This window comes from Bos mutus, chromosome 8 (genome assembly GCF_027580195.1).
Source record: "Bos mutus isolate GX-2022 chromosome 8, NWIPB_WYAK_1.1, whole genome shotgun sequence".
Classification (NCBI taxonomy): Eukaryota; Metazoa; Chordata; class Mammalia; order Artiodactyla; family Bovidae; genus Bos; species Bos mutus.
This window is the reverse complement of record NC_091624.1, coordinates 90,898,632-90,970,720: the sequence shown is the minus strand read 5'-3', so window position 1 is coordinate 90,970,720 and position 72,089 is coordinate 90,898,632.

Genomic DNA, 72,089 nt, shown 5'->3' with positions numbered 1-72,089 from the left:
ATTGTTACCTTCTAAATATCATTCTTTGGGAAGTAGATGAGAAGTAGACAAGACTAGTGGTTCAGTTAATAAGCTCTTACAATAACCCATATAAATAGAAGAAGATAGTCTAGACCAAGGCAGGAGCAATGAGGTGAGAGAGAAGGATCTGGATTCTCAAGATAATAATCTGCAGAATCAAGAAATTCAGTAATTGACTAAAAGTGGAGAGACCAAAGTTATGCCCAGAGTCAGTAAGAACAGCTCTGAAAATGGTGTTGCTTTGTATAAAAAGGGAGTTGTTAGTAGAGAAGTTAGAGGAATGTCAAAATGACAGCAAGAGGCGTTCATCATCCTCAGTGATTTGTTACAGAACTAAATAGTCCTGTGTCGAGTTTTTCCTTTTATAGACATGTATTCATTAAACAAATTCAATAAAGGATTACTGAATGAATGACTAAATTCCAGAATGGATGTGAGGGAATAAACAAATGAAGAAATACATGAAGAAATGAAGGAGTAAATAGATGAGAGAAAATTCACAGAAGGAGGAAGACAATGGGCACAGGAAAATATTTTTATTTTCATTAGCAAGGGTGGTAAATCTTACACTCAAAATGGAGTCAGTCTCCCAATTTCAGGTAGTCTAATACCTGTGATACTCAATGCAGAGCAAAAATAAAATCCACAAGAGAAACAGTACTGAGGCCTGATGAAACTTCATTTAAGAATGCAAACAGAGGTTTGCATACTTTATAGGCATTGATTTTACCCAAGGAGATGAACAGTTATAAATAATGGTATCCTTGTTAATGCTTCAAAGAAGCCCAATTTAGACTTCAGACTCTGGCATAATGAGTGTTGACGTCTATCTCACCACCTCCTCAGATGTGTACATGCTTATTTAATGATAATTTTTAGTATGATTTATAAAAGACAAATAGGATAGCAACATGGTTTCATTTCACCCTCTGGAAACAGAACTCTCTGGGAGTTTTAAGGTCAAAATGGTGAAAACAAACATTAAGATCTAATAGAAACTAATTCTTGACTTGCTGCATTTTAGCACCTCTCTGGCCACACGTATTTGCACACACATATAAGTGAGTGTGGAGAAGGGGCGTCAGCTAGCGTGTGTGAAATTATCACATCATCACCTGAATGAACTCTTCTACCCCTTGATGTCAGTGCAACTCAGACAAACTCATTTCTCACTCAATTGTCAGCACACTTAAGAATTCAGAATGCAGACAGGCCTACTACTAAAGGATAGGCTGCTTTCACTGATAGCAACGCCAATATGTAAGGTAAGAACTTATAAATCTGTCAGTGCATAATCTTAGGAGCTCATGACAGAACATGTGGCTAGGATCAAAGCAGAACAAACATGACTGTTCTTATGCTTAAATTATCCTGTTAATTTCTATATAAAAACTTCTATTAATATGGCTAAAGTTCCATTTTGTTCAAAATTTCTCCCAGAAATAAAACTGTTTGTTCTTAAATTATTAGCTATTAGAGAAAACATTCAAAACAGAAGGCTCTAGAAAGGATTTACCCTTATTTCACCATGATATGTTATTTGACCTTTACAAACCTTTTCCTGTTCCTTTTAAAGTGGCAATTCTTATTTGGGAGGAGTATTGGAATTGATAAATGCTTTAGCACATGTAAACATTTAACAAATATGATATTTACCCATATGAAATGTGCAGTAAAGGCTTACATAACTGATTTTTTTTTTTTTTTAAATCAAGCTAAACATTATGGAAAACAAGCCAGGAACACTTTTCCCCTCAACTAGTGCCTTCAAAACATGCTGGACTAGATTTCTTTTCTGGTCCTAGACAACACCTGGAGTGATTCTTTTGGCTTTCTGGTCACTTTTATTTACACAGAAAAAAACAAAATCACACTTTGGCAACAGAGAATTTCGGATATTACACAGCCTAGTCAAGTCTAAACCAAAACTGCAGTTTCATACCCAATTCAGTCTCTCCTCACATCAGTTTATATATTACGCAGGCTAAGAAACCTCTACGGGAAAACAGGCTTTTACTCTTTCTTGTTTTGGAATTTTTCTTCCTTCCTTTTATTTGCTCCTCCTTTCCTCTCAGATGCTACTGGGTCCTTTTCCTCCTGCGTTAAATCAGGACTTGGGAGGAGGCTGAGTTTGGGAAACAAGCATAAAGAGCTACTGTAACCTGACCATTCGTTCTTTTAGTGTGGCAGACGCCAAACACCAGTTTTCTCATCAAACATATTCTTGGCTCTTTCATAGACCCCACAGCGATCTTCTTATGACACAATTTCCTCAAACAAACAAAGCAATAACCACCTGAACTCTTGCAAGATAGCCTAGAGCTTCATACTGCCAGGGACTCCTTGCTCAAGCAGGCTATGCTCATGAGCATAGTTCCATCAAACTATGGAACCCAGTTACCTTTTAAGGTAGAAAACTCATGTCTTCTTGTCACACCAAAACTTGAAGATTCCATCCACTTCTCACTGCCCTCCTCCCTTGGCAGGCTGTCTCAGACCTCTCCACTCACTCCCAGTTTAAGAATTCTCCAGGCAGGAGCAAAACTGCCTGTATGTATTCACATACACTCTCAAGCTCTCAGAATGCATGTCAAGCACTTCTAAGAACTGCCTCCCTCACTGTACTCCTGTCTTAGAAGTGAGTAAGTAGACTCATCTCTAGCTCAGCAGACATCCAGCTTTGGTGTGAGATGCCATTTCCGCAGCTTGCCACCACTTCCAAAAACTGCAAGAGATTTTCTTGGAGCCTCCATCACTAGACTGGGGGTAAAGGAGAAGAGAAAAACAAAAATACTTCTCGCCTAAGCCTATTATTCCTAACTTCTACAACTTTTTTATTCATTCTCTCTCTTTTCATCATATCGGTTGAACAGTAAGTGAGAAAAGAACTTAAAGGATTTTCTTAAATCCTAGAGGTAATTTCTAATCTATGGCATTATTAATGGAGAAGGCAATGGCACCCCACTCCAGTACTCTTGCTTGGAAAATCCCATGGATGGAGGAGGCTGGTAGGCTACAGTCCATGGGGTCGCTGAGAGTCAGACGCGACTGAGCGACTTCACTTTCACTTTTCACTTTCATGCATTGGAGAAGGAAATGGCAACCCACTCCAGTGTTCTTGCCTGGAGAATCCCAGGGATGGGGGAGCCTGGTGGGCTGCCATCTATGGGGTCGCACAGAGTCGGACACGACTGAAGCGACTTAGTAGCAGCAGCAGCAGCATTATTTTTTTTTTTAATTTTATTTTATTTTTAAACTTTACAATATTGTATTAGTTTTACCAAATATCGAAATGAATCCGCCACTGGTATACATGTATTCCCCATCCTGAACCCTCCTCCCTCCTCCCTCCCCATACCATCCCTCTGGGTCGTCCCAGTGCACCAGCCCCAAGCATCCAGTATCGTGCATTGAACCTGGACTGGCGACTTGTTTCATACATGATATTATACATGTTTCAATGCCATTCTCCCACATCTTCCCACCCTCTCCCTCTCCCACAGAGTCCATAAGACTGATCTAACACTCTGGATAAGATCTTTGTTTGTTTGAGGAGGCAGAGCTATACATTTTAGGATATTTAACCAGATTCCTGCTTCCTACTCTCTAGGTGCCAGAAGCTTTCTTTCCCTTTGAGATATGACAACCAAATATGTCTCCAAACACTGCCAGATAGTCTTTGGGGGCAAAATTCCCCCTTGTTGAGATTCACTGGCCTAGAGGCACCCAGTTGCATCTGGGTGTTCTCTCAGAGATTTTTTGCTTGCTTTGGGGTTTGACCTAAAATTTTGAGACAACAGAAAAAATCCATATAGTTATACTACTTTCCCAACTCCTACATTCATTAATTTAGTGGAAATTCTTTTTTTATTCACTAAATAAATCTTCATGGTCTGCTAGGTACCAGGCACTATCACAGGCATTAAATGAGATAAGACTCTGGCTTCTGGGAGCTTATAGGTTAGAGATACTGGAGGGAAAACTGAAGCATTCAGCAGATGGATAATATGATCAAAGTGGTTTCTGAAGGAGCCTACCTGGGCATCATTAAGTATGATGAGAACAGAAGGAAGTTTGAAACCTGGAAAACTAATTAGGAGGCAGTTGTCACAATAAAACAAACAAAAGAATTTTAAAGGGAATAATGATCTGGATATGACTCCAGGTCATGAAGAGCAAAGAATAACACAGAGTGAAGTTGAAAAAAAAAAAAAAATGATGGAATTTTATAAAGTGGTTGGATAGATGGAAAGAAGAAATAGGTACATATCTTCATTGGTTTCCTTCTTAGGAAATTATCACAGTTTTCCTTACAGATATGGGATTTTGGGGATTAAAAAAAAGCAAAACCTGCTAGGCAGATGACTGTGGGAAAAAACAAGAGTTTTCATTGTTTTTTTTGGTATTTGTATGTGGTAATTTTGATTTGAGGGCAGATTATTCAAGGTTATTCTGCAGACAGAAATTCAAAGTGAGGACTTCCCTAGAAGAGATGTATTGGTCTTCACCTCATTTTTCTCTGAAACCCCTAAGATAAATATAAATGAACTGGTTGATCTTTCAGCTATGTTTTGAGAAAAATAGCTTATTACTAACTCAGATTCACAAACTAGCATTCAGGCCATCCAACAATAAAATCCAATCTTTAGACCATCTCTGATGACTTTACCTAAGCATAAGCAGCCTATTCTGCATATATAGGAGACATAAGTCTTCATAGGCCCTTAACATAGGCCCATATTTTAGAAATGAGGACTAGTAAGAAATGTAAGACACTTTCCTTTTAAATGGAAATGGCAAGCACTTGTTAAAATAAAGTGGAAGCGAAATTTTTGCTCAGTCGTGTCTGACTCTTTGCCACCATGGAATTCTCCAGGCCAGAATACTGGAGTGGGCAGCCTTTCCCTTCTTTAGGAGATCTTCCCAACCCAGGAATTGAACCCAGGTTTCCCGCATTGCAGGCAGATTCTTTACCAACTGAGCCATAAGGGAAGCCCTGTTAAAATAAGCAGGTTCCAAATATAGTATAAAAATGTAACTCCAGTAGCTATAGGATTGCTTAGCTAAAAAATATTTTAAATTTTAATAGAACTAGAATTTGACCTATTTCTTATTCCTGTCACTTCTCCCTTTGTTCAACTGGATTTTCTCAAATTTTAGATCAAGAAGGTTAAATTGAAGAAATTTTTGCTCTTTGGAAATGAACCTATTATCTTATTATCCCCTCATCTTTCTGCCAACCATTCTACAGCTTTCATGCTGGTTCCTTCATTCTTTATTTCTCTCTTGATTCTGTTGAGAAGTCTAAGCACATTTTTAGGAGTTTTGTAGTCCTGGGTTCAAATTCAAGTACACCTTTACAAAGTTATTCTATAAATTCAGGCAAATCTTTCTTTAAGATGTCTTTAAAATTAAGAGAACATTTGCTTATAAGGCTTTATGTTAATAAATAAATTAAAGATGCACACATATAGAGTTCATTTTAGTTGTTTTTTCCCCCTTTCCTTCTCCCTCTTCTAAGTGATTGGTAACAGGAGATACAAAGGCATGACATGCCTATTTTGTATTTGCTTATACATAAAGGCTTCCCTGGTGGCTCAGACGGTAAAAAAAAATTTGCCTGCAATGCAGGAGACCTGGATTCAATTCCCGGGTGGGGAAGATCCTCTGGAGGGGGAAATGGCATCCCACTCCAGTATTCTTGCCTGGGAAATCCCAGGGACAGAGGAGCCTGGGGGGCTACAGTCCATAGGGTTGCAAAGAGTTGTACATGACTGATCAACTTAACACTTTGACATGCTGAAACAATAGTAAAAATATAGGTATTTTATGTACAATCTGAACAATGTCGAGCCTACAAAGCAATAAAAATATGTATAGAAAAGAAATGCAAGAATGCAAACAGTTATTAACAGTGATAATTCTGGATGATGAAAAAACAGATGTTTATCTTTTTCACCATTCTGTTTCCCTATCTTTATATAATAAATATTTAATTTCCTAATGAAAACCATAAATGAACTTCATGGCAAAAGAAAGGAAGTTTCTAGAGTAAAAGAAATTCCAATATTCTCATTAATGAAAACAGAGGTTACTGGATTAACTAGTAACTCAGAGAAATAACCCTCACACTAAATAAGGTAATGTTCTTTCCTTTTTCTCTACACTGCAAGTGGAACAGATGGGTGCATTAGTACCCATGGAATATATCCTCAATCTCTGTTTATGGTACTGACTTTGGGCTTTAAAAAAAAATTAAAATAAGTATTTTCCAATCATGATAATAGCATTAATCTAATCAGATTCTAGCACATCAATTTTCATAATCAGATAAATGCTAAGTAGTATGATCATTGTTGTTGTTGCTCAGTTGCCCAGTCATGGCAACTTTGTGACCCCATAGACTGCAGTATGCCAGGCCTCCTTGTCCCCCCAGAATGATCATTACTGTGGCTTAGACAGGTCTTCTTTTATAACACAAGTACAGAAGAAATCTCCATAGTTAGGAATATACATCCACCACTCTCCAGCTCAATTTTGTCTTCATTTTGCTGACTTCCTAAGAGGTACTCAAAATGTCTAAGTACTGCAGCAATGGAAGTCTAATCTGCAGCTGCTGACCTCAAGTCACCCACAGTTGTATCCAACAAGAACTGGATGACCATTTCCTTCTCCAGCATGAAAGTGAAAAGTGAAAGTGGCCCACCAGGCTCCCACCAGGCTCCCCCTGGGATTCTCCAGGCAAGAACACTGGAGTGGGTTGCCATTTCCTTCTCCAATGCATGAAAGTGAAAAGTGAAAGTGAAGTCGCTCAGTCGTGTCTGACTCTTTGCGACCCCATGGACTGCAGCCTACCAGGCTCCTCCGTCCATGGGATTTTCCAGGCAAGAGTACTGGAGTGGGGTGCCATTGCCTTCTCCGAATCTGCATACTACTTTAAAATTTTAATTCAGAATCACATGGACCGTACTTAAACTATTGCCTCTCTCCCCTGCTACCCCAGCAATGACCTTCAAAGGGAAAAACAAGGACTCCAAGAACTTTCTTACCATGTTGCAATTACTCATTTACTCATCTATTTTCTTATCACAATCCATTCTCCTTTAAGACAAGGGAGATGTTTCAATCTTTTTTTTTTTTCACCCCATCAGTTGACAAGGCTGTATATTGGTACCCTGCTTATTTAACTTATATGCATTGTACATCAAACAAAATGCCAAGCTGAATGAAGCACAAGCTGGAATCAAGATTTCTTGAAGAAATATTAACAACCTTAGATAAGCAGATGACCCCATTTTAAGGGTAGAAAGTGAAGAGGAACTAAAGAGCCTCTTGATGAAGGTGAAAGAAAAGATTGATAAAACGGCTTTGAAACTCAGCATTAAAAAATCTAAGATCATGGCACTGGATCCCATCACTTCATGCAAATAGATGGGGGAAAAGTGGAAACAGTGGCAGATTTTCTTTTCTTGGCTCCAAAACCACTTCAGACAGTGACTGCAGCTATGAAATTAAAAGACCCTTGCTCCTTGAAAGAAAACTATGACAAACTTGGACAGCATATTAAAAAACAGAGACATTGCTTTGTAACAAAGGCTGGTATAGTCAAAGCTATGGTTTTTTCCAGTAGTCATGTGCAGATGTGAGAGTTGGACCATAAAGAAGTCTGGAAGCCAAAGAATCGATTCTTTCGAATTGTGGTACTGGAAAAGACCCTTGAGAATTTCTTGGACTGCAAGATCAATTCAGTGAATCCTAAATATTCATCGGAAGGACTAATGCTGAAGCTCCCATACTTGGCCACCTGATGCAAAGAACTGTCTCATTGGAAAAGCCCCTGATGCTGGGAAAGATTGAAGGCAAAAGGAGAAGAGGGCAGCAGAGGATGAGATAGATAGTATCACCGACTCATTGGACGTGAGTTTGAGTAAACCCCAGGAGATAGTGGAAGACAGAGGAGCCTGGTGTGCTGCAGTCCATGGGGTCACAAAGAATCAGACATAGTGAGTGAACACCACCACTACCAACACATCAGTTGCTGGAACAAAAGACATGTTCACTTATAAGTACTTGAGTGAATGCATCAAAGAATGAATATTTTAAGTGGAGAAAATCTTAAAGATCATACAGCCCCAGGTTCCACAGACTTTTAAAACACTTTCCATAGCACAGCCAACAAATGATCTGTCAGATTTTCTTTGGCTCTCATTATCCAGGGACAGGACTACAAGACTGTAATCCTCTTCACTCAACTTCAGAATCCAGGTCCATCTTATGCCTGCTTTTAGCTGAAATATATGATTGATTGATTATCTTTCATTGGTACTTCATTTGCCTCCCCTTTGTTTTTCTTAGACTGAAAACATCAGAGTAGTGTAGCACTCTCTAGAGATTCTTCTACACCACAATTCTAAAGAGCACCACTTTGAACATATCTTGTCCCTATTTGGGCTTCCCTGGTAACTAAGTGGTAAAGAACCTGCCTGTCAAGCAGGAGATGTGGGTTTGATCCCTGGGTTGGGAAGATTCCCTGGAGAAGGAAATGGCATCCTATTCCAGTATTCTTGCCTGGGAAATCCCATGGACAGAGGATCCTGGTGGGTTATAGTCCAAGGGGGTTGCAAAAGAGTCAGACACAACTTAGTGACTAAACAACAGCATCTGTATTTAAACTTATTTTAATTTCTCAGAAGGCAATGTCTAGACTACTCAGTCTGCAAGTCAAGAAACAACTGTCAGTTTCCACCCCCTTGACTTGCCATTTATTGTTTTATTTTTATAATCATGAAGAGCTTGTTGCACATGTATTACATTCCTGCAACTGGATCCTGGGGAGTAATTTTGACCTGCCTAGAGCAGAGACCCCCGAGACACCATGTAACAGAGCTTTAGCATAATGCTGTTTCTGGTTTCACTTCCAACTGAGAAACAAAATGGATAAGAGGTTACCAACATAAGAGTATGACAGTTACTCCACCATGCGCAGAATTTATAGAGACTGAAGATCAAACTTTTAAAATAAGTCAGTTTTCCACTTCTGACCATGATAAATAAGTGGACAAGACTTTCCCCCTACCATAAACAATCAGAAAAATGGAAAGACCATATGAAATGGCTGTTTTCAGTTGGTGGGAAATAGGTAGCACAGGACTATTACCCCTGAGAGAAGAGAAAGACAAAATGAACCCTAAGATTGCATCAGCTTTAGAAAGCCTAAAGGCACTTTTTAGACTGCAGTCTGGAGAGCAAGATTCCAAGCAAAGCACTACGGCTTTGCTGAGTTAAGGAGACAAAGACTAGAGTTTAGAAAAGCTAAGGTGGCTTCAATTTGCAGGGCAAATTACCAGAAAGAAGAGAATTATGCACAGAAAGAGCTTCTAGATATCTTCATAGGGATCTTAAATCTTGGCTGAATATTATGCTGTACTTATATAAAGTAAAGACCTATGAGACAGGAAATGAACAGAGAGACTTGAGCTGAACACCCGTCAGAGCTTACATGGGGCTAAGAGGCATTAGCAGTCTGACTAGACAAAGTAAAGAAAACTGTTGAAAACTAAGATTCAATAGAAACTCCAGAAAGGTCACATCTTAGTAGTGAACTAAGTCAGTCCTAGAATACAGGCTACTCTAGAGATACCAGAAGAAACCCTGAAGAAAAGCAAGACTCAAGATGACCACACTAAACCATAAGTTCCTTAGCTGTCAGGAAAACAAATTTTAGCACTCTTTAAAAGATGATAACAAATAATAAAATCAACAATGTGAAATTCACAATGTACAGCGCTCATAAACAAATGACATGAAGATTCTGCTTCTACTTGTGAAGGAATAACTGCTACAGGAATGTTTCCACAATAAACAACTACCAACGGTGAAAAATATATGAGACAACTGTTTTTCAATATTTCTGATAGAACACAGGATGCTGAGTTAAATTCGAATTTCAGACAATTTTAGTGTAAGTTTGTACCATGCAACTTTTGAGACACATACTGAAATTCAGATAAATTGTTTATCTGAAACTCAAATCCAACTAGATGCCATGTATTTTTATTTGCTATGTTTAGTGATCCTATGTATACTGGAAAACAGTCACAGTACAGTCACAGTACTGTAGAATGTTGAAAGGAGGGAAAATAATGAAGTTGGCATTTCTAGCTTTCAGGTTAGAGACAATTCTGGACTATGGTTCTGGATAAGGAAACCCAAACAGAGCCAGGAAAATGTGAACCAAAGTGAACCTGTAGACAAAAATTGAATTTCAGGGAGACCAATGTGTCTGAACATAGGCCAACATACAATCCTGGAGAGAGCTATGTGGAAACATCTCTACAAATCCAATATCCATTGAGTCCTTGACTGTGATTGCTTAGGATAAAATTTCATGAGGCAAGGAATATAACAACGGCTGAAGAAAGAAAAATAATCAAGGGACTGTAAGCTAAATAATTCCCAGAGCTCACATAGGACCAGAGTTTCTATCAGTCAGGTTAGAAAGATTCCACTAAGTACACAGAACTTTTAGTAAAGACTGGAAGGATAGACTCTTAGTGGGGATGAACTAACACTAGACTAAATGCTACTCTAGATAGATCACAAAAAGATAAATGACAAGCTTCAAAAGAATGAAGCTCATATATAAGTATCTTAATTGCTGGCCAGACTGAAGTCCAATACCAAATACCCCAAAGTTTACTACTCAATGTATAATGGGCTTCCCCAGTGGTGCAGTGGTAAAGAATCTGCCTGCCAATGCAGGAGGCACAAGAGACCCAGATCCCTGAGTCAGGAATATCCCTTGGAGTAGGAAATGGCAATCCACTCCAGTATTCTTGCCTGGAAAATTCCGTGGACAGAGGACTTAGGGGGCAACTGTCCATAGGGTCACAAAGAGTCAGACACAACTAAGCACTACCACCCCACCCAATGTACAATTAATAATCTTGGGCATCTGATCCAATATTCTTAGACATGAAAGAAGCAGGAAAATATCCACTATCAGGAGAAAAAAAGCCAATAGAAACAGACAAAAATGACAGAGATAATATAATTAGTAGGCAAAGACCTTTACAAAGCTATTGTAAATATGTTCAGTGTACACAAGGCTGTAACAATGATGATGAGAGAAATGAAAGCTAAGTTTAAAAGGAACCACATGAAGCTTCCAGACTTGAAGAAAAATATAATGTATGAAAAAAATTCCTAGATGTGATTAACAACAAATTAAATCCAACAGCAGAATTAAAGAGATTAGTCAACCTGAAGATTTAGCAATAGAAAATATCTAAACAATTATAGGGGAAAAAAAGAGAATGGGAAGAAAGGACTCAGTGACATGTGCAACAGTTTCAAGCAATTTAACATGTAAGTAGAGATTCCCAGGAGGAGAGAAGTAATAGGATTACAGGGGGAAAAAAGATTTGAAGAAATTAGAATTAAATTTGTCCAAACTTGATGAAAAATGTAAACCTGTGGAACTTACAAAGAGGAGGACCACTGAGAAAACCATATTTAGGTACATCATAATCAAATTGCTGAAAATTAGTGATAAATAACAGGTATTAAAATCAGCAAGAGGCAAAAGGTAACACAGCACATGGGGGGAAATAGGTAAGAATTTTCCCTGATTTTTTTTATCAAAATGAAAAATATAAGAACAACAACTTTAACATAATGAAAAACAAAACTTCCAACTTCTATTTAAAAAAGAAGAAATCCTTCATGAATATAGATAACCAAAGTCTTTTTCAGAAATACAAAAGGTGAGACAATTCATTATTCAGCAAACTTGTAGCATGAAATCTATTAAAGTTCTTCAGGTGAAAGAATCATGCCTCAGATATAAACTCAGACCTACATCAAGGCATTAAGAGCACTAAAATGGTAAATATGTGGGTAAATACAGACAATGTATTCTCATATTTTGATTTCTTTAAAAGATTATTTGGGAAAGAGAAACTTCCAAAATGGCAGAATATCAAATCCTCTCCCCAGTAAGCAATAATAAAACTGGATAAAGTTGTCAAAAAATCCCCAATAATTTCAGGGCTCTGGAAATCAACTACAGGCTTACAACAAATTTAGAAGTGTTTGTTCAGGAAAAGCAACTGAACCTTGGATAAGAACCATAGGAGTTTATGGTGTTTTAATGTGAGAGACAATCATATAGCTGCCCTCCTAGCTTCATCAGAATGGTAATCCTACCACAGCAGAATAAGCTCTGAAAAACAGAAGCTTTGCTGCCAGAGGGGGCTGAATTGATGTTTAAGTAGACTGTAGGAAAACGACATGTTCCTGACTATAGTTGGCAGCCAAATGGGAAGGTCATCCATATCTAATGTGCAATTGCAATCTTGATTTTGGCAAGCAGCAGACCAGCTGAATAGCTGGAAATATAATAGAGAGATCCATGGAATGAATAGGAAAGTCATAGTAGGCTCTGACAAGTTCCCATATACTTTGGTGGTCTGGAAAACTGTGAATTTACAAGGTTGTTCACAGGATCAGTGGAGAATGTGGGGGTGGGGTGGGGAGGGGACTAGTCAGCTACACATCCCCTGAATGAACATAAACCTTTATGTGTGCACCGAAGAGACAAGAGAGCAGAAAGTAAAAGTTGGGCCAAATTTGTAAGTTGCCTGAACTTTGAATGTTCTACCCAAATAGAAACCAGATCCATAGGCAAAGGGCAGAAACCTTACGGACTCAATTTGTGTTGTATTTGAGTACAACCTTGGACCAATTAATGGCTGATCACTACGTTATGCTGACATAGGGATTACCCTCCCACCAGAAAACTGGAACTTAAAATTAAAACATGCTTTGTTTTTTTAATCTGAGCAAACATCAATGGCTACACACCATCACACACCATGTGGGGAAGAGCAGGTCCACAGTATTAGCACAGGCAAGTCACTAAACAAAACCCAAACAAAGAGCAATAACAAAAATCCTGGGAGGATTCAGATATAGAGTTGCTAGAAAATATTATCTAAAATATCTAACTTTCAGACAAAAAAAAAAAAAAAAGACATGAAGAGAAATGGGGAATATGACCATACTCAGAGGAAAAAAGTCAATAGAAACTGTCTCTGAGAGGGCACAGATGTTGAACTAAGAAATCAAAGACTTCAGAGGAACTATTATAGATATGGTTCAGGAACTAAAGGAAGCCACATGTAAAGAATTAAAGGGAAAGTATGACAACCCTGATATAATACAGAATATCAATAGAGATATAAATAATTTAAAAGACTCAAGTTACACAGTATGTTTTACCTTTATTTAGATCTTCCTCAATTTCTTTTATTTTTCCATACAGATCCTGTACATATTTTGTTAGACTTATACCTAAGTACTTTATTTTTGGACACTATTATAAAGGCCATTTTTTAAAATCTCAAATTCCACGTGTAGTTGATGGTATGCGTAGGGTCACGGCTGACTTTTGAATATTGACCTGGTAACCTGTGACCTTGCTGAACTCATCAATTTCAAAAGTTTTCGGTAGATTCTTTGGAATTTCCTGTATCCAAATAATAGAAGCATTTTCACTGTCATCTTTATAGTTTTGTGATAAAACATCTTGGTTTACTTTTTCTTTGTCTCAGCACCTACTACATTTTGACCATCATTTTTGGTGAGAAGTTGGCTGTTAATAATATTGCTCCTCCTTTATGAGTTGTTCTGTTGCTTTCAAGATGTTCTTGTTATGGTTGACTTTGAACACTCTGACTATAATATTTCTAAGTGTGTCTGTCCTACCTCATGTTTGTTGACCTTGGAAATCTAAATTTATGTTTTCTTCATATTTGGGGAGTTTTAAGCTATTGTTTTCTTTAAGTATTTTTCTCCCATTTTCTCTTTATCCTCTTCTAGGAGTCCTCTATGCATATATTCATAGTTTCTTACAGGTCTCTGAAGATATTTTTTAATTTTATTCCCTCTGTTGAATTGTTTTTCTTCGAGTTTGCTTTTTTCTTTTACTATCTCAGACCTGCTGCTTATCCCTCCAGTAAATTTGTTTGTTTTATTTTTTATCTCCAAAATTTCCATTTGGTTCTTTTGAGTAGTTTATATCTCTGTGGTAATTTTATTTTTTTTTATATTCAAATTTTACCCATACTATTTTTTGTTTGTTTGTTTCAGCTTCTGTATTCAAAGAAAATCCTTCCTGAGGGTTTTCTTTTCTTTCTTTTTTTTTTTTTTTAACTTTACAATATTGTATTGGTTTGGCCATACATCAACATGAATCCACCATGGGTATACATGCGTTCCCCATCCTGAACCCCCCTCCCATCTCCCTCCCCGTACTATCCCTCTGGGTCATCCCAGTGCACCAGCCCCAAGCATCCTGTATCCTGCATCGAACCTGGACAGGCGATTCCTTTCTTATATATTATACATGTTTCAATGCCATTCTCCCAAATCATCCCCCCCTTCCCTCTCCCAGAGTCCAAAGGACTGTTCTATACACCTGTGTCTCTTTTGCTGTCTCGCATACAGGGTTATCGTTACCATCTTTCTAAATTCCATATGTAAGCATTAGTATATGTATTGGTGTTTTTATTTCTGGCTTACTTCACTCTGTATAACAGGCTCCAGTTTCATCCACCTCATTAGAACTGATTCAAATGTATTCTTTTTAATGGCCGAGTAATACTCCATTGTGTATAAGTACCACAGCTTTCTTATCCATTCATCTGCTGATGGACATCTAGGTTGCTTCCATGTCCTGGCTATTATAAGCAGTGCTGTGATGAACATTGGGGTACACATGTCTCTTTGAATTCTGGTTTCCTCGGTGCGTATGCCCAGCAGTGGGATTGCTGGATCATAAGGCAGTTCTATTTCCAGTTTTTTAAGGAATCTCCACACTGTTCTCCATAGTGGCTGTACTAGTTTGCATTCCCACCAACAGTGTAAGAGGGTTCCCTTTTCTCCACACCCTCTCCAGCATTTATTGCTTGTAGACTTTTGGATTGCAGCCATTTTGACTGGTGTGAGATGGTACCTCATTGTGGTTTTGATTTGCATTTCTCTGATAATGAGTGATGTTGAGCATCTTTTCATGTGTTTGTTAGCCATCTGTATGTCTTCTTTGGAGAAATGTCTATTCTTTGGCCCATTTTTTGATTGGGTCGTTTATTTTTCTGGAATTGAGCTGTAGGATTTGCTTGTATATTTTTGAGATTAGTTGTTTGTCAGTTGCTTCATTTGCTATGATTTTCTCCCATTCTGAAGGCTGTCTTTTCACCTTGCTTATAGTTTCCTTTGTTTTGCAGAAGCTTTTAATTTTAATTAGGTCCCATTTGTTTATTTTTGCTTTTATTTCCAATATTCTGGGAGGTGGGTCATAGAGGATCCTGCTGTGATGTATGTCAGAGTGTTTTGCCTATGTTCTCCTCTAGGAGTTTTATAGTTTCTGGTCTTACGTTTAGATCTTTAATCCACTTGAGTTTATTTTTGTGTATGGTGTTAGAAAGTGTTCTAGTTTCATTCTTTTACAAGTGGTTGACCAGTTTTACCAGAACCTCTGTGGTAATTTTACTTTACTACATTAAAATAATAACTAAAGTATACAAAACATTTCAAGACACACAAAAATATTTGAAAAAAATTAAATATCCATGCTAGATAAATCTCTAAACAAACTAGGAATATAAAGGATTTTCTTCAACCTGGTAAAGCATCTATTAAAAATCTATAGTTAATATCATATTTAATGTGAGAGATGGAATATTTTCTTCTGAAATTATAAACAAATTCACTTTCATCATTCTATTCAACATTATACTGTAAGTCCTAGCCAATGTAATACAGCAATATAAATAAATTAAAGAAATCCATGTTAGAAAAAAAAACATCTTTACTTGTAAGCAACATGACCTTGTATGTAGAAAATACTAAAGGAAAAAAACACATTTAAATACAAGAGTTCAGTAAATCAAAGGACCCAAGATAAAATACAGAAACATCAATTAATTTTATGTATCAGCAATGAACTATGCTCATTTTTAAAATAGGATGACAATCTGTATACCAAAAACAAGACATTGCTGAGAGAAAGGAAAGGATATATAAAGAAATATTCTATTTTCATGTTCAATATTGCTGCAGTGGAAATTCTCCTTAAATTGATCTATAAATTCAAAGTAATTTCTATTGAAATACCGTCAGGTTTATTTTCAGAAATTGACAATCTGTATTTAGAACTTATGTTGAAATGCAAAGGGCTGAAAATAGCCAAAATCAGTTTGAAAAAGAACAAAGTTGGAGGACTTATACTTTCAATTTCAAAAATTACTATAATCATACAGTAATCAAAATAGTGTGGCACTGGAAAAAGATATATAAATTAAAGGAAAACATTTGGGAGTCCAGAAGTAATTTCTTACATTTCTGGTTAATTGATCTTTAACAAATGTGTCAAGACAAATTCAAGGGGGAAAAATAGTCTATTTAATAAATAGTGCTGAAACAATTGAATATTCACATATAAAAAGATGAATTTAGACTCTTACTTCATACCAAACACAAAAATTAACACAATGGATATTATACCTAAATGAGAAAGCAGGAACAATTACATTTAAAAAAAATTTTTATTTTATTTAACTTTACAATATTGTATTGGTTTTACCATATATCAAAATGAATCTGCCACAGATATACATGTGTTCCCCATCCTGAACCCTCCTTCCTCCTCCCTCCCCATACCATCCCTCTGGGTCGTCCCAGTGCACCAGCCCCAATCATCCAGTACCGTGCATCGAACCTGGACTGGCGACTCGTTTCATATATGATATTATACATATTTCAATGCCATTCTCCCAAATCATCCCACCCTCTCCCTCTCCCACAGAGTCCAAAAGACTGTTCTATACATCTGTGTCTCTTTTGCTATTTCGTATACAGGGTTATTGTTACCATCTTTCTAAATTCCATATATATGAGTTAGTATACTGTATTGGTGTTTTTCTTTCTGGCTTACTTCACTCTGTATAATAGGCTCCTGTTTCATCCACTTCATTAGAACAATTACATTTTTAAAAGAACATATAGGAAAGATATCCTCAAGACCTTGGATTAGGCAAAGAGTTCTGAGATACAAGACCCAGAGCATGATGTATAAAAGAAAAAATTGATAAACTGGACATGATCAAATTAAAGATTCTGTGCTATTAAGAAAATGAAAAATTTAGCCACAGACTGAGAGAATTTTCAAATAAAATATTTTATAAACACCTTGTGTCCATGATACATAAAAAACACCAGTCAATAATAAGAAAAACCCAGTAAAAAAAAATGTTGAGTAGACATTATAACAAAAAACATATGAGTTAGATAATAAACTCTTCATACTTTTATAAGCCTGAGCACACTCAAGAATCTCTTCCTCTTCAAACTCTTCTTCTATATTTGTTTGCCATATCATTCATTAGCACTTACTGTTTATCATGTGTTGTTACCTGTCCTTACATATGCCTGCCTTGACTACTAAACTGGTATATAGATGTGAAAATGTCACTAAACAGTATGTTATAAATCTTTGAGTAACCCAGATTGTTCCTCAAATGTACTGTGGCTCATTGCATTGCAGAGAATAGCTGTGAATACTGATCATTAGGGAATCAGAAGACTGCAAAAGAGCTTTTCTTCCATGAAAGATCAAACATAGTTATTTTTTTTTCTCTTCCTATCTACAAAGGGGAAGTTTCAGAGCTTCCTTTGCCTGTTCTTTTGAGTGTTAACAACTCTCACTATCGACCAGTATTATACACAGTTGGTCTGGTACTTTTAAGTTTTATTCCAGTTGATGTATGTACTTTTTAAAAAATAGCAGTTTAGTTTGGTCACTCGACCAAGGTTAACAATCAACTTCAAATTCTGTTCTACCATGCTGAACCGCCGAGACTATCTTCATTAAATTCACAGAGCCTGGAGAAATACTAGACAAGAGCTAGATATTCTTTAAGTCCAATATCTTCAAGATAATATGACATCCTAGGAATTCTAGTGGTATGCCTAGGTGTGTGGTCTATCAAATTAATAATTATTTTTTAATCAAACAGTAAAAGACACTGCTTTCCTGAACTAAGTACAAATATAAAATAAATAACTAATCCTTAATTATGTATGACATTATATACCAATTATTTGTGAAGAAGCCTGAGAGTGTTATAAATATAATCTCATTAGTTTTCTCAAATTTTCCATAAGTTTGAGAGGTAGTCACTATTATCTCTATATTTAACACATTACTATATTAATAAAAACTAGGCTCCTTTACATTTTATAATCACATTTACATTTATCATTGTACTAGCCCTTTCATGAAAGATACTGTTATCTTCTCTTTTCAAATGAGAAAACTGAAGTTAATCACTTCCTAAGATCTTTGCAATCATTAATACCGTTAAGAGCTAATCTTTACTTCTGAGAAAGTGCGCCTGATACAAAGCATCATCCTAATATAAAGAAGAGTTGGAGTATCGGATTTTGTATTAAGAAATGGGACAGTAAGGGGCAGAAAGGGAAACTTTAGGTACCAATGCTAAATGCTTTAATCAGCATTTCCGTTAAGGTCAAACACCTGTTTTACTATTACTGTCTTTGTTCCTGGGTCTTCCCATCAAAACTTGAACCTATATGTTTAATCCTTAACAGTATATTCTAGAATAGAAAAAGTATGAGTAAAAAAGCTACGTTGCCTCAAACAATCATTGAATATAAGGCCCACGTAGCAAGGTTAACAGTCTTCAAACTTCCTAAAATGGTCTTCCTATTTGCCATTCAGAAGGCTACTGTCATATACGCTCTGCATCCTAGTGGCAGATATGAACTGATGCTACAGAATGCTACTGGAGCAGGTAACTAGGGTTGAACTAGCTACTAGTAACTAGTGTATCTGTCCATATGAGTTAGCGCCTTCTTCACTTTTATACTAAGCACCCCGGCATTGCTGTTGCATTATGACACAGTGACAATATGGGGGTTTTAATATTTATATTTGAGTCTTAGTAGTTTAGGCAAATGCTAATTATTATAGCTTAAAAAAAGGCAAAAAATTGAAGAAGAAAACTGATAGCATGGTATCTTTTGCCAGAAATAGTCTCTGGTAATGCAATTTCACAGGAATCACTGATTAAAGAAGAAATTGAGAAGACAGCAGAGGCAGTATGTAAAAAGCTCTGCTACTACATAACTTCTAAGTCCAACATGTAGGTTGGATAAACCATAATTTATTGATTTGTACAATAGGAATACTATTTTTATCTATTGCATTCATATTCAGTAACAAATATTCAGTAGAAATATAATGTTTTGTATATATAAGCTTATAAAAATATTTGATTGCAGTATTAGAGGCAAAGGTCTGTGTGCCACTTACTCATTATACTGTGGGCTTTATGAATCAGTTTTCTTAAATGAAAAGTGAAGTTTGTGGTGTCTACCAGCCTAAGTTATCTGATATGTTTTTACTTAGAGAAGTAACTGAGACATTGCTGGCAAACAAACTATATTGACGATAATACAAAATTTGAACTATGAAATTATAAGAATTTGTTAATCTCTTGGTATCTGATAGAATCTGGCTTCCCAGGTGGCGCTGGTGGTAAAGAATCCACATGGCAATGCAGGAAATGCCAGAAACACAGGTTTGATCCCTATCCCAACCTGATTGGGAAGATCCCCTGGAGTAAGCGATGGCAACTCACTCCAGTATTCTTTCCTAGAAAATTCCATGGACAGAAGAGCATGGAAGACTATAGTCCATGCGGTTGCCAAGAGTCAGACATGACTGAGCATGCACACATGCACACATCTGATGCAATCTCTCACACTCAACCAAAACATTTGCTTCCTGTTCTGCCACCATCTTCTCAGTGCCATTCTTGTTATGACCATCACAGAGAGGAGGTGTCCTATTCCCTTTAAATCAAGGGCGGAAGTCCTAAGAAGTCCACCTATACCACAAAATTAGCACAGAGGAACAGGAAGGCAATGATCACATGTATATTAGAGGATTTGCTTTGAATTAATTATTCCACACACTGTACTGCATCCTTAACAATCCATTAGATGACCACCACGTCTTTCTCTATACTCATATACTTTCAGCATTTGCCACGTAAACCAGATGTTGAAGCACGAAAGATTCAACTCATATTGGGTGAATAATTTTGTGGGATTTTGTTAAGTACTGTTCGAATATTGAACACATGCTAGCATTACTATCTATATTAATTTTGTCAAAATGTTTGGAACATGTTTCCAGGTCATACTTACAATCAAGGTAGAGGGGCTTTCATTTAGCAAATTTATTCTTTAATTTGCTAAAAATTATTTTGAAAGCGTGTATTGTGCTATGCAATTAGTTAATTTTTAAATTCACTGATGAATCAAGCATAGCTCCTGCTCTTATACATTTAATAATCTAGTGGGATAAAGATAATAAAGAAATGAAACAAGTAAGTTAGTATATGCCTTGGTCAGGATGTGTCAGATTAAGCTATGCTAATGAGAAACCCCCAAATCTCAATGACTTGACACCAGCAAAGCTTTTTCCCTTGCTCATGCAGTTTTCTCAGTGCAAGTCTATAGGAAGGGTCTGTACATTTTTGTCACTTAGGGACTTAGGCTGACAGAGGTTTTGTCTTATCTTGTGCTCCCTATAATCTCCACAGCAGTGGGAAATGAGTGTGGCAAGTCCTACACTCGTTCTTAAAATTTCTGTTCATGAGTGACTCATATCCCTTCCTGCTTATGTTTTCTTTTGCAAAGCAAGTCACATGTACATACTTAAATTCAAGGAATAAAGAAGTACAGCCCTACAATGTGTCCAGATGGAAGGAAGTAAAAAATATTCAATGAATAACTTTATTTATCCAATGAATAGCTTTTATATTGTGGAAATATGATTTCCACAAAATTTCAAATAAAGAGAGTCTAGAGAAAGAAATTATAGCATTAAGATAAGAAAAAAAAAACCATACACATGGGCTGTCTGAATATACTTTTGAGTCTCAAATAGATAAGAACTCAGCCAAGTAATGAACAGAAGAAAAAAATCTTATTAACGTGGGTACAAATTCTGAGGTTGGCAAGAGCTGGGCCATTACAAGGAATAGAAAAAGATTTGGCATAACTGAAGCATGATAAGTAAGGAAGGGACTAGAAAAAGGGTCTGGGATAAGGTCTGTTAGAGCTCATATGCCACAGTTACGAGAGCTTTAAGTCAAGGAGAGCTTTAAGCCGTGGAATAACATCATCTGATTTATGACTGCCGTGTGGAGCATAATGTTGCAGATCAAGAGTAGGAACTGTAATGATACAGAGTTATTAAGAGTGGAAGGAGCCAACAGTAACTGTGGCCCACCCACACTAGGCGGCCATACAAAGCTAACACAGGGGATTACCCTGGCTCTGGTGACAAGGGGGAATTGCAACCTGGGTGCCATAGGACATCTTCTACATAAGGCCATTTCTTCACAAACAGGAGATGCGGCTGATATACCTAGTACGTAGGGGGAAAAAGACAACAACACACAGGTAAACGAAGAGACAAAGGAATACCTTCCAAATGAAAGAAGAAGACAAAAACACAGAAAAAGAACTAAAGGAAACAAAGATAGGCAATTTATCAGATTAAGAGTTCCAAGTAATTGACATAAAGTTGCTTACTGAACTCAGGAAAAGAATGCATGAACAGAGTGAGAACGTCAACAAAGAAACAGAAAAATATAAAAAAGAACCAATCAAAGAACTTAAGAACACAGCAACTGAGATGACAAATGCACTAGAGGTAATCAACAGGAGATGAGAGGATGAAGAAGACTGAATCAGTGATCTGCAAGACACAGTAGTAGAAATCACCCATTTAGAATGGCAAAAAAATAAAAATTAAAAAAAAATTGAATGAGGATAGTTTAAGGGATCTCTGGGATAGCATCAAACATAGGGATGTTTGTGTTATAGGGGTTCCATAAGGAGGAGAGAGAAAAGGACAAAAGACTTATTTGAAGAAATAATGGTTGAAAACACCCCTAAGCTGGTGAAGGAAACAGACATCCAAATCCAACAAGCCCAGAGAATCCCAAACAAGATTAACTGAAGAGACCCATAAACCGAAACATACTCAAATTAAAATGTCAAAGATTAAAGATAAAAAATAGAATCTTAAAGCAGGAAGAGAAAAACTGTAGGTATACCTTAGAGATGTTGCAGGTTCAGTTTCAAACCAGAGCAATAGAGTGAATATCCCAATAAAGTAAATCATCCCCAGACAGCAGAATACACATTCTTTTAAATTGTACTTGGAATATTCTCCAAGATAGGTCATATGCTGGACCACAAAGCAAGTCTCAATTAAGAAGATTTAAATCATATCAAGCGTCTTTTCTGAACTTAATGGAATAAAATGACAAAATGAAGCATTCGTTTATGATAAAATTTCTCAGAATGTGTATAGAGGAAACGTACCTCAACATAATAAAGGTCATATGTGACAAACCCTGTAAAAAACTGAGAGCTTTTCCTCTAGAGTAAAGAACAAGACAAGGATGCCCACTCCCACCGCTTATATTCAACATAGTCTCAGCAATCAGGCAAGAAAAATAAACAGCATCCAATCTGGAAAGAAGTAAAGCTGTCACTATTTGCTGATAACATGATACTATATATAGAAAATCCTAAAGATGTCACTAAAAAACTACTAGAATTGAGAAATGGATTCAGTGAAGTTGCAGAGTATAAAATCAATTCACAGAAATATGTTACATTTCTATACACTAATACATTTTCAGAAAGAGAAATTAAGAAAATAATCCCATTAGTAACTGCATCAAAAAGAATAAAACACGTAGGAATAAATTTAACTAAGGAGGTGAATTATTTGTACTCTGAAAAGTATAAGGCACTGATGACAGAAATAAAACAGTGCCTACTTAACTAAGTCACCTTGACACTAAAAAACAAAGCAAGGAGCTCCATGTGATCAATGTATCTGCTTTTAAAGAGTAACTTACTCACAGAGTTATGATCATATGGACAATGATCACAGCTGCACTCCACACCACTTATGGGCCACTGAAATAATTATATAGTTACCCTAGAGTATGATGGTAGGTGCTTTGAAATAGGATGTGCTTTCCTAAGTCGAGATTTATGAATGAATAACTAATCTTGTGGGTACCAGGAACACATTAATGAAAGTTTTAATCATTGCTTGGCGACTAAGAGAGCATAGAGGCCACCTGGTCCTAATGATTATTTAACATATTTATTAACTACTGTCCTAAAAGAAATCAATCCTGAATATTCATTGGAAGAACTGATGCTGAAACTGAAACTCCAATACTTTGGCCACCTGATGCAAAGAGCTGACTCATTTGAAAAGACTGTGATTCTGGGAAAGATTGAGGGCAGGATGAGAAGGGGATGACAGAGGATGAGATGGCTGGATGGCATCACGGACTCAATGGACATGAGTTTGAGTAAACTCCAGGAGTTGGTGATGGACAGGGAGGCCTAGTGTGATGCAGTCTATGGGGTTGCAAAGAGCTGGACATGACTGAGTGACTGAACTGAACTATTTGACTACCAGGCTGTTGATGACAGAATGATAATTTGCTGCACAGTACAGTCCTGGATAGCATCAGTAGAAAGATAGGAGAAACTGTAAGGACTCAAGATAGTGGCCATTATGCTAACATCCATACATGACACAAATAAATGGAAAATTATACTGTGCTCATGGGTTGGAAAAATTAAAACTGTCACAATTTCCATATTACCCAAAGCAATCTAGAGATTCAATGAAATCTGTTATCAAAACACAAATGACATTTTTCAAAGATCTAGGACAAACAATCCTAAAATTTGTATAGAACCACAAAAGACCCCAAATGCCAAAGCAATCTTGAGAAAGAGGATGTAAGTATCATACTGCCTGATTTCAAACTATACTACAAAGCTATAGTAATCAAAACCTTATAGGACAGGCGCAAAATGGACATATAGCTCTGTGGAACAGAATAGAGGGCCCAGAAACAAGTCCATGTTCACATGATCAATTAATTTACAGCAAAGGAACCAAGAATATACAATGGGGAAAAGCTGATCTCTTCAATAAATGGTGTTGGGAAAACTTGACAGCTACATGCAAAAGAATGAAACTGGACTACTTTTTTATAACACAAAGCTAAGCTCCAAGTGGGTTGAAGACTGAGACATAATACCCCAAACCATAAAACTCTTAGAAGGAAACATAGGCGGTATACTCTTTGCCATCAGTCCTAGTAATATTTTTTGGACATGTGTCCTCAGATAAGGGCAACAAAAGCAAAAATAAACAAATGGGACTCCATCAAACTAAAAATCTTTTGCAGAGTAAAGGAAACCATCAACAAAATGAAAAGGCAACCTACTCAATGGGAGAAGTTTTTTGCAAATAATGTATGTGATAAGGGTTGATATCTAAAATACATAAAGAACTCGCAAAACTCAATATCCCAAAACAACCAGATTAAAAATGGGGCAGAGGACCTGAATTTTTCCAAGGAAGACATACAGACGGGCAACAGGCACATGGAAAAATGCTAAGCATCATGAATTAAGAGGGAAATGCAAACCAAAACCACACTAAGATGTCACTTCATACTCATCAGAATGGTTATTACAGACAACAAACAACAAGCGTTGGTAAGATGGTGGGGAAAAGGAAACACTTGTGCACTGTGGGTGGGAATATAAATTGGTGCTGCCACTATGGAGAATAGTATGGAGCTTCCTCAAAAAATTAAAATAGAATTACGATACAAATTAGCAATTCCAACTCTGGGTATGAAAAAGCCCCCATGAATTTGAAAAGATAATCACCTCTATGTTCACTGCAGTATTATTTATAATATCTGCAGCCTAACGGTCCATCTATGAATGAATGGATAAAGAAAATGTGATGCAAACACACACACGTGCACAAAATGGAATATTACCAGCCATGAAAAGAATGGAACCTTGTCATGCGCAACAACACGGACAGACCTAGAGGGCATTATGCTAAGTGAAATAAGTCAGATAAGGACAAACGTCATACAATTTCATTCACATGTGGAATCTAAAAAACAAAAACCCCAAACAAAACAGAAAGAGATTCAGATACAGAAAACTACGTAGTGGATTGCCAGAGGGAACAGGGTTGGTGAGGTGGGCATAATAGCTACAGGGAATTAATAAACACAAACTTCTAGTTATAAGATGAATACGTAATGGGGATATAATGTACAGCATGGGGAATAGAGTCAGTAACATTTTAATAACTTTGTACTGTGACAGATGACTTACCATGATGCTTAATTTGTAATGTATATAAATTTTAATTCACTATGTTGAGCATGTTAAACTAACATAACATTGTATATAAATTATACCTCAACTTAAAAAAAATACTTTTAGTTAAAAAAATACAAGTGGAAAGAAATCCACCTGTAGTAGAGAAAGAAAAGATAAAATTTCCAGATAACTTTTGATGGAAGAAACAATAGGACATTCAGATAGAGTAGCTATGTGAGTTAAGGAAAAGATAACTCAAGAATGACTCCTAAATTTCTCATCTGAGTTATTGTGTGGGAAGTAGTTTCATTCACAAAGTTAAGACAGAGAAAGGAGGTTTTCGTTTTTTCATTTTTTTCATTCACTGGTTTGTAAGGGTGGCTGCATGACAGTTTAAGAGTTTGATTTAAAAGTTAATTTTAAGAAAGCTGAGACATTCAAATGCAGATCAAGCAGGAAGTTGTCTATTCAAGTCTGGAGTCCATGAGAGATATCCTGGCTGGTTATATGCCGGGGTCCAGCCCCAGCTGATCCAGGGTATTCGAAGCGGGGATGGCGTCGGCGAGGATCAGGATACAATAGCTTCAATTAGATATTAATTAGAGACGTAAAGAGTAATAGAATGAGGATAGCTCAGCAGGAATATTCAGTGGAGAAAAGAGGCTGAGTAGCTTGGTTTACGCGGGAGACCAATAAAACTTCAAGACAAGAAGCTTGCACCACTTACATAGGCCGCAGGCGTCCTTCCATTCTCCCGACGGAGAGGAGACACTGAGGCCTCCCCGGTCGGATCTTAGAAGCCCAGGCAAAATTAGTAAGCATGGTGGGTTCCGCGCTCCAGATGGAGACTCAGCCCGAGTGAGAGAGAGAGTGACATGGGGAGACCAGTATTTCGAGAAACTGATCCCAATTCTTTATTTTCCATGGTCTACTTTTATACACTGAGATGTTATGCAAAAGTCACACGGGGTCAGCAGTCCTGATTTTATCAAAGTCAGGTGCTTCATACAAATGTATACAGAGGTCTTAGGGGTGTTACATCATCTTCTGGCCAGGGGGCCTGCTGACAATTTATGACCCTCTCCTTGTGACAGCGGTCAGTCAACCAGGACACTTATTTCTCCAGGGGTGATTATTCTTAAAACAGAGGCCACCCAAATAAAGTTACATTCCTATAGGGTGAGGGTATAGTGGGTTTTAGTTAAGGGAAGAATTTACTTAGCCTAAGGTCTAATGTGATTTATATCAAAGGTTAATACTTATTTCTTCTATATATTCATTAATGTGTGTAAGGGCAGGGGATGTGGAGACTTAGCAACAAACATTGGCTCAACAAGTGAAAAACCCTTCACCAATACAGTTTCTAATCAGCCCATTATACTTATATTAATAGTTTTCTAACTTGTCTAAGGAACCTGTTTTTAGAAGGTTTAAAGCATCTTGTGCCTCTCACGGTTGGGAGGCTGTGAGCAATCACATGTGGCCGGACAAGCCTGTCAGGCAGGCTAGAGAACCTTCAGAGGAGTTTGTAGGTTAAAACACTCTTGTCACGCCCAGGAGTTTTTATTAACTGGAGCTCTAAGTTAACTCCTTCTCCGAAAGAGGTGGTGGGGGACAGCCCCCCGTAAAGTCAGAGGTGTAGGTGAGAGTACAAAGTAGTAAAGTAGGCACGCTCTGGTTATGGGGGTAGACGCTCAAGGATTTCCAGGGGGACTCCTGAGGCTCGATCCCGCCTTTATGTATGTTGAGCCTCCTTCCTCATGACCTTTGCCACGGGCAGAGTACCTCACTCTGGCCCCCAACAGTTATATATATTTGGGAGTAAGATGGAGAAGCTCTATACAGTCAGCAAAAACAAGACCAGGAGCTGACTGTGGCTCAGACCATGAACTCCTTATTACCAAATTCAGACTTAAATTGAAGAAAGTAGGGAAAACCACTAGACCATTCAGGTATGACCTAAATCAAATCCCTTATGATTATACAGTGGAAGTGAGAAATAGATTTAAGGGCCTAGATCTGATAAATAGAGTGCCTGATGAACTATGGAATGAGGTTTGTAACATTGTACAGGAGACAGGGATCAAGACCATTCCCATAGAAAAGAAATGCAAAAAAGCAAAATGGCTGTCTGGGGAGGCCTTACAAATAGCTGTGAAAAGAAGAGAAGCAAAAAGCAAAGGAGAAAAGGAAAGATATAAACATCTGAATGCAGAGTTCCAAAGAATAGCAAGAAGAGATAAGAAAGCCTTCTTCAGCGATCAATGCAAAGAAATAGAGGAAAACAACAGAATGGGAAAGACTAGAGATCTCTTCAAGAAAACCAGAGATACCAAAGGAACATTTCATGCAAAGATGAGCTCGATAAAGGACAGAAATGGTATGGACCTAACAGAAGCAGAAGATATTAAGAATAGGTGGCAAGAATACACAGAAGAACAGTACAAAAAAGATCATGACCCAGATAATCACGATGGTGTGATCACTGACCTAGAGCCAGACATCCTGGAATGTGAAGTCAAGTGGGCCTCAGGAGTCATCACTATGAACAAAGCTAGTGGAGGTGATGGAATTCCAGGTGAGCTATTCCAAATCCTGAAAGATGATGCTGTTAAAGTGCTGCACTCAATATGCCAGCAAAGTTGGAAAACTCAGCAGTGGTCACAGGACTGGAAAATGTCAGTTTTCATTCCAATCCCAAAGAAAGGCAATGCCAAAGAATGCTCAAACTACTGCACAATTGCACTCATCTCACACGCTAGTAAAGTAATGCTCAAAATTCTCCAAGCCAGGCTTCAGCAATATGTGAACAATGAACTTCCTGATGTTCAAGCTGGTTTTAGAAAAGGCAGAGGAACCAGAGATCAAATTGCCAACATCTGCTGGATCATGGAAAAAGAAAGAGAGTTCCAGAAAAACATCTATTTCTGCTTTATTGACTATGGCAAAGCCTTTGACTGTATGGATCACAATAAATTGTGGAAAATTCTGAAAGAGATGGGAATACCAGACCACCTGATCTGCCTCTTGAGATATTTGTATGCAGGTCAGGAAGCAACAGTTAGAACTGGACATGGAACAACAGACTGGTTCCAAATAGGAAAAGGAGGACGTCAAGGCTGTTTATTGTTACCCTGTTTATTTAACTTATATGCAGAGTACATCATGAGAAACGCTGGACTGGAAGAAACACAAGCTGGAATCAAGATTGCCGGGAGAAATATCAATCACCTCAGATATGCAGATGACACCACCCTTATGGCAGAAAGTGAAGAGGAACTAAAAAGCCTCTTGATGAAGGTGAAAGTGGAGAGTGAAAAAGTTGGTTTAAAGCTCAACATTCAGAAAATGAAGATCATGGCATCTGGTCCCACCACTTCATGGGAAATAGATGGGGAAACAGTGGAAACAGTGTCAGACTTTAGTTTTCTGGGCTCCAAAATCACAGCAGATGGTGACTGCAGCCATGAAATTAAAAGACGCTTACTCCTTGGAAGGAAAGTTATGACCAACCTGGATAGCGTATTCAAAAGCAAAGATATTACTTTGCCAACAAAGATTCATCTAGTCAAGGCTATGGTTTTTCCAGTGGTCATGTATGGATGTGAGAGTTGGACTGTGAAGAAAGCTGAGCGCCGAAGAATTGATGCTTTTGAACTGTGGTGTTGGAGAAGACTCTTGAGAGTCCCTTGGACTGCAAGGAGATCCAACCAGTCCATTCTGAAGGAGATCAGCCCTGGGATTTCTTTGGAGGGAATGATGCCAAAGCTGAAACTGCAGTACTTTGGTCACCTCATGTGAAGAGTTGACTCATTGGAAAAGACTCTGATGCTGGGATGGATTGGGGGCAGGAGGAGAAGGGGACGACAGAGGATGAGATGGCTGGATGACATCACGGATTCGATGGACATGAGTCTGAGTGAACTCCGGGAGGTGGTGATGTATCGATAGGGAGGCCTGGCATGCTGGGATTCATGGAGTCGCAAAGAGTCGGACACGACTGAGCGACTGATCTGATCTGATGGGGTCACACAGAGTCCGACACCACTAAAGCAACTTAGGAGCAGCAGAAGCAGCAGCATGGGGTTATTTAAACCAAGGGAAGAGATATTTCATGGAGAGAATGAATTTAAGAAAGAGAGAGGGCTCAGGACAGAGTCCAGGAGAGCTTAAATATTTAGAAGTCAGTAGAGGAAGCACTCGGAGAAGGCAATGGCAACCCCCTCCCGTACTCTTGCCCAGGGAATCCCATGGATGGAGGAGCCTGGTGGGCTCCAAGTCCATGGGATCGCTAAGAGTCAGACATGACTGAGCGACTTCACTTTCACTTTTCACTTTCATGCATTGGAGAAGGAAATGGCAACCCACTCCAGTGTTCTTGCCTGGAGAATCCCAGGGACAGGGGAGCCTGGTGGGCTGCCGTCTATGGGGTCGCACAGAGTCTGACACGACTGCGGCGACTTAGCAGTAGCAGGAGCAGAGGAAGCACTGGCAGAAGCGTCTGAAAAGACAAAACGTCTTATCATAGAATCCAAGGGCAGTGTGAGCTTTGCTATGGAAAGGATGATAAATTATTTCAAGAGCTCTGGGAAAGTCAAATCAGATTAGGACAGAAACAGCAGCACTGGTTTTATTTGTTCATTTATTTGTTCAGTTCAGAACAGTATTTCCAGCTCTGTTTCATTACTTCATTTAATCAAATATTTATTCTATGCCTGCTGCTGCTGCTAAGTCGCTTCAGTCGTGTCCGACTCTGTGCAACCCCATAGACGGTAGCCCACCAGGTTCCCCCGTCCCTGGGATTCTCCAGGCAAGAACACTGGAGTGGGTTGCCATTTCCTTCTCCAATGCATGAAAGTGAAAAGTGAAAGTGAAGTCGCTCAGTCCTGTCCAACTCTCAGCAACCCAATGGACTTCAGCCTACCAGGCTCCTCCGTCCGTGGGATTTTCCAGGCAAGAGTACTGGAGTGGGGTGCCATTGCCTTCTCCGTTATTCTATGCCTACTGTAGACCAAGAACTATTTGAATTTTTAGAATATGATGGCAAGTAAGACAGTCGTGGTTTCTGCCACCAAGAAGCTTACATTCTGCTAGCATAAACAAACAATAAACAGGGTAAATAAATTAGATAATTAACTAGATAGTAAACTAACAAGTGCTGTGAAGAAAGGCAAATGTTATAGAGTATTATCAGGCTACCTGATTTAGGTTTAGGGAATAGACAAAGGATATCAAAATGTCTTGTAATGTGATTATAAACAAAGTGTGCTTATTTCCTTGAGTTGGATGATATCAAATATAATTTAGTTCAAAACTTCATAAACAATATAAGTAAAGACAATAGTGGGAAATTCATTCATTAACTGGAAGTGACACTTTTAATGACCTTAACATTGGTGCTAGCTCTGTGAGGAAAAGAAAGCAGAGTGTTAGAAGGCAATTCAAAGCATACATTTCATATCCATAGGATATTCCCACTGTATCACAAGAACTCTGAGGTTTTTCAGATTGATGTTAACATGTTTTCTGTGTATTTCCAAAGAGAAGCAAATATATATTCTGTGTCATCTACAGTTGTGCTCCATATAATTAAGCTGTGTGACAACTATCTATATGTATGTGTTCCAGGAAGGCAGTCTACCAGGAAACGCAAGGAAGAAAATTGTCATTTGTTCTATACTCTGGCCATAACCCTCCTCCCAAATTGGCTATTTCTGTCCCTGCTCCAGGGAAGACAATTCGGTTCACTGAAGAACCTAGAGACCCAGGGAAGGGAGATATGACAGTGAAGTTGCCGGAACCTTCTCTTTGGTGGAGCAAATTTGCAAAACTCCTAGCACTGACTACTAGATATGAGCAAGTTTTCCAGGAATCTTGAGTTATACAAGTGCTTCTCTTGCAGGACAGAACTAGTCTTCTCGGATGATCTGAAGAATTGCAGAATGTAGGGCTCTATCCTAGACCACTTCCTAAAAGCAACAGGGGTTTGAATTCAAATCTGTAGCAATTAAAATCATTTCCCCAATTTTGTTCAGAACCAGATAATATAAACATCTTTGCCATGTAGTCTCAAGAAATTTCAGGGCTTTAATTTTCTTCATTTACTAGAGAGCACTAACTCAGCATAACCTGTACTCCCTTATTACTTCTGATGATTTTTAACTTCCTAGAGCAGATAACTGAAGTTTAAGCCATTTTAGTGTTCATGTGATCTGTTAGCATTGCCTATAATGTAAAATACAAACTGTACAGTTGCTGCTAAGATATTAAGAAATATCCTATTTCTTATGGGCAAGAATTGAACGTTAGAAGGCACCTGGAGCTTATAAGGAGAACACACATGGGGGACTTGATAGGGTAAACAGGTTCCAATGAAAGTCTAAATCATTGACTCCTCTTGTCTCTCCTATGAATATTTTCCTTCATGCCACACCCTCTCAAGTAACCACTGTCTGGAAGCTGAAATATTTATGTAAGACTAATTTAAGAATTGATTTCTTTGATCTATACTTGTTTTCTATCCAACAGACATAGTTTTCAAATAGTCTTATCTAGTTGCCTATCTCCCATGAAGCTTGTTTGTTTCAAAATATAATAGATTTTCGTAAGCTTCTGAAAACCAAATTGGTCTTTTTCTTTATTAAATTACCCCAGAAACTCAAAGGAATGTGAACAATGAATTGAAATCCTAAGTACTAGACATCAATTTTTTTCCATTTCACCCAAGCCTGAATCTGCAAGTCCCTGTGGGGGAAATAAGATAGGAGTGAAATCGGCCATCATGCTTCTTTTTTTCCTCCTCACATAATTGACAGCTCTCAACCAGTTCCTTTGAATATATGCTGTCATCCTGTCAACTGTGAGAAAACCATAGCCTAGAATGATTTCATTCTTATAAAATCTAAGTCACCCCGTGGTGAATGCCATCAGCTCACCATGCACCAGTAGAAGAAGAGAGGCTTAGGGGGTTTCAGGGCACAACATGCAGTGTGCATGCTCAGTTGTGTCTGACTCTTTGTGGCCCCATGGACTGTAGCCCATCAGGCTCCTCTCTCCATGGGATTTTCCAGGCAAGCATACTGGAGCAGGTTGCCATTTCCTACTCTAGGGGATCTTCCCAACCCAGGGATCAAACCCATGTCTCTTGTGTCTCCTGCATTGGCAGTTGCGTTGTTTACCACTAGCACCACCTAAAGGAGAGAAAACCACTACTAAATGACACAGCTTATTTTTATTTGTTTTATAACCCACTGGTGGCCTATAGTGTGAACTTCAAGCAGGGGGTGAGAAGGGTATCATACCAAGCAAGGCAGAACACTTAGAAGCACGTTAGAGTCCAACCTAGTCATCCACCTTACATGGTACACAACTGTCTCTGAGATGGGAACCAGAGCAACAAGCCAGATGCTTCTCATTAAATCTTCATCTATGTCATCTCAAAATTATTGTATTGATAGATATTCCACAGGGCAGTGATGATAACATTATGAACAATCTGATCAATATTTGCAGTTATCTAACCTCATGTAAAGCACGCATGATAAACATGGAGAGAATCCCACTCCTAAACATCTATTCTTTGCATTGCCTAACTATGTCTCATTCTTACTTCTCAGGTGTGAAATTCCACCACATCAAGATTCACTTTGGTTAACAAGACCATTTTGAAAGGTAAATAACTAACAAAATTAGTTTAACAATTAAGTCCTTTAAGGAGAGTGCACAGTTGCCTTAAATTACTTCCCTCCTAAACTCCAGTTGAGATATCCCCAGAGTAATGAGCACTTTGATAGCAGAAACTTAGAAAGCAGAAGAGCAATTTTGGAATATGAAGAGACGGGCTTAGGTAAAGACATGCTTAGGTTGAACTTAAAAACTGAGATTTAGAGCAGCCAGAGGCGTGATGAAATAGGCACAGGAGTAAAGAAAAAAAATAAATAAATAAAAAAGAAGGAGGAGGCGGCCCTAAACAAAGGATAAATGTTAATACTTCAAAAATTTGTCCTGAACTTGACATACTCCCAGTTTTCAGTGTAATATTGACTCTTGACTATTCAGATATTAGACATAACATATTTCCCTCGTGGCTCAGATGATAAAGAATCTGTCTGCAATGCAGAAGACCTGGGTTTGATTCCTGGGTTGGGAAGATCTTCTGCAGAACAGAATGACTACCCCTCCAGTATTCTTGCCTGGGGAATTCCGTGGACAGAGGAGCCCAATGGGCTGTAGTCCATGGAGTCACAAAGAGTCAGACATGACTGAGCAATGAACACCAAATGGTAACTGTTAAAATCAGCCTTCATCTCCTCAGACACCATAGAAACAGATACATCACCTCAAAACTCATTATTATGTGATTTAAAAAATCTCCATATAAATTTATATTCTAAATTTTGATAACAGTTAAGACGAATAAGGGCTTCCTAGGTGGCACAAGTGGTAAAGAACCTATATGCCAATGCAGGAGACTTAAGAGATGTGAATTCAATCCCTGGGTTGGGAAGATCCCTGGAGGAGGGCATGGCAACCCACTCCAGTATTCTTGGAAAATCTCATGGACAGAGGAGTCTGGCAGACTACAGTCCATAGGGTCACATAGAGCAGGACACAACTAAAGTGACTTAGGGGGCCTAGAGGAGCAGGAGGGCCTAGAGGAGCTATCCCACGTTGAAGGTCAGGAAGGGTGGTGGTGAGGAGATACCCCTCTTCCAAGGTAAGAGAAACCCAAGTAAGATGGTAGGTGTTGCATGAGGGCATCAGAGGGCAGACACACTGAAACCATACTCGCAGAAAACTAGTCAATCTAATCACACTAGGACCACAGCCTTGTCTAACTCAATGAAACTAAGCCATGCCCGTGGGGCAACCCAAGATGGGCGGGTCATGGTGGAGACATCTGACAGAATGTGGTCCACTGGAGAAGGGAATGGCAAACCACTTCGGTATTCTTTCCTTGAGAACCCCATGAACAGTATGAAAATGCAAAATGATAGGATACTGAAAGAGGAACTCCCCAGGTCAGTAGGTGCCCAATATGCTACTGGAGATCAGTGGAGAAATAACTCCAGAAAGAATGAAGGGATGGAGACAAAGCAAACACAATACCCAGTTGTGGATGTGACTGGTAACAGAAGCAAGGTCCGATGCTGTAAAGAGCAATACTGCATAGGAACTTGGAATGTCAGGTCCATGAATCAAGACAAATTGGAAGTGGTCAGACAGGAGATGTCAAGAGTAAACCTTGACATTCTAGGAATTAGCGAACTGAAATGGACTGGAATGGGTGAATTTAACTCAGATGACCATTATATCTACTACTGCAGGCAGGAATCCCTTAGATGAAATGGAGTAGCCATCATGATCAACAAGAGTCTGAAATGCAGTACTTGGATGCAATCTCAAAAATGACAGAATGATCTCTCTTCGTTTCCAAGGCAAACCATTCAATATCACAGTAATCCAAGTCTATGCCCCAACCAGTAATGCTGAAGAAGCTGAAGTTGAACGGTTCTATGAAGACCTACAAGACATTTTAGAACTAACACCCAAAAAAGATGTTCTTTTCATTATAGGGGACTGGAATGCAAAAGTAGGAAGTAGAGAAACACCTGGAGTAACAGGCAAATTTGGCCTTGGAATACAGAATGAAGCAGGGCAAAGACTAATAGAGTTTTGCCAAGAAAATGCAGAGGTCATAGCAAACACCCTCTTCCAACAACACAAGAGAAGACTCTACACATGAACATCACCAGATGGTCAACACTGAAATCAGACTGATTATATTCTTTGCAGCCAAAGATGGAGAAGCTCTATACAGTCAGTAAAAACAAGACCAGGAGCTGACTGTGGCTCAGATCATGAACTCCTTATTACCAAATTCAGACTTAAATTGAAGAAAGTAGGGAAAACCACTAGGCCATTCAGGTATGACCTAAATCAAATCCCTTATGATTATACAGTGGAAGTGAGAAATAGATTTAAGGGCCTAGATCTGATTGAGTGCCTGATAAACTATAGAACAAGGTTCATAACATTGTACAGGAGACAAGGATCAAGACCATCCCCCTGGAAAAGAAATGCAAAAAAGCAAAATGGCTGTCTGGGGAGGCCTTACAAATAGCTGTGAAGAGAAGAGAAGTGAAAAGCAAAGGGGAAAAGGAAAGATATAAGCATCTGAATGCAGAGTTCCAAGAATAGCAAGAAGAGATAAGAAAGCCTTCCTCAGCAATCAATGCAAAGAAATAGAGGAAAACAAGAGAATGGGAAAGACTAGAGATCTCTTCAAGAAAATTAGAGATACCAAAGGAACATTTCATGCAAAGATGGGCTCGATAAAGGACAGAAATGGTATGGACCTAACAGAAGCAGAAGATTTTAAGAAGAGATGGCAAGAATACACAGAAGAACTGTACAAAAAAGAGCTCCACAACCCAGATAATCACGATGGTGTGATCACTGACCTAGAGCCAGACATCCTGGAATGTGAAGTCAAGTGGGCCTTAGAAAGCATCACTACGAACAAAGCTAGTGGAGGTGACGGAATTCCAGTTGAGCTCTTTCAAATCCTGAAAGATGATGCTGTGAAAGTGTTGCACTCAAAATGCCAGCAAATTTGGACAACTCAGCAGTGGCCACAGGACTGGAAAAGGTCAGTTTTCATTCCAATCCCAAAGAAAGGCAATGCCAAAGAATGCTCAAACTACTGCACACTTGCACTCATCTCACACGCTAGTAAAGTAATGCCCAAAATTCTCCAAGCCAGGCTTCAGCAATATGTGAACCATGAACTTCCTGATGTTCAAGCTGGTTTTAGAAAAGGCAAAGGACCCAGAGATCAAATTGCCAACATCCGCTGGATCATAGAAAAAGCAAGAGAATTCCAGAAAAACATCTATTTCTGCTTTATTGACTATGCCAAAGCCTATGACTGTGTGGATCACAATAAACTGTGGAAAATTCTGAAAGAGATGGAAATACCAGACCACCTGACCTGCCTCTTGAAAAACCTATATGCAGGTCAGGAAGCAACAGTTAGAACTGTACGTGGAACAACAGACTGGTTCCAAATAGGAAAAGGAGGACGTCAAGCCTGTATATTGTCACCCTGCTTATTTAACTTATATGCAGAGTACATCATGAGAAACGCTGGACTGGAAGAAACACAAGCTGGAATCAAGATTGCTGGGAGAAATATCAATAACCTCAGATATGCAGATGACACCACCCTTATGGCAGAAAGTGAAGAGGAACTTAAAAGCCTCTTGATGAAGGTGAAAGTGGAGAGTGAAAAAGTTGGTTTAAAGCTCAACATTCAGAAAATGAAGATCATGGCATCTGGTCCCATCACTTCATGGGAAATAGATGGGGAAACAGTGGAAACAGTGTCAGACTTTATTTTTTTGGGCTCCAAAATCACAGCAGATGGTGACTGCAGCCATGAAATTAAAAGATGCTTACTCCTTGGAAGGAAAGTTACGGCCAACCTAGATAGTGTATTCAAAAGCAGAGACATTACTTTGCCAACAAAGGTCTGTCTAGTCAAGGCTATGGTTTTTGCAGTGGTCATGTATGGATGTGAAAGTTGAACTGTGAAGAAGGCTAGCACCGAAGAATTGATGCTTTTGAACTGTGGTGTTGGAGAAGACTGTTGAGAGTCCCTTGGGCTGTGAGGAGATCCAACCAGTCCATTCTGAAGGAGATCAGCCCTGGGATTTCTTTGGAAGGAATGATGCTAAAGCTGAAACTCCAGTAGTTTGGCCACCTCATGTGAAGAGTTGACTTATTGGAAAAGACTCTGATGCTGGGAGGGATTGGGGGCAGGAGGAGAAGGGGATGACAGAGGATGAGATGGCTTGATGGCATCACTGACTCGATGGACATGAGTCTGAGTGAACTCCGGGAGTTGGTGATGGACAGGGAGGCCTGGCGTACTGCGATTCATGGGGTCACAAAGAGTCGGACATGACTGAGTGACTGAACTGAATGTGACTTAGTAGGCAGGCAGGCAAGAGGAATAAAAACTTTGATGTTTTGCAATAGCCTGACTGATGAAATGAAAAGGAAGTCAAAAAGCCTATCAGTTTATGCAGCTGGGTTGTCAGATGTGGGAGTCACATATGAGGCATTGTCTTAATTCTCCATCTCATGCATACATTTCTCAGACTATCATGCTAGTCATTCAAGGCCAGAAATTAACATATTTTCACTTAAACACACACTATCTTTCCTTGATTATTCTTGAGGCTGAAAGGCCTCCAGAGAACTTATAAACTGAGCACAGAGGAGGCTTAAAAAAACCGTTGTTTTTTAACCAGACTGGAGTCAAATAAAGGCATTTTAAACTCTATTACTTATTCTGCAGCTCAAAAACATTTTCCCAAGTGATAATTTATAGTTGTGGACACGAAATAGATGATCTGTGAACTGCCTTTGGTGAGAGTCACTTTAAGAACCACAGACCTCGCTTGGAGAGGGCAGCTCTAGGACTCCGCGGGCTGAGAGAGGCCCCCAGGGGCTTATGTTTTCATACCAGCTCTGCCCCCACAGCCTTGCCACACGGCCCTGGGCAGTGTATTACTCTGCTGCAGCTGTACTTTCCTCCAGAGTTTGTGAGTTAATCAGCAGCCCTCTGGAGGAAAAACTAATTTAAATAATGTGTAAACAAAAGGTCTTGTAGAGTACAGTTAATAATAAATAGCCAAAGCTTGAAGCCCTTGATTGCACCAGTAAATCGGCTAGCCCCTTATCCTGCTCCATCAGCAGCCACCATCTGGCAGTTTTTACCAAATGTTCACATCTCCTGTCAGAACAAGACTTCCCAGCCCTGTACAGTTGTAAAATCCAAGGATTTCAAAATTACCACCTGAGTCCTTCTCCCAAGTCCATCAAAGAGGTAAATTTAGAATTAGCAACTTTGTCTAGGGCCTACTGACAGTGGTCACTTTGTAGCTTCCTTGAACAATAGACACAGAGCCAACAAGAGCCATACCCAGGGGTTGACTGGGAATCCCAACCAACCAACACCAAATGAGATCCTAAAACAGTTCCAAAGGACACGACTGAAGCAACTTAACATGAATGTATAGCCTTTTTCATGAAAGTGAAAATTGAAAGTCTTAGTTGCTCAGTTGTGTCTGACTCTTTGCGACCCCATGGACAGTAGCCTGCCGAGTTCCTCTGTCCTCTGATTTCCCAGGCAAGAATACTGGAATGGGTAGCCATTCTCTTCTCCAGGATATCTTCCCAACCTAAGGATTGAAACCAGGTCTCCCGCATTTCAGGCCAGCCTTTATCATATCTACCCATTAATAGCCCACTTGACCTACATTCTTATCTCTGCCAGTCATTCCATCTACCTTCACAGGTCCCCCAAATTGGTGCTAGGACAATTGCTATATCTGCTTTCACTAAGTTTTCAATGTGTATCGCTGAGAAAGGAGCACGTTGAGTAAAAACCACAATAGCTGTTAGTACCCACCTTGTTTATCCAACTGAGATCCAAAGCCTAGATTTTGGCCATCAGTCAAATGTGCTCATTTCAAATACCATCTATATCAATACCAGAGGTGATTGTTGTAATAGTTGTTGGGTTTTTTGGTTTGTGTTGTTGTTGTCTGTAACTAAGACTTCATGAAAATGATGAAGGAATTTTTAAAAAAACATTATGTACATGGAATGAACACTATACGCAACTTATTGCCTAGCTAACTAAAGCATCATTGTTCAATCATGGGTCAATCCTCATCTCAGTTCCCAAGAAGGGCACTACTAAAGACTGTGCTAGCCATCAGACAATTGCACTCACTCCCATGCTAGTTGCTGCTGCTGCTGCTGCTGCTAAGTCACTTCAGTCATGTCTGACTCTGTGCGACCCCATAGATGGCAGCCCACCAGGCTCCCCCGTCCCTAGGATTCTCCAGGCAAGAACACTGGAGTGGGTTGCTATTTCCTTCTCCAATGCATGAAAGTGAAAAGTGAAAGTGAATTTGCTCAGTCGTGTCCGACTCCTAGCGACCCCATGGACTGCAACCTACCAGGCTCTTCCATCCATGGGATTTTCCAGGCAAGAGTACTGGATTGGGGTGCCATTGCCTTCTCTGCCCATGCTAGTTAGGTCATGCTTAAAATCTTGCATGTTAGGCTTCAGCATTATGTGAACCAAGAACTTCCAGATGTCCAAACTGAGTTCAGAAAAGGAAGAGGAACCAGAGATCAAATGGCCAACATTCAATGGATCATAGACAAAGCAACGGGATTCCAGAAAAACACCTTTCTCTGTTTCATCAACTACACTAAAGCCTTTGACCGCGTGGATCATGACAAACTATGGAAAGCTCTTAAAGAGATGAGAATACCAGACCATCTTACCTGTCTCCTAAAAAACCTGAATGTGGATCAAGAAGCAACCCTATATGGAACAACTGATTGGTTCAAGTTTCAGAAAGGAGTTCAACAGGCTGTCTGTTCATGCCAGCTCTGCCCTGACAGCCTTGCCACATGGCCCTGGGCAGTGTGTTACCCTGTTGTAGCTGTAATCAAGACAGGTGGGAGAAACATCAACAATCTCAGATATGCAGATGATACCACTCTAATGGCAGAAAGCAAAGAGGAATTAAAGAGATTCTTAATGAGGATAAAGGAGGAGAGTGAAAGAGCTGGCTTAAAACTAAATATTAAAAAACTAAGATCATTGCATCCAATCCCCTTACTTCATGGCAAATAGAAGGGGAAAATGTGGAGTAGTGACAGATTTCCTCCTTTTGGGTTCACAAATCGCTGTGGATGGTGACTGCAGCCTTGAAATCAGAAGACGATTGCTTCATGGCTAAAAAACCATGACAAGCCTAGACAGTGTGTTGAAAAGCATATAGTCAAGGTTACGGTCTTCCCAGTGGTCATGTATGGTTGTGACCTGGACCATAAAGAAGGCAGAATGACAAAGAAGTGATGCCTTCGAACTGTGGTGCTGGAGAAGACTCCTGAAAGTCCCTTGGACAGCAAGGAGATCAAACCAGTCAATCTCAAGGGAAATCAACCCTGAATACTCGTTGGAAGGACTGATGCTGAAGCTGAAGCTCCAATATTTTGGTCATCTGATGCATACAGTTGACTCATTGGAAAAGTCCCTGATGCTGGGAAAGACTGAGGGCAGAAGGAGAAGAGGGCATCAGAGGAAGAGATGGCTGGACGACATCACTGATGCAATGGACGTGAACTTGGGCAAATTTTGTGAGATGGTAAGGGAGAGAGAGAGCTGGTGTGCTACAGTCCATGGGGTTGCAAAAAGCTGGATACGACTGGGCAACATTGAACAACTTGAGCATGAGGCTTCCCTCGTGGTTCAGATGGCAAAGAATCTGCCTGCTGTGCAGGAGACCCGGGTTTGATCTCTGGGTCGGGAAGATCCCCTGGAGAAGAGAACAACTACCCACTCCAATATTCTTGCAGGTGCTGTGTGTGCTTAGTTGCTCAGTTGTGTCTGACTCTGTGCGACCCCATGACTAGCCCTTCAGGCTCCTCTGTTCATGGGATTCTCCAGACAAGAATACTGGAGCGGGTTGCCACTTCCTTCTCCAGGGGATCTTCCAGACCCAGGGATAAAACACATTTCTCTTATGTCCCCTGCACTGCAGGTGGGTTCTTTACCTGCTGAGCCATTCTGGGTTTCCCATAGACTGTATGAAACACAAAAGTAATTTTCAGATAGGTTCACAGCACCTCACATACAGCAATCTACCCTTTGCTCAGCACAGAGCAATATCCACTCTATCTAACATCACTTGTACATTTTCTGTGAACTTTAGACTTGAGTGTATTAGACTATTGGTCAAGAATGATTAAACTATTGATCTAGGATATGTTAAGACCTCTGAACTAGGATGTTAGCCTTTGACTTTTCAGTTCCTGCCCAAATTTGTTTTTTCCTTGAGGTACTTAAGCAAAAGACTTTCCTCCCCACATCTGTCTCTGGCTTCAGGTCAAAACCACCGACATCACAGCTGCCTACCATTGTAAGCGCATGCTGCCCTCAGCTCTAAGCACTTCTAGCATCCCTCATGCTTGCCCCTGGAGACTTGATTCATCATTCTTGCTTCAGGTGAAAATTGCTCAAGTTATAACTTCCTTACATTCCTCAAGCTTAACTTAGCTCCAGCCTTAAGGTTCTCCTGCCTCTCCCCTCCCTCTAGTTTGTACTAAATTCATGAAAAATGTCTTAGATTTCCCACTTCTTGTTTCTAACATTTGCCTGAACTAGAAAGGAAAATAGTCCATCCAGTGCCCAGAAAGATAGCACAAAGGGGAACATTTATAAACATGGGGTGAGCACAGCCTTGAGAACCAAGCAAGCCTAGTTGGTGCTTCTGGTCCATTTACAAACCCATTTGTAAACCATGATCTTAAGACTTCAGATATTTGCATTATACCACTTATTCTGGTTGTTTCTATCACCAAGAAGTCTGCTCATTATAGATTGCCTTCCTACATAGTTTTTTGACAGTAAGTATATCAGCTGACACAAGCATACCAATTTTCTTGAAAACTAAATTTCTCATTATAAATGTGTGCATTAATCTGGTTTGTCCATCACTCTTGTATGAGTCTGGTTAGTGTAACTCACCTAGAAGAGATCACTCCTGAAAAATATAAACATTCAAGTTTATGGACATGAAATCTTAGATTTTTTAAGGACTCATAAAGGTATATAGTAATGAAGGTTAATAGCTCAGTTAAGCTATATTCCTGAGAGTTGTCATAGTTTCAACTTTAATTACCACAAAATCACACCCATATAATTTTTCTATAATTTGTTTGGCACTTGTGAATGAAATTGTCTTTGAGTTAATCCATTTTTAATTCTTTGTCTATGTCTAGTATTGGTATCCTTAAAGTTTTAAGGATAAGTCCTGAGTTGTTTTACTTTGCCAGCAGTTTGATAAATTTGCAAAAGTCTTAGTTTCTTTACAAAATATAATACGTCCCCCCAGTTTTAAGGCAAGAACTCTTCTGAGGAGCCCGTTAACATTTTACTGAGAAATCAATGCAATGTTTCCTCTAACAAGAATATTTATAATTATCTCTTTTTTTCTTAAATCTTCTATCTTTCCTGATGATTGCTTAAAACCTATCTTTCTTCAAGGCATCATCAAATTTAATGATAGATTGACCTACCTCAGCAAGCATCCATATATTAGGCTTTTCTTTCTTAACTGTAAATTTTTCTTTGATCCTACTTCATTTATTTACTTCTTTCTACATAGAGTCTCTTGCTAACTTTTAGTCCGCTCCTAGCCCTTTGCTGTCTTTGACGAATGGTCAACACTGGGAATTGTTGTGCTTGTGTATTTCATGTTTGACTATTCAAGCCTTGGTTTTATTTTTAAATACTTCCTTTCCCTTCTTCCTCCCTGTCTCATCACACTCATTTACTCTATGTAGAGGCAGATAAAGGGTCTGAATTATGAACTTAGGTTTAGAGAGAAATAATTATACATATTGCATTATGCTGGATTTGTTTTCTGTGGACATACCTACCACCCCCTATTCAGCACCCCCTCGCTCTGCCCTCCAGCTAAACACATACACAATGAAAGGTGAAAAGTATTAGAGGAGCACCCCAAAGGTTGCCCCACACACATTCAGCCTTTAAGAAGACTAATTTTTTTTTACCTCATTTATATAAACTATATTAAAGTTCTCTCAAGTTGTCCCTCAGTAAACTTCTAATGCATTCTCCATCCTGCAACCAGAGTGATCTTTGCTAAGACACAATGTTGGCCTTGTGATATGATGATAATTGAAATCGTTTCTGACTACATTCTCTGTACAAAGTGAAACTCTTGAGACAAGACAAGCTATTCTACATCTGGTTTTCCTTTCTCTGGGCCCCTTCTTTTCCCTGGAACTTCCCCCAGAGCCTGCTTGCTCCATATATTCAATCTGAAACAAGCTGCTAGTGTTTGAGGACAGTTTCCCTTTCTCCTATTTCACCCTGAAAGCTTAGTGATTTTCACAGTATGTTTTGTGTTGTTTCCTCTGCCCAATACGTTCCTAAATCTATAGCCATAGTAGTCCTTGCTTCATGCCCCCAACTTACTTTCATTTATAGAGACTTATCAGGACCCTGCGGAGAAGGCAATGGCACCCCACTCCAGTACTTTTGCCTAGAAAATCCCATGGATGGAGGAGCCTGGTAGGCTGCAGTTCATGGGGTCACTAGAGTCGGACACGACTGAGTGAATTCACTTTCACTTTTCACTTTCATGCATTGGAGAAGGAAATGGTAACCCACTCCAGTGTTCTTGCCTGGAGAATCCCAGGGAGGGGAAGCCTGGTTGGCTGCCATCTATGGGGTCGCACAGAGCCGGACACGACTGAAGCGATGCAGCAGCAGCAGCAGTATCAGGACCCTGATAGCTCTTTATTATGTTCATGTACTTATAATACATGTCTCTCTTTAGAAGTCACCATCTAAGTCCCTTGTTGGCTCCATGCATGTGTGCTTAGTCACTTAGTTGTGTCCAACTCTTTGTGACACAGTGGACTGTAGCCTGCCAGACTCCTCTGTCCATAGGATTTTTCAGGCAAGAAAACTGGAGTGGGTTGCCATTTCCTCCTTCAGGGGATCTTCCCGACCCAGGATCAAACCCATGTCTCCTGTGTCTTCTGCATTGCAGACAGATTTTCTTTACCCACTGACCCATTGGGGAAGCCCTGTACTCTCCATAGATGTATGCAAATCACATTTTACCCAGAATGCATGATAGCATGTCATTGGATATAGATATTTTGCTTCAGGAAATAATATTTGATAATATTGCCCTAAAAGGCAACCATCATTCCATCAATCCACAAGCATTAATCCAGGATTTGCTTTTGAACAATGTACAGTTTTCCCATTCTTTAACAATCTCTGTGGTCAAAAACACTCAGTAGTAAGGTAATTAGCAGGGATTATGATGTGGTCAAAAAGCAAAGAGCTTCCAGGTGGTACAAGTGACATAGCCCAGTAATCAGCCTGGTGTTCTCACCAGTGGAGCAGGGTATTGCAGCACAGTCAATGCACTAATAGGTCTCACACATGCACACATCTGTGTGTGCACACGCTCACACACCCACACTCTCAGCTGTTGGGTGTAGATCTGTTGATAAACTGACAAAGTACAAAGGGTTTAGGGCATGTAGTTATCAAAATTGGATTCCTAAATTTAGCTAATACCATCTCAGCTAGCAAAGTGGTGTTTGCCTGGTAAACTCCAAGTTAAAATTTTTTTTAACAGTCTGAACTTTTGAGAGTCTGGATATAAAGAAGATGAATAAAAAATTGTTTTTCCTAATTTCCTTCAAGTATTCAGAAGTCATGGAAACTTTGCCCCAAATTATTTTTTGCACTACCTCACTTTCAGTTAAATTCAAGCTTGACTGTATCCTTTTAAAACCTGTTCTTATTTTCCTTGAAATTAATGGAATACTATGATCTTGAGGAGAAAGACAATGTTGTTTCTACTTTTGTCTTCCACAGAATTAGTAGTTCTTAGATATTATATCACATTTTATATATATTTATAGACTAAATGTAGAAAACATCTCATTACCACTCTCTGTTTCATAGATAAAGATGAGAAGTGGCATAGATACATAGGCGCACATACATATGTAACATAGACATACACTCTGATACAAATTCAACTGGGGAAAAAAAAAAACCTCCAAAAAAGGATAAAATGAGCTAAACTAGAACACATTTTCTTCTTTACTATTCCAAATGTCTTTTTAAATATCAGAGTTCTTTGAGTATTAGTCTAGTTTATCCCATACAGAGCGTATCCCTTAGGGTTTAGTATTTAGGTGTTCTTTATATTCAACGAAATTTTATCCCAAAGTAGGATTTTGTCAGAATGTTCTATCTTTTCTTCTTTTCTTACTAAAGATTATCTCAGGCTCAAATTAATGACTTGATTGCAAAAATTATGTTCCTAACTATTTAAATTATTTGAAGACCTTCAGTACAAATTAATTGAGTAAATAAAATGAGTTATTACCATATAATAAAGGTAATTTTTGTCAATCCCCAAATGCAATATGTCTGACCACTAGAAATATACCTGTGGAAGAATTCCCTAATCTAATTAAATGTAAGTGTGTAAGTAAATTTTTATCATAAAAAGGGGTCAGTTGTAAGAATGGGGAAAATCTCTAGGCATTTCAAAGAAAGAACTGAATATAGACAGTTAGTGCTTACAGAGCTGACAGAGAGGTTGGCAGGGGGAGAAGACTGCTAGGTTTTAGGAAGTTAGGATGGTTAAGGAAATTGCCAGGTGGTGCTAGTGGTAAAGAACATGCCTGCCAATCCAGGAGACATGAGAGACATGGGTTCGATCCCTGGGTCAGGAAGATCCCTGGAGGAGGGCATGGCAACCTATTTCTGTATTCTTGCCTGGAGAATCACATGGACAGAGAAGCCTGGAGGGCGACAGTCCATGGAGCCACAGAGCTGGACACAAATGAAGTGACTGAACACACACACAAGGAAACTAACTGCCAGTAATGAACTCGGCTGACTGTCCCACTGAAGCAGAGATCTGTCACATGCCCACTGTTGCCTGCTAACAAAAGTGACCCCTTTCCTCACTTCCAAATATCATGCAAATGTCTCTTTAGCAGAAACTAACCTAGAATCCTATTAACCAGGCCTCATTACTATTAATAACCAATGGGCCCAAAACAAACACATAACATGTCCTCTGAGCAAAGTCTGAAAAGTGTTACTTAATAAAAATAGCATCTTTTATCTTTTTTAAAATGTACAGATATGGTGGCCATTTTTTTAATGGATGCAAAATCTTTGACATCTCTCCCATCCAGAGGAATGTTCATGTTTTCTCCCTCTGCTAGAATTTTGGGATCCTTATGATTACTCTGAAGATAAAGTACAGGAGAAGTGAATTCATGAGACTTGTAGGCAGAGAGGTAGGGGGTAGTGGGCGGTGGGGTGGGTTGGGCTCTAAGACCAGAGAACTTCTGCTTGACTCTCTGGGAATGCTTGGTCCCAACAATGTCTGTTTCAGAACCCAGCCACAATGCTGAGGGGGCTGTGGAGACAGTCCCAGCTGAGCCCAGCTTTGAGTCATCCCAGCCCAGACATCAGATATGTGAGGAACAAAGCCTCCAGATATTTGTCCCCACTGTTCCACTCACTCCTAGCAATGTGGAGCTTGATATATCATAGAACACAGACAAACCATCCCCCTTCCATGTCTTGTCTGAATTTCTGATCCACCAAATTTGCAAGTGTTACAAAAGAGTGGTTTTACATCACTGAGTTTGGGATAGTTTATTACTCAGCAGTAGTTATACCTGAGCAACTCTTGAAAACATGAGCAGTAAGAAAAAAATAATGAAGTGAATGGAGACTTAGAGACTGTGGAATTCATCTTGAGTATGCAAATCTGCAAGTTGCCGCAGTAGACTAACAGGTGAGGTTTATGCACAGAGCTATGCAATTAGGCGGACAATCATCTGCTATAAATCTGTAGTATTTGTCTTCCTCCATTTTATTTCTTCTCCAGTTATATATAATCTTAAGTCTGGGCCCTGAAATCTCAGTGGGAATAGCTTTGGTAGGTCTGGATCTTTAGCCATTCCCATATCATCACCTAAATTACACAGCTGTAGTGCAATTTGGGTCTTTATTAACAAGTTACAATTTTCAAAGATACTGCACAATCTTACCACATTAATTAACTCTCATCCACATGCTCCCAGAGGAAAAGAAGGAACAAAAATTCCAATTACCGAATCCATTTGCTAAGAAAACCAAGTTCCCTGTAAGTGGAGCTTATCATATTTTTCTAAACCTTTCCCTTGAGTTTGGCAATTCAGTTATACAACGTTCTTATGGCTAAGCTTCTCATCTCTTCCTCTCACTTTTGATTCAGATGTTCTCTTTGATTTTTATCTCTTTGTTCCTTTTGCTGTGCTATTAAGAGTGATGGTTGTTATAAGCTTTTATGTGACATTGTATGTTATCAAGCACCTGAGGGATTAGATCTATTCATTTTTCCATTCTGTACTCATTACTACCTCTTTTTCTACATGTTTGAGTGTTCAGTGTGTATAAAACTGTAGCTTGGTCCTATGGCAGGTGAAAGAAGTACCGAATACATAGTTTCTTGCTGCAAGGTAGTTACTTTCTGATGGAGATTGTTGTTGTTTGTTGTTTTAGTCGCTGTCATGTCCAGCTCTTTTGTGACCTCATGGGCTATAGCTTGCCAGGCTCCTCTGTCCATGGGATTACCCAGGCAAGAATACTGGAGTGGGTTGCCAGTCCTTTCCCCAGGGGATCTTCTGGAACCTGTGTCTCCTACATTTGCAGGTGGATTCTTTATCCCTGAACCACCAGAGAAGCCCTCTGATGGAGATACATATAGAAATATACAAATAGCATGAAAAATGTTTACATAAGAAGCACAAGTTAAGGAAAACAAATCTGTTATTACAACCAGGTTGAGCTTCAGAACACAGTGAGGATTCTGGCTGAATGATTGGCCCAAGAAGGACTGAGCTTGAGTTCCCTACTACTTTCTTTCCACATAACTGAGCAACTAATGCATGCCAAGTAGTATCGTAGCTAGTCTGCATTTTTATTTACCCGATGCAGTGCTTAGGTTGCCTCTAACAATATTGGCTCATTATCTAAAAGATCAAGCCAAGACAACAAATCTAAGGTTTGTTCAAGGCAAGGGAGGACAGTCGGCTTACAGGCAACGAACTGTGGAATTACAATGGTAGTTACAGGTGATCAATCCATTCAAAGCAGCATCCTGGTCAGGTCTTTCATATCCTGGCCACCTACTCTGTAATCAAACTGTGCTAAACTTGGAGATAAAGGATGGCTAAGCCATAAGTCTCTGCCTACAAAGAGTATAGGTATCATAGGAGAAGGATATATAAGATTCAGTGGAGGCACAAAGAACAGAAAAATCTAATATCTGTGGGAAGATGACTAAGAAAAGCAGGGATACAGGATATCCAATGACCCAAGCAACTGGATTATAGTTTAGAATACAGCTACATCTCCCAAAATAAATTAGCCAATCTGAAAAGCAAACAGATATGGATATAAATAGCAACATGGATGAATATCAAAAACATTATGTTTAATAAAATTAGGAAGACATAAATGAGTCTTATGTTCTATGACTCCATTAGAAGAAGTTCAAGAGAATTCAAAACTAATCTATGATGAAAGAAATCATAACAGTAATTGCTTCTGCAGAGTATTGACTGGAAAGAAGCACAAAGGAATTTTTTAGGGTGATGAAATATTCTATATCTTGTTTGAGTGTTGGTTACAAGACAGGATACATTTGTCAAAATTCATTAAATTGTGAACTCAAGATCGTCTCAGTCTTTTAGTCTGCTTTATGCTGCACTCCTCAGCCTCTCATCCCTGGGCACTTATATATCATCAAATTCCTTGAGGGTAAGGACAATGTGAATATTTGGTTCATTTCAATGCATTTTCCTGCTCTCCAGTAAATGGGACGCTTAAGTCCCAAAGGACATGAAAGCTCAGCAACACCTGTAAACAATTCATTTCATATATTATTATTTTTATCATTTTTATTCTACTGTTTTTGTCTTATTGAGGGACAAGGTAGTCCATTCCATCCAGAAGTAAAGGTCTAAAGTAGATTTTAATAAACAGTGCTGTGCCAACTGAGCAGCCATATAGAAAAAAGATAAAACTGAATCTGTTCTTCATGCTGTATACCTATATGAATAGCAAATGGATCAAAATAAGAAACCACATACATAGGAGGAAAAACAAGAATGCATTCCTTTATAAGCCAAAGGTAGATAAAATTTTCCTTTGATTCAAAATCTAGAAGCAACAGAGGAACAACTTGATAAATTTAACTATATCAAAATTAAAAACTAAAAAGTCTGCATTATGAAATGCTATATACAGAGTGAAAAAGTAAATAAGTTTTCTATCCATGATGATAATGTCTCACTACACTAGGTAAATGTTCCTAAGACCTGAGGGACACATGTGGCAAGCACCAACCCCACAGAGTGGCACCATACAAGAAAAAAGACAAGGATTTTCTGTATGACCAGCAAGGGAGGCTTTATGACAGAAAGCCAAATGGTTGTGGCAGACGGACAGAGCCAGTTTTCCAGAATAAGACTAAAACTATGAAGAAGATTGCACTCAAGTCTGAATGTGTTGAGCCCAACTGCAGATCTAAGAGAGATGTAAACATCTTGAAATGGGAGGAGTTAAGAAATTAGAAGGCCAGTGATCCAATTCTAAGCTTCATCTCATTTTAATATAAAGATAATAAAAGTTAGAGGTTATGTTCATTTTTTAAAAAAGGATTACAGATAAACTGAGAAAAATGTTTGAAACTTAGAGCTTTGATATCCTTATTAAAGCACTCCTGATAATTAAGAAAATGATCATGCTTAAAACAAAAATTGACAAGAGGTACAACATAAAAAGAAAAATTAAAATGCATCTGTGTGTGTGTGAAAATAATGCTAACTTCTCACCCTTAACTAGGGAAATAGAGATTTTAAACTATGTTCTGGACACTTACTTTGGGTACTAATATTATTTTTTCTACTTTTAAACCATTATAGTTGCATTGGATAAATTAAGTAATTGTTTTAATATTAGTGAAAATAAGGATTTTCAGTTTGAGAGAGAAAAATCCTAAAAATAAAAAAAACTCTACACCTTAAAATTGAATTAGAAATTAAAAATTAACTTCTTTTGTTTTTGTTTTTTTTTTCTTCTTTTGTTTTAAAACCATGTATTGACTAGTACAGTTTACTAAAAAGACCTAGAAAGAGTGACTGCTACTGCTGTCATTTCAGTCGTGTCTGACTCTGTGTGACCCCATAGACGGCACCCCATAGGCTTCCCCGTCCCTGGGATTCTCCAGGCAAGAACACTGGAGTGGGTTGCCGTTGCCTTCTCTGAGAAACAGTGACAAGTCAGGATCAGTGAGCAACCCCAGAACCCAGGCTGTGATCTCTAATTCCCATTCCTCACAGAAAGGAAAGATGAAGTTCTTTGGGAAGGGGCGGAAACCGAGTCCACCATAGCTCATACTCTCTTGATCGAGTGTGTGAGTGGCAATTTTTCTTTACAGAATAATAAGAGCAAACAAATATATGAGAAATGTTACAATTAGAAATGTGTCATTTTGCAAGGTCTAGTGAAAAATCATTTTCAAACAACTGTCATAAATGCACACTATTGAGAGAAAAGTTGAAATACCCAATAATCATTTAGCATTACCAAACATTAGGAAGCTAAATATTTTACTCACCTCTAGAGGTGAATTTGAGGTACACAGTACCAACTTATGAGGTTTAGGGAAGAAATATAATGTGATCCAATCATGCCTTTATGTTTACATTTATCCTGCAATAATGTGGAACACGAAGGAGCAAATGAAATTGTGCCACTTCGAAGGAAATCCAGTTGTACAAGGGAACTGGTCCAATTTTTTCAATAAGTCAATGGCATGTGAGAGAAGAAGGGAAAGATTATTCTAGAGAAATATTTAAGAAGATGCTTAAGAGCCATGACAGTCACATGCAATGAGTAGATTGTTTTGGTGTTTTTTGAGAAAAAAATGACTAAAAACATTTTTTATATCACTGAAAAAGTTTTAACATGGTCTAGACTGAGCGACTTCACTTTCACTTTTCACTTTCCTGCATTGGAGAAGGAAATGGCAACCCACTCCAGTGTTCTTGCCTGGAGAATCCCAGGGATGGGGGAGCCTGGTGGGCTGCCATCCATGGGGTCGCACAGAGTCGGACACGACTGAAGTGACTTAGCAGCAGCAGCAGCAGAAGACATAAGTTATTAGTGAATTACTTTTTGGTATTATAATAATAGTATTATGGTTATATGAGAAAATACCTATTTTAAAAATATATAAAGAAGTGGATTAAAATGACATATTTATTGTCAGTGTTAAATGCTATATGTGTTTCATTACACCAATTGTGTACATTTTTAGATGTTTTAAATTATGCATTAATGACCAATGTAAGTACAATGTAAGTTTTGATAACATTTATTTATACCACCTCAATTCCTAGCTAATCTTGAGGTGGGGGTAGTTCCTATTTCTGAATAATTCACAGAAAGCAGGAAACAGATTTATAACTAACTCTTGTTAGACTGTGAGGCATTATCAACTTTTACACATATTCCCACTAAATAATTCGTCTCTAGTGACTCTTTCATCCATGAGTCACTGTATAATAGAAAAACCTTTCTCAAACTAAGAAAAGGGCAGTGGAGTAAACTGTCTTTAAACCAAGAAAAAAATGGACAGTTTTCAATTGATGGAATCAGAATTCAGGATAAATGGAGTAGTGTCCAAGGATGGTCAAATGTGATTCTCTGCAGATGGCTACACAGGATGACACTTCATAAAACATCATTTCTCAGCTAAGCTGCACAGCATCTCTGGTGCTTCAAGCATATTGTTTATCTCATCAAGAGGAGCAGGTTCTAAAGGTAAGAACTGAACAAGTGCCATTGAGCAGGAAATGGAGCAGATGGTCCATCTAGGATGGTCTGCCTTTACTTGATGAGAGGCTGATCCAATCCCAAGCAGACCAGTTGCCAATTAAAAGAGGTCTTGGCTGAGGGAATCTGTACTTTCCTTTGACAGATAATCGGCTTTTCCATTTTCTGACTCTGTCCACTCTCCTGTTCCATCACTGCCCTTTCCAGGAATAAAGAAGCCCCTTATGACCAGTTCTGTGAAATATTTCACTGATGCTGACTAGTGAATGTCTGGATTTTACCCAAACTTCTTACCCCAGTTTTAGGCTGTATTTTGTTTGCACACCCCTTCTAGCTTGAACACTAAGAAAGAAATGTGCCCATGCTCTGTAAAAGAACTTTGAAGACATGGGTTACCCATGAGATTTGTTTGCACTTCCTTCTGTCACAAAAACAGGCTTTGTTAACTGTTCTTTTTAAACACATTTTAGGATTGTAACATTTTAGATAAATAGAATGTATTTAAGTTTTCACATAAATAGCTGGATAAAGATACTTCAAATAGCAGGCGTTATTTTAACTGTCAAGGTTTAGGATCCTGAGTTCTAGTGTTATGTAATGAAAACAATGAGTCTGAAGACCATCAAGATCAAAAGTCTAGTACCAAGAAGCAGAAATCTACCTTGAAGGAGGAGAAGGGAGTTTTCTGTTTATAAGAGGATTCTTCGACCAGGTCAGTCAGGTCATGACAGTAGACAGCCTGAGTAACATGGAGCCAGTTATGAGATACATAGCAAAGTAATAGGCCAAAAACTTGCCACACCTGAAGAAAACCTGAAGGAAGTAGTAAACTGGGAGAGGGTAGTGGTCTCGATACAGGGGAGTAGGGAACAAATAAGGTATGCATGCGTGTTTACATCATCTCTGGAAAGAACTTGGCCTTGTGTTCCTTTTAAACTTTGATAAGTCTTTTTCTCAAAGTTTGGGCATTTTCTTGCCATACCCCAAGTCTGCTAGGTAATAAACCCTCTGGAAGCAGCTCCATATCTGTTTTAGTCACCACTCTTTCTCTAATGGCTACCATAGTGCTTGATATCTAAGGGTGCTTGATAAAGTCCTTCAATAAAGGAATATGTAATGCAATGCAGAAACTGGGTAATTAACCTCTCTCAAATAATAAATGAGTGTTGACTCACATTCTGGGCATAACTAAGCTGGAACACTTTCATTTTTATTTCTGTCTTACATTCCAAAGAAACAGGAGGACTTCTCTCTAGAATTCAGAACATTAAGCCTGGGTTTAATTCTTACTATAACCCAGGCATTGAAACCATTTAAACTTATAGTTAAGTGCTTGAATGGTTAGAAATTTCAAGGGAATCAAAAGTTTTTTCTTATAAAGGAACTTAAAATATTCTGATCCTGCATATAAATTTTTTGGACTCTTTGGACTTATTAAGAATTGGGTCTTTAACTTCTTTTTTCTGTATTTCATAACAGACTTCAAAATGATCTCCCTGCCTCCAGGCTTGCTTCCTTGCTCTTCATCTTCCACACGCCTCCAGCATAACCTTGATAAAACTCAGATTTGATCAGGTCACTAACTCTTATGTTCCAAAATCCCTTCATGGTTCATAATTCATGCCTTAGCGTGGCAGCAAATGCCCTTCATCTTCTTCTATTTTCAGCCCCATCTAGGTCAGCCTCTTTACCCACAGATCTCACCCATGTGCCATGTTCCTGCCATACCACATGTTTCACCAACCTCAAACTCTTTCCTACCTTTCCTCTTGCTCTTTATTCTGTCTTACATGCTTCTTTCCTCATTTTAATCCTGACAGTATCCAACTATTCTGTCAAAATCTAGTTTAAATGCCACCTTCTCTGTGAAGCTTTCCTTGACTCATCCAGATAGAATTAATCACACTTTCTGTGTTCCCATACCTTAATGTAGGGTGAACAGATGGAAGCAGAAGTTTGGGAGCCAGAAAGATCTCGTTTCCAATCCTGGCTCTTCTGCTCACTGTGACCTTGGACAAAACACTTAAGGACTCTATTTCTCATCTATAACCTGGATATTATCATAACAACATGTCAGAGTTTCTGTAAAGATTAACTGTGATCATGGATACAAAATGCTTAGCACAGGTCTTGGCTACATAGTCAAAACTCAAAGGAAGTTACTTATGTTGCTTTCATCATTGTATTAGTATTTCCTCGTTCATCACAATCTGATTGTAGTGTAGATAACTGCATGCCTGCCTAATCATTGATATAATGATTTCCCAAGCTTGGCTGGGAAAATATACCACTGTATCACAATTGTTAATTCATGTGTGTTAACAGTATAAATATAGGCTGTTATAAATTGTCCTCTTTATAATTTTCACATAATAATCCCCCCAAAAGCAGCATGATAGAGACTAACCCTTTTTGCCTCCTTTTCACTTCAAAGTATGAAATTAACTTGACTTTATAAAGGTTTTAGAAAATAATATATAAATCCACCTCTAACCTATATTTCTAACATAGCTGATGCAGGTTGCATGGGCTGAAATGCATGGAAACTCCTCAATGATTCAGCTCACTCAGTTCAATTGCTACTTAAGGATGTGCTATGCCCAGGTCAGGGCTTTCCAGGTGGCAATACTGTTAAAGAATCTACCTGCCAGTGAAGAAGACACAGGTTTGATCCACAGGTCAGGAACATCCCTTGGAGGAGAAAATGATGACCTACTCCAGCATTCTTGCCTGGGAAATCCCAAGAACAGAAGAGCCTAGTGGGCTACAGTCCATGGGGTCCCAAAGGGTTGGACACACATTCATGTCATGCCCAATTTATTGCGAAAGCAATGTAGAACAGAATGCAAAAAGCATTCTTTCTAATTCACTCAAAGTAAACAGTGACATGTGCTCTGTTGAAATAACAACAGTCCCATCAAATTCACCTAAGATATCTAAATGGGACATGTTTGTGTGATGCAGTTGAGTAAGTCTCAGCAGATAGCATCTGTGCCTCTAGTCTCCAGAAGTACTCCTACTCTAACCTCAGTGTAATCTTTCCAGTTGTGTCACTACCCTGACAAAACTCTTCTGTGATTTCATATTTCTGACTTGTGGCAGCATACAATCCAAACTTTCAGCATAGCACAAAAAGTCTTGGAGAAATGTGATCACACCTATTTTTCCAGCCTTGCCTCCCTTACTTAGTTATAATTCTTATATTCCAGCCATAGGAAAATTGTCTCCTTGAACTTTCAGTTTCAACTTCAAGAGAGCAAAGAGTTTAGAAGTTATCAATCCCATCCTCATAACAACTAAAACCTAGAAAAACTGAAAATTATTTTACTTGGGACCAAAGAGAACTGATGTTGCTGGTTGCTATAATATTAAAGTTGGAGAAATAGACTCATCCAGAGACACACAATCAAGGTCTTATCTGAAGCAGAAACCCACTGGAGCCATAAAATGGTAGTAATACTTGAATGGTATTTTGAGGAATTGTTGGAGGCTGAGAGTGGATTAGCCAGAGAGTGAGAAACTCCTGAAGGCTGCAGTCTTGGGGGTTGGAGGACACCCTTTCACTGGTTTTACTACTGAGAAACACACCAGATTCTCATGGTGAAGATCTAAGAAAGATCTCCTCATGGCTCTGGTAGGGGGAGGGAAAGAGTAATTATTGTGAAATATGGACAGAGATTTATCCATTATAAATATCAACACCCCAAGTGAAAAGCTTTCTAGAACATTTTTTCCTGCTAAGGAAGTGCATGCCACCCACCCCAGTCACTTCCAGTCTTCTGGTCTCATCTAAGAATATACAAACATAGAGAACAGGTGTCCAGGCCTCAAAAAACATATTGAGAATTCTGCAACCCAGAAGAAAAGAGAAGGTGGGGGTGCTGGAGGAAAGCTACATCAATGGAAAAACACTTGTGAAAGTCACAGAACCAAGATGCAGGGTGTGCAAAACAGATTTAATTGAAAGATTATAGAATGCTCCTCTCCTCCATAAAATACAACTATACCAATAAGGCTCTGGTATAAAAACAGTGGATAGCAGCTGAATGAGCAGCAAGACATGAACTCTGCAAGGAGGAGTACCGAGGGAAGCTCAAGTCAAGTAGGAAGACAAAAACTCAGACATTACAGTATTTGCTAGAGCAAATACTAAACACAATCAAACTCCCAAGCATCTTACATAAATTCTCAGACCAAATACCTATATACCTCCGTTCCTATTACCTATTTAATGTTTTAACATAAAAACACCCGACTTTCAACAGAAGCAAAATAACTATGAGATATTTGAGAGGAAAAAATAGTATGAAGAGGTAGAGAAATCATCAGAACCAGAACTAGAAATAGCGTGGATTTGGGGACTATCAGAAAGGGAATTTAAAATAACTGTGATTCAAATGTTAGGGACTTTAATGGCAACATGCAAGAACATATGGGTAATGTAAGCAAAAAGATACATAATCCAAAAAAGAATTAAAAGGAAATTCTAGTAATCACAAAAAGCATAACAGAAATGAAGATTGTATTTAATGGACTTATCAATAAACTTAGCATACTGAAGAACAAGCTAGCAATTTTGTAGTTAGGTCAAAGGAAATTATGAGCTGAAATCCAGAGAAAACAAAGAATTAAAAAAACAGAATGGAACATGTAGAAACTGTGGGACAATTTCAAAAGGTGTATTGAACACTTACTTGAAGCATTACAATGAGAAGAAAGAGAATGGAGAACTTTGAGAGTACTTTCAAAATTGATGACAGATACCAGACCACAGGTTCAGGAAGCTCAACTAAGTAAATAATTACAAACCACCTCCTTCCATACAGCCACCCCCCACCCCCACCAAGGTATATCATATTAAAATTACAGAAGACCAAAGACAATAAGAAAATCTTAAAAGATACCAGAGGGAGGGGAATAATTACTTACTAATAGAGGAGCAAGTATAAGAATGACAATGGACTTCTCATCAGAAATCATATATTAAGGAAGAGACTAGAGTGACATATTCAAAGTGTTGAAAGAGAAAAACACCAACCTAGAGTTCTGTATTAAGGGAAATCATTCTTTACAAGGGAAGAATACAGAATTTAACAGACAAGCAAAAGTTGAGGGAATTCATCATCAACAGACTTGCCCTGAAATTAAAACAAAGATTTTCATTCAGAAAGTACATGGTACAGGTCAGAAATTTGGATCTCCGTAAGAAAAGAGAGAGAGAAAAAAATTTTTTATTTGCTTATTCTTAACTGATTTAAAAAATAACTGTTTTAAGGTATAATAGTAAAACTTTGTTGGATGACTGTAGCATGTGGCTAAATGAAAACAGTATCACAAAGGATAAAAAGGAGAAACTGGCAATACTGTGTCATAAAACACCTGTTTGTAAATATAAAGTTCTATTTATAAGTGAATAAATATAGTATTATTTGAAAGTGGAGTTAGATTGTTTAAAATGTGTATGTAAATTGTAGGTCAATAATCAGTTTAAAAAGATGTATAATTGTAATGCTAAGGAGTTACTAAACATTTTATGATTTTACTTTATGGAAATATGCTTTTCAATATGCTATCTAGGTTGGTCATAACTTTCCTTCCAAGGAGTAAGCATCTTTTAATTTCATGGCTGCAATCACCATCTGCAGTGATTTTGGAGCCCCCCGCCAAAAAATAAAATATGACACTGTTTCCACAGTTTCCCCATCTATTTCCCATGAAGTAATGGGACCAGATGCCATGATCTTCGCTTTCTGAATGTTGAGCTTTAAGCCAACCTTTTCACTCTCCTCTTTCACTTTCATCAAGAGGCTTTTGAGTTCCTCTTCACTTTCTGCCATAAGGGTGGTGTCATCTGCATATCTGAGGTTATTGATATTTCTCCCGGCAATCTTGATTCCAGCTTGTGCTTCTTCCAGCCCAGCGTTTCTCATGATGTACTCTGCATATAAGTTAAATAAGCAGGGTGACAATATACAGCCTTGACTTACTCCTTTTCCTATTTGGAACCAGTCTGTTGTTCCATGTCCAGTTCTAACTGTTGCTTCCTGACCTGCATATAGGTTTCTCAAGAGGCAGGTCAGGTGGTCTGGTATTCCCATCTCTTTCAGAATTTTCCATAGTTTATTGTAATCCACACAGTCAAAGGCTTTGGCATAGTTAATAAAGCAGAAGTAGATGCTTTTCTGGAACTCTCTTGCTTTTTCCATGATCCAGCGGATGTTGGCAATTTGATCTCTGGTTCCTCTGCCTTTTCTAAAACCAGCTTGAACATCAGGAAGTTCACGATTCACGTATTGCTGAAGCCTGGCTTGGAGAATTTTGAGCATTACTTTACTAGCATGTGAGATGAGTGCAATTGTGTGGTAGTTTGAACATTCTGTGCCATTGCCTTTCTTTGGGATTGGAATGAAAACTGACCTTTTTCAGTCTTGTGGCCACTGCTGAGTTTTCCAACTTTGCTGGCATATTGAGTGCAGCACTTTCACAGCATCATCTTTCAGGATTTGGAATAGCTCAATGGAATTTCATCACCTCCACTAGCTTTGTTCATAGTGATGCTTTCTAAGGCCCACTTGACTTCACATTCCAGGATGTCTGGCTCTAGGTCAGTGATCACACCATCGTGATTATCTGGGTCATGATCTTTTTTGTACAGTTCTTCTGTGTATTCTTGCCACCTCGTCTTAATATCTTCTGCTTCTGTTAGGTCCATACCATTTCTGTCCTTTATCGAGCCCATCTTTGCATGAAATGTTCCCTTGGTATCTCTAATTTTCTTGAAGAGATCTCTAGTCTTTCCCATTCTCTTGTTTTCCTCTATTTCTTTGCATTGATCATTGAGGAAGGCTTTCTTATCTCTCCTTGCCATTCTTTGGATCTCTGCATTCAGATGCTTATATCTTTCCTTTTCTCCTTTGCTTTTCGCTTCTCTTCACAGCTATTTGTAAGGCCTCCCCAGACAGCCATTTTGCTTTTTTGCATTTCTTTTCCATCGGGATGGTCTTAATCCCTGTCTCCTGTACAATGTCACGAACCTCATTCCATAGTTCATCAGGCACTCGATCTATCAGATCTAGTCCCTTAAATCTATTTCTCACTTTCACTGTATAATCATAAGGGATTTGATTTAGGTCATACCTGAATGGTCTAGTGGTTTTCCCTACTTTCTTCAATTTAAGTTTGAATTTGGTAATAAGGAGTTCATGGTCTGAGCCACAGTCAGCTCCTGGTCTTGTTTTTGCTGACTGTATAGAGCTTCTCCATCTTTGGCTACAAAGATATAATCAATCTGATTTCAGTGTTGACCATCTGGTGATGTCCATGTGTAGAGTCTTCTCTTGTGTTATTGGAAGAGGGTGTTTGCTATGACCAGTGTGTTCTCTTGGCAAAACTCTATTAGTCTTTGCCCTGCTTCATTCTATATTCCAAGGCCAAATTTCCCTGTTACTCCAGGTGTTTCTTGACTTCCTACTTTTGCATTCCAGTCCCCTATAATGAAAAGAACATCTTTTTTGGGTGTCAGTTCTAAAATGTCTTGTAGGTCTTCATAGAACCGTTCAATTTCAGCTTCTTTAGTGTTAGTGGTTGGGGCATAGACTTGGATTACCGTGATATTGAATGGATTGCCTTGGAAATGAAGAGAGATCATTCAGTTGTTTTTGAGATTGCATCCAAGTACTGCATTTTGGACTCTTTTGTTGACCATGATGGCTACTCCATTTCTTCTAAGGGATTCCTGCCTGCAGTAGTAGATATAATGATCATCTGAGTTAAATTTAACCATTCCAGTCCATTTTAGTTTGCTGATTCCTAGAATGTCAAGGTTTACTCTTGCCATCTCCTGTTTGACCACTTCCAATTTGTCTTGATTCATGGACCTGACATTCCAGGTTCCTATGTAATATTGCTCTTTACAACATTGGACCTTGCTTCTATCACCAGTCACATCCACAGCCAGGTATTGTTTTTGCTTTGGCTGCATCCCTTCATTCTTTCTGGAGTTATTTCTCCACTGATCTCCAGTAACATATTGGGCACTTACCAACCTGGGGAGTTTCTTTTTCAGTATCCTATCATTTTGTCTTTTCATACTGTTCATGGGGTTCTCAAGGCAAGAATGCTGAAGTGGTTTGCCATTCCCTTCTCCAGTGGACCACATTCTTTCAGACCTCTCCACCATGACTCGCCCATCTTGGATGGCCCCACATGGCATGGCTTAGTTTCATTAAGTTAGACAAGGCTGTGGTTTGTGTGATCATATTGGCTAGTTTTCTGTGATTATGGTTTCAGTGTGTCTGCCCTCTGATGCTGTCTCGCAACACCTATGGTCTTACTTGGGTTTCTCTTACCTTGGACGTGGGGTGTCTCTTCACAGCTGCCCCAGCAAAATGCAGCTGCTGCTCCTTACCTTGGATCAGGGGTATCTCCTCAAGGATGCCCCTCCTGACCTTGGACATGGAGTAGCTCCTCTCAGCCCTCCTGCACCCACGCACCTGCCGCTTCTTGGTTCCATCTGTAGCCAACAGCATTTGACAAAATTAAACATCCAATCAGAGGCTTCCCTAGTGGCTCAGATCGTAAAGAATCTGACTTGCAATGCAAGAGACCCGAGTTTGATCCCTTGGTCAGGAAGATCCCCTGGAGAAGGGAATGGCAACCCACTCCAGTTTTCTTGCCTGGAGAATTCTAATGACAGAGGCACCTGGCAGTCCACAGACCATGGGGTCTCAAAGAGTCTGACAGGACTGAGTGACTAACACTTTCAACATCCAATCGTGTTTTTGCTTTTTTTAAAGCCAGAAAACTAGGACTTAAAAAATTAGCTTTTTTTTTTTTCCCCCAGAAAACTAATAGAAGAGAACTTTCTCAACTTGACAGAGAACAACTACAAAAACCTATATTCTGTGTCATACTTAATGATGGGAGGGTAGATGCTTCCTCCTTAGGATCAGGAACAAGACACTGATGTTCTTCCTCATCATCCTGTTCAATATCTTAATGGAAGTTATAGCTAATGCAGTATAACAAGAAAAACATGTGAACATTATACAGGTTGTAAAGGAACAAGTGAAATTGCTATTTGATATGACTGTCTAGGTAGGAATTGCTGAAGAATCTACAAGAGGAGAATACTAGAATGAGCCATGTTGTATAGATTCAAGTTTGGGACTTTAATATGAATTCATGCTTAGCTCACTATTGATCACATAATTACATACAAAAATATCTTAAATCTACACTGATTAATTTATACATATATTTTTTCTTTATCTGCCAGCTGAGAAAGCCTAGCAGCAATGATGTCACAGTAGCAACAAGCATAACTAGCACCCAGATCTTGATTTCTAATACCATTATCCAATAAAATGAGTCACAGATCCTTGGATGATGCTAGGATACAAAATAACAAGATGAGCCTGGAGTGTTGAGTAGTATCAGAAAGAAAATATGAGGAAAAAAACACAATGAAAGTAGTAAGCCAAAGAGTTACAGGAGCCAACTGAAGGAACTCCTAATGGCAAAGCTGGAACAATTTAAACAACAAGCAAAGGAGTGTTGTATTGGGTTGGCCAAAAAGTTCATTTGAGTTTTTCTGTACTATATTACAAAAAAACCCCAGTGAACTTTTTGGCCAATCCAATTTATAAAGTATAAGATAAATTTCAATGGATTCATATAGATATATAATTTGTACATGGTAAAGAACCTGCCTGCCAATCCAGGAGACATAACAGATGTGGGTTCGATCTCTGGGTTGGGAAGATTTGGAGGAGGGCATGGCAACCCGCTCCAGTATTCTTGCCTGGAAATCCTCATGGACAGAGGAGCCCGGCAGGCTGCAGTCCATTGGGTTGCCAAGAGTCAGACATGACTGAAGTGACTTAGCGTGTGTACACATATATATAATTGACTGAATAAATGAGGATAACAGACAAATTATCCATGCAAAATAATTTCAGGTTATTTATGTAGCTACTTCACCCTCAAGGAAGTGGCACATAATTCTTCACTCTTTTAGTAGGGTTGTGCATAGTGAGTTTCTTCTTAAAAGTATAGTATCAAAAGGGAGAAAAGGAAAAAATAACATAATGGAGAAATGTAACACTATCTAAAGCTGCATGATCAATATTACTGTAAAAAATGAGAAATATTGATCATTCAGTCAAAGAAAACAGACAAATCCCAAATGAGGAATATTCTACAAATTGCCTAACTAGTACTCCTCAAAGCTTGTAAGGTCAAAAACAAGGAAACGCTGTCACAGCTAAAAGGAGCCTAAACAGATAAGACTAAATGGGATGTAGTACCCTGGCTTGGATTCCAGAACAGAAAAAAGATGATAGGTAAGAACTATGGGAGTCAGAACAAAGCATTGACTTTCATTAATATGTCAATATTATTTCACTAATTCTGAAAATTTTATCATTTGTTCAGTCACTCAGTCATGTCCGACTCTGTGTGATCCCTTGGAGTGCAGCATGCCAGGTTTCCCTGTCCTTCACCATCGCCTGGAGCTTATTCAAACTCATGTCCATCGAGTCAGTGATGCCATCCAAGCATTTCATCCTCTGTCATTCCCTTACAATATTAAGATATTAATAAGAAAATATAGGTACAGGGTATACATGAGAATTCTGTGTTATTTTCACAAGTTTTCTGTAAATCTAAAATAAAAAGCTTATTTTAAAATATTTTAAAAATATCTTTATTCTAACATACCGTATTCTCATCTCTCCTTCTCATGATGTTTTCTTGGTCAGATATGAGCCTGCTTCTCCTTTTGACAAAAATCTAAGACCTTGTGTCTTCTATAAAGTAATCTTCAACCTCTCCAGATGGTGTTCGTTGTTTCTCCCCTCGATGCCATGGCACTTATTTCATTACAAGGTAATCATGTGCTTGTCCTTTCGCACACAGGCTGGGCTGTCTGTGGTCTCCACCATGTCTTATTATTCTAACACTATACTAGCCAAGTGTGAACACAATGGAGGTTAATGTATGTTGCCTAAATGAAAGATTGTGTTAGTAATGCTTTTGAATTTTTAAAGCAAGTTCACATACATTATTTTGTATGTTCATCTCAACATAACATGTGTTGACAGGCCACTATTTTTGCCATTTCAAATGAGTAAATTGAGACTCAGAGATGGCTTATCCTAGTTATTCAAAGTGCTGGAAAAGGCATTCATCTCAGTTCTTAGGACTCTACATCTACTTTCCCCTCCCATGTAGAGATAAACTGAGGCTCTTTATCTGGGTTTAAAACCTGATTCTGTCCACTTCTATCTCTCTTATCTTGGGCAAGTCATGAAATCTAGGTGAACTTCAAAACCTTAATATATTTTTAGGGAAGCAAATAATAGTATTTACCTTAGAATTTTGTGAAGATTAATGATACATTGCTTGTAAAAAGTAACTCATGGGTGTACACGCTATACAATATTGTAAAGTAATTAGCCTCTAATTAAAATAAATAAATTTAATTTAAAAAAAGAAAAAAAAATTAACTCACTTGGTAAGAGCTCAGTAAACTGCAACCATTTCTACTACTAGTAATATCAGTGAAAAAATAAAACTACTTTAGAATCAACCAATCAGCTTCATCAAAATATACACACACACAAAAGTAAGGCCCATTTTATTTGCTCTATTTGGGCCAACACATAAGCTCTTACTGTTTTACTTGTCCTCTCCTTTATAATACAAGTTCAATGGCAAAGAACCAGTGTTCTCTTTGAAACGGCCATTTGGACTGCATGACCTCTAAGTTCTTTTCTGTACATATATTCTTCCATATTATTTATTTCCTTTGCAATCCCTCAAGTAATGCAGCATATAATATCAGAGGCTCAATAAAGGATGACTGACTGAGGATTTCAAACTCCCAACACAATCACTTTCATGTTGCCAACTTTGATTCGGTTTGTGACTTATGGGCATATGGAGTGTTTTGGATCCCAGAATTTCCTCTTTTGAGTCATGATTTGCAAATGGATATAATAACCCATAAACTGATATCAGCATCAAAACAGAGTCATCCAACGTGAGTAATAAATGGCCTTTGGAGGGAAAAGATACCAGTCCATTAGGAAGGGCACAAACAACAAGCTAGGGAATGTGAACAATAGCCTTCAAAAAGTCAGGGTTTCTCAGTTCATTCCACACATTCTGTCCATTCTAAGACACTGTGTGTAATGAGTGCCTAATGCAATCGGACTCTCACTCTCCTTTGGCAAGGCAGGCCTGCAACAATAGACTAAACCTCGGCCCTGCCAACCCCAAACAGACATGCTGGTCTGCCTCATTCCAGATTTGTGGCTTGTCTCCACAAAGTAATAGTGATTCTCTTGTCTGTACCAATTGCAGGCTGCAGATGGGTAGCCTAACGCTGTAATGTCAGACTAAATTCTCCACAGATGAACTGGAAAATTTCCTTACTCATTCAGAAATCTGCCAGCCAGCTGTCAGGTCTCCAGGACTCACTCACTTGCCCAGATCACCAGTGAACAGACGGTGTTCACCACAATGATTAGTCTGTGTTTTCAGTTTAAACCCTTTTCTCCTATCTAATGATTTAATCCAGTCTTCTTTCTTCAAAGACTCTGAAAAATGATCATTGGAAATTTCTTAACCAGATGGATTCTTCAAGAAGGCAACTGAGAAAAATGCCAAAACTGCCTTGGAGTAAGGGATAAAAAGTGTACCTCTATGAGCTATGCATTGGCCATGACCTCACTCCATGCCCAATAGTTCTTCCAAGGTGTCCAGTGAAGGATTCCCTTTTGTGCCAATAGAGATGGGGAACTGGGAAGCAGATGCCAGCTCACTAGGTACTTGACTGTCACCATCAATAAAGGACACAACATAATTTCAGGGGACTTTAAAAGCCAAGACAACATTTAATTAGAACAGGAAATAAGTGGCAACTGGGCTACAAAGAAGAATCTATTTCATTTTGCATTTAGAAAATATGAGAACATCACTCCATCTACAGAAATACGTTTTTTTGCCTTCATATATTTGAATTAATAAATAGAACATAGAGATTATCTGTCTGTGCGCTTTGGGTGCTCGTTTTTATTGGTTTTATTTTGTTGAAGTTTGTTCTTCCTCTAGCATTAACTCTGGGTACAATTAGCTTTTAAACATCTAAGAATGCCACTCACAGTGTCTTTCTCTATAGAGTGGGGATTTTGAAAAATTCTTTCTGAATATATTTCTCTCAGGGATCTCCTTGTTAATCATGCACAGTCTCTGCATTTTCTCTTTCTTTACTCCATTACTCTCTCACTACAGAATTTTTGTGGGGAAACCTAGAATTACTTATTTAAACACTTTTTTAGGGTATTTGATTCAAAGGATGTGTAAAAACAGAACAAAGCATAAGGCGTAGAGTGTGAGGTGAAAATGCTGATTTCCACCTGATTTTGATTTGCTTGGTCTAGAGAGTTGAGCAATTATACACTTAAGCAATTATATGGTAAATAAGACCCAAAGAACTTGTGGGTAGATTCTGATGACGTCTTTCCTAATTTTACAATTCCATTTTGTCTACTTCAGCATTTAGATTTTCCTTCTTCCTCTGCACCATCACCCTCCCCCCAACCTGTCCAAACTAGCCTAGTTTTCACTTTCTGTATCTTCTAGCAGTGGGTAATTTTCCCAAACACTATACAAGAAGGATATACTGGTTTATACTCCTCTATGAAAGTGCTTTGCTCAGAAAATACTCACTGATGAAACTCATACCTAAGAGGACAGTTGTCACATGACCAAATACAAAAAAATTGCTTCCAAAGCTTTGTTTTTTAAGCTAGTATCCATGACAATATCTTTTAAGGGAATCCACAAAGGCTTTGAGGACTGGAAATTCTCATGTCTGTTTTTCAACATGATTTTTAAAATTAGTACAAACATAACCTGGACTATTTGGAAGGCTAGATTTTAAACTTTCCACTTGATCTGTGACCAAATTTGCAATTGTCTTTTCAATTGTACTCTTGCAAGTAATCCCCCACAAAAAGCTGTCATATAAACACTAAGTGTTCTGCTGCTGCTGCTGCAGCTAAGTCACTTCAGTTGTGCCAGACTTTGTGCGACCCTATGGACAGCAGCCCACCAGGCTCCTCTGTCCACGGGATTCTCCAGGCAAGAATACTGGAGTGGGTTGCCATTTCCTTCTCCCTAAATGTTCTAGATGTGCCAAAAATAGATGAAGGGGTATGGACATTCAAAGACTACAGATTAAATTCTTCAGTATTCTGGAGGGCTTCTCATGTTCAATGTCACTGTCATCCTAAAATTCTGAGCTTTGAAATTAGTAAAGTTATATTCTTTTTGATCACTAATAGGAGTAAGTATTGCCTTTCACATCTACATTTAGAGTTTTATCAAAGAAATTATTCTATCTAGTTTCAAGAAAAATTAAATTAACCTACAGTTTGGGAAACTGTATGACAATCAATCATAAATGCTATCTAGAGAACAATGACACTCTTTTAATGGAAAAAAGTTAATTATCTAAACATTTGCAGAATATTAAGATGTGAGGATAACATGCCAAATTTATTGAAATGTAGCTGAGCCTTGAAATATTTAAGCTCTCTCAGAAGTATAAAAAACATTTAGGTTTTGGAGCTTGATTAAGATGGTAGAGCAAGAGGACATGGAGGTCACCTCCCTTGACAAACACATCAAAAATACACATCTATATGGAACAATTCTTACTGAAAGCTATCAGAAAACTGGCAAAAGGACTTCTGTACAATGAAGGCTGTAAAAAAGATGTACACATAATTAGGGAGGAAGGGGAGAGAAGCAATTGGAGTCAGGGCCTGTGTCCCTGAAAGGGGACTTAGGAAAAGGGAGAATACAGATATGGACCCCCACCCAGGGAAGTGAGTAGTAAGAGGCACAGATTGGGCACCCCAGTCCTGGTGTCCTAAGATGAGCCCATTTGGCTGGTTGGATGACTTCTGGGATTAACTGGAGGGCCAGGCAGAGCCTAGAATCCACCCATGAGGAGTATGTGCAGGGAAGAGAGAGCTGTGTTCTTGCTGCAATACCCCTATTAGACAAAATAGATTTGAAAACAAAGGCTATAATGAAAATCAAAGAAGGGCATTATATAACGATAAAGGGATCAATACAAGAAGATGATATTATACTCATTAACATATATACACCCAATATGAAAGTGAAAGTGAACTGAAAGTTGCTCAGTCATGTTTGACTCTTTGCGACCCCATGGACTATACAGTTCACGGAATTCTTCAGGCCAGAATACTGGAATTGGTAGCCATTCCCTTCTCCCAGGGATCCTCCCAATCCAAGGATGGCATCCAGGTCTCTCACACTGCAGGCGAATTCTTCACCAACTGAGCCACCAGGAAAGCCAAATATAGGAGCACCTAAATATAAAGAGGGGGGCATAGCAACCCACTCCAGTGCTCTTGCCTGGAGAATCCCATACAGAGGAGTCTGGCAGGCTATAGTCCATAGGGTCACAAAGAGTTGGACATGACTGAAGCAATTTAGTATGCATAGCATACATATATAAAGCAAATACTAACAGTCATAAAAGGAGAAATTTACAATAAGACAATACATATAAGAACCTTTAACATCCACTGACAACAATGAACAGATCAGAAAATTGATAAGGAACAGGTCTTAAATGATGCACTAACCAATTTGACTTAATAGATATCTACAGAACATTCCATCTAAAAGCATCAGAATACACATTTTTTATAAACACATGGAACATTCTCCAGGATAGATCAGTTGATAAGCCACAAAAGAAGTCTTGACAAATTTAAGAGGATATAAATTATACCAAGTATATAAAATAAGAAATGAAAGAGGCAAAATAAAAATTGATACCACAGAGATAAAAAAAAATCATAAGAAAATTCTATGAACAGCTATGCCAACAATATGGACAATCTAGAAAAAAATGGACAAATTTCTACAAACATACACTGTACTAAGACAGAATCAAGAAGAAACAGGCAATTTGAATACATTTATCATTAGAAGTGAAATTGGCAATTTAAAAAGCTCCCAGAAAATAGAAGTCTAGGACTGGATGACTTCACAGGGGCCATCTGATGACCCATACCCAAAATATAATGAAAACGAGTATCTATCCTTCTGAAACTATTCCAAAACACTGAAGACGGTGGAATACTCCAATGCTCATTTTACAAAGCCATTGTTACCCTGATATCAAAACCAGACAAAGACACTACAGTAAAAGAAAATCACAGGCCATTGTCTTTCATGAATATAGGTACAAAAATTTTCAACAACATATTAGCAAACTGAGTCCAACAATGCATGAACATGATCATACACCATGATCAAGTTGGATTTATCCAGGGATGCAAGGATGATTTGACATGGACAAATCAATTTAATATATCATATTTAAAAAGGAAAGACAAAAATCACACAGCTATCTCAATAGACACATAAAAAGCATTTGACAAAATTCAACATCCATTCATGATAAAAACTGTCATTGAAGTGGGTACAGAAGGAATGTATCTTAACATAATAAAGCCCATTTTGATAAACCTACAGCTAATATGCTATGCTATGCTATGCTAAGCTAAGTCACTTCAGTCGTGTCCGACTCTGTGTGACCCCATAGACGGCAGCCCACCAGGCTCCCCATCCCTGGGATTCTCCAGGAAAGAACACTGGAGTGGGTTGCCATTTCCTTCTCCAATGCATGAAAGTGAGAAGTGAAAGTGAAGTCGCTCAGTTGTGTCCAACTCTTATCGACCCCATGGATTGCCGCCTACCAGGCTCCTCCATCCATGAGATTTTCCCAGCAGGTACTGGAGTGGGGTGCCATTGCCTTCTCTCTATACTCAATGGTGAAAAGCTGAAAGCCTTTCCTCTAAATTCAGGGATAAGATAAGGATGCCCACTTTCACCATTTATGTTTAATTTAGTATCAAAGTCCTGTTCACAGCATCAGACATGAAATAAAAGGCATCCAAACCAGAAGGGAAGAAATAAAACTGTCACTATTTGCAGATGATATTATACTTTATATAGAAAGCCCTTACATCTCCACCAAAATACTATTAGGATAAATGAACTCAGCCAATTTGCTTTGGTACAAGATTAATATGAGGAAATCTATTGCTTTTCTATACACTAGTAATCAGGAAGAGAAAATAGAAACCAACCCTGTTTTAAATCACATCAAAAAGAAGAAAATACCTAGGAATAAACCTGACCAAAGAGGTGAAAGATTTATATTTGAAAATTATAAAACATTGATAACCAAATTGAAGATGATACAAAAAATGTAAAGATATCTTGTGCTCTTAGAAATAATTAATATTTGTTAAAATGTCCATATTACCCAAAGCAATCTACAGATTTAATGTAATCCCTATCAAAATACCAAAGATAGTTGTCACCAAATTAGAACAAATAATTCTGAAATTCATATGGAACCATGGAACACCCAGACTGTCAAAGTGATCTTGAGGGGGAAAAAAAAGGCTGGAAGGATCAACTTCCCAGACTTCAAACTATCCTACAAAGCTACAGTAAGAAAAACAGTGTAAGTGGCACAGAAACAAACACATATATCAGTGCAAGAGAACAGAGAGCTCAGAACCAAACACACACACTTATGTTGAATTAATCTACAACTAATGTATAACGGAGAGAAGACAGCCTCTTCAATAAGAAAACTTAGCGTCAACTGGACAGCTACATATAAAACAATGAGATTAGAATCATTATCTTACATCACATACAAAAATAAACTCAAAATGGATTGAAGACCTAGATGAAAAACCTGAAACAATAAAACCCCTAGAACACTGTTTTACATATCATAGCAATACTTTTTGAATCTGTCTCCTAAGGCAAAAGAAATAAAAGCAAACAAATGTGACCTCATTAAACTTAAATGCTTTTGCACGCAAAGAAAATCATTAACAAAATGAAAAGACAACTGACAAACTGGCAGAAAATATTTGCAAGTCATATGACCAAAAAAGGCTTAATATCCAAAATATATGAACAGCTCATAAAGGTCAGTATCAAACCCAAGTAACCAAATCAAAAATGGACAAAATACCTGAATGGACATTTTTCCAAACAGGAGATACATATTGTTAATAAGCAAATGAAAAGATGCCTAACATTGCTAATGATAGGAAAATGTAAATAAAAACAATGAGATTATTAATTCACATTTTTCAGAGTGGATATCATTTAAAAAGTCTACAGATAGTAAATATTGGTGAGGATGTTCAGTTCAGCTCAGTTCAGTCCTCAGTTGTGTCCGACTCTTTGTAACCCCATGAGCTGCAGCACTCCAGGCTTCCCTGTCCATCACTAACTCCTGGAGTTTACCCAAACTTATGTCCATTGAGTTGGTGATGCCATCTAACCATCTCATCCTTTCGTCCCCTTCTCCTCCTGCCTTCAATCTTTCCCAACATCAGGGTCTTTTCAAATGAGTCAGCTCTTCACATCAGGTGGCCAAAATATTGGAGTTTCAGCTTCAACATTAGTCCTTCCAATGAACACCCAGGACTGATTTCCTTTAGGATGGACTGGTTGGATGTCCTTCCTGTCTAAGGGACTCTCAAGAGTCTTCTCCAACACCACAGTTCAAAAGCTTCAATTTTTTTGGTGCTTAGCTTTCTTTAGAGTCCAACTCTCACACTGATACATGCATACTGAAAAAACCTTAGCCTTGACTCTTTTCACTTCTTTGGTATATCACTTTCCCTTCAAGTCCAAGAAGCCAGATTTTAGTCCTAAAAGTGTGATACTGTGCAAGGCACTTAAATTCTCTGAACCTTTACTCCTCATAAAAACAGGGTTGATAGGTTTGTGGATTAAACATAGTTATAAAACCTGGCATATACACTCAGTAAGTAAATATGTGCCCTCTTGATCAATCCTCATAAGCCCCTCACTTCAACAGACAGATCTTAAACAAATTTCAGTATACCGACTCCAAAAAGTTCTGTAGTAGTTCCAAAACTGAGAAATAAACAGCCACCATTTAAAATAAGGGGTGTGTTTATACAGGTGGCTTGTCAAGGTTTCCTGGTTAGGGAAGCTTGTGTTGGTGTTCTGGTGGGTGGAGCTGTATTTCTTCTCTCTGGAGCGCAATGAAGTGTCCAGTAATGAGTTATGAGATGTCTATGGTTTTGCGGTGACTTTGGGCAGCCTGTATCTTGAAGCTCAGGGCTGTGTTCCTTTGTTGCTAGAGAATTTGCTTGGTATGTCTTGCCCTGGAACTTGTTGGCCCTTGTGTGGTGCTTGGTTTCAGTGTAGGTATGGAGGCGTTTGATGAGCTCCTGTCAATTAATGTTCCTTGGAGTCAGGAGTTCCCTGGAGTCAGGGTTTGGACTTAAGCCTCCTGCTTCCAGTTATTGGTCTTATTTTTACAGTAGTTTCAAAATTTCTCCTTCTATATAGCACCATTGATAAAACATCTACATTAAAGATGAAAAGTTTCTCTACCGTGAGGATCATCCAGAGAGGTTCACAGCTTTACATGGAGAAGAGAAGAGGGAGGAGGGAGTTAGAGGTGACCTGAATGAGATGAGGTGGAATCAATAGTGGAGAGAGTGGGCTAGCCAGTAATCACTTCCTTATGTGCACTCCACAACTGGACTGCTCAGAGATGTTCACGGAGTTATACAGAGAAGAGAAGAAGAAGGAAGGAGGCAGAGGTGGCCAGTAGGATAAAAGGGGGGAATGAAAAGGAGGGAGACAGATCCAGCCAGTAATCAGTTCCCTAAGTGTTCTTCACCGTCTGGAACACACAGAAATTCACAGAGTTGGGTAGAGTAGAGAGGGGTTAGGGAGGAGACACAGGCGACCTGGTGGAGAAAAAGGAGAGTCCAAAGCGAGAGAGAGCAGTCAAGCCAGTAATCTCACTCCCTAGTGAAAAATGGGTACTGAAGATTGGGTTCTTAAAGGTACAAAATTGGTAACAAATACCTAAAAGCAAAAATTAAAAATCTAGAATAGAGTTTGGAATCTCAAAAATACAATGTTAAAGAAAAGAAGAAGGAAAAGAAAGAGAGAAAAAACGAACAAACAAAAACAAACAAGGTCGCGAAAATTATACAGAAAATTTAGGTACAAAATTGATAACTAATACCAA